This window comes from Somniosus microcephalus, chromosome 6 (genome assembly GCF_052327205.1).
Source record: "Somniosus microcephalus isolate GS21.2 chromosome 6, FLI_Smic_1.0, whole genome shotgun sequence".
Lineage (NCBI taxonomy): Eukaryota > Metazoa > Chordata > Chondrichthyes > Squaliformes > Somniosidae > Somniosus > Somniosus microcephalus.
In genome coordinates this window covers 43,142,656-43,214,744 of record NC_140992.1, presented here as the reverse complement: position 1 = coordinate 43,214,744, position 72,089 = coordinate 43,142,656, and the positions used below count along the sequence as shown (strand labels likewise).

At 42.4% G+C, this 72,089-nt stretch overlaps 2 protein-coding genes across 3 annotated transcripts in view; one reads left to right on the top strand and one right to left on the bottom strand.

Annotated features, from left to right (window-relative positions):
- Nucleotides 1-28,418, top strand: part of rubcn (rubicon autophagy regulator) — a 91,304-nt gene extending 62,886 nt beyond the window's left edge. For both annotated transcript variants that reach the window (XM_085990080.1, XM_085990082.1), the window contains 9 exons: nucleotides 6,251-6,311; nucleotides 8,867-8,999; nucleotides 9,477-9,622; nucleotides 11,143-11,207; nucleotides 11,784-12,022; nucleotides 12,734-12,795; nucleotides 17,143-17,296; nucleotides 18,726-18,819; nucleotides 21,967-28,418. In XM_085990080.1, coding sequence (XP_085846206.1) covers nucleotides 6,251-6,311; nucleotides 8,867-8,999; nucleotides 9,477-9,622; nucleotides 11,143-11,207; nucleotides 11,784-12,022; nucleotides 12,734-12,795; nucleotides 17,143-17,296; nucleotides 18,726-18,819; nucleotides 21,967-22,133 — 1,121 coding nt within the window. In that variant the 3' untranslated portion in view covers nucleotides 22,134-28,418. The remainder of the gene's footprint in view (nucleotides 1-6,250; nucleotides 6,312-8,866; nucleotides 9,000-9,476; nucleotides 9,623-11,142; nucleotides 11,208-11,783; nucleotides 12,023-12,733; nucleotides 12,796-17,142; nucleotides 17,297-18,725; nucleotides 18,820-21,966) is intronic.
- A 3,646-nt stretch (nucleotides 28,419-32,064) lies between these two features.
- Nucleotides 32,065-63,876, bottom strand: cpdp (CPD photolyase). The gene is given in 10 exon segments (XM_085990389.1): nucleotides 32,065-32,237; nucleotides 35,051-35,210; nucleotides 36,200-36,321; nucleotides 50,855-51,007; nucleotides 58,434-58,632; nucleotides 60,845-60,912; nucleotides 62,279-62,341; nucleotides 62,344-62,449; nucleotides 62,873-62,908; nucleotides 63,868-63,876. Coding segments are annotated over 10 exon segments (1,089 nt in total).
- Nucleotides 63,877-72,089: the final 8,213 nt, after the last annotated feature.

Genomic DNA, 72,089 nt, shown 5'->3' with positions numbered 1-72,089 from the left:
GAGAATGATCTTACGCTTGATAAGGCTGTCACTATTGCAGCATCGCACGAAGCCGCAGCGAGAGGCACGGCGGAAATGCAGCTGAAGGCAGCGGTACTCAGCGTAGATCAAATGGCTTTGGGTACAACGAAATGTTATCGTTGTGGAAAGACAACACACGATCAGAACCAATGCTGGTTTAAAAACCAGGAATGTAGAAAATGTGGCAAGCTTGGTCACATAGCTAAAGTATGCCGGTCAGGAAAGAAGACCAGCAACAAAAAGCCACCGCAGGAAAAGTGCAGAAAGGTACATAAGGTGGCTGAGAAAAGTTCGGATGAACAGAATTCGGATTCAGACTCCAACAGCAAGGAACTGGGTAGTCTGAGAATTCACAATGTGGGTAAGGAAGCTGACCGACAAACTATCTGGGTCACACTGCAGATAGCAGGAGTCCAAGTGAAGATGGAATTGGACACCGGATCGGCGTTGACGGTCATGAATAAGCAAGATTACAAAAGGTTATTCAAACATATTCCCCTACGGGATACGGAGATAGTATTGCAGACATACACGGGGCAAAGAGTATACCCCATCGGAAAGATAAAAGTCAAGGTGGTACACAAGGGCAAAGAACACCAAGGAATGGACATATATGTACTACCTGAGGGAGGTCCACCACTTCTGGGACGGGAGTGGATCAGGAAAATAAATATGGACTGGCACTCCCTAAACGCAATAACGGTAGATTCCGGAAAAAAAGATGTCAAACCTGAACGATTGTCCAGAATATTGGATGAGGCTAAAGAGGTGTTCCAACAGGGACTGGGAACACTGAGAGGAATTAAGGCAAAAATCAAGATTGCAGAACATGCAAACCCAAAATTTTTCAAAGCCATTTCAAAACCTTATGCGATACAACCTGCTGTGGAAGCTGAGCTGGAAGGGCTAGAACGTTCAGGAGTACTGTCTAAGGTGGACTGGAGTGAGTGGGCCACGCCCATTGTTCCCGTCATGAAGCGTTCATCGAGTAACAAGCCAGGGGAACCGGGGAAGGTCCGCATCTGTGGAGACTTCAAGATCACAGTTAATCCGGTGCTTCACATGGTGCAATATCCGCTTCCGTGGATTGAGGATATCTTTGCTTCATTGTCTGGCGGGAAACGCTTCACCAAGATAGACCTGGCGCAAGCGTACTTACAGATGGAAGTTGAGGAAGAGTCGCGCCAGTACCTCACAATCAACACGCACAGAGGCTTGTATCGATATAATAGACTGGTTTTTGGAGTGGCTTCGGCTCCAGCAATTTGGCAGAGGGCCATGGAGCAGGTATTACAGGGAATTCCAAGCACTCAATGTTACTTGGACGATATCCTGATTACAGGAGATGACGATGAGGAACACCTTGCAAATTTGAAACTGGTGCTCACCAGGTTGAAGGAATATGGCCTTCGAGTTAATCGCCAGAAATGTGAGTTCTTTCAGAAACGGATCTCGTACTGTGGTCATGTCATTGACCAGGAGGGGCTGCACAAGTCACCTGACAAGATCGAAGCTGTTGTGAAGGCTCCCGCTCCGGAAAATGTATCCCAGTTGAGGTCGTTCCTAGGGTTGATTAACTATTACCATAAGTTTCTGCCAAATCTATCCACGGTGCTGCACCCGCTGAATGCTCTTTTGCAGAAAGAAGTACCATGGAAGTGGAGCGAGGACTGTAAGAAGGCCTTTCGCAAAAGCAAGGCATTGATCACCTCAGGAAGTGTTGGCTCACTTCAACCCAACGCTACCTATTCGTTTAGCTTGTGACGCTTCTCCTTATGGTATTGGAGCAGTACTCTCACACAAGTTGCCAAATGGCTCGGAAAGACCAGTCGCATTTGCATCCAGATCATTGACCTCCGCTGAGCGCAACTATGCTCAGATAGATAGGGAGGCTCTCAGCCTGGTGTGGGGAGTAAAGAAGTTTAATCATTACCTGCAGGGCCAGAAGTTTACACTGCTGACAGACCACCAGCCGTTGGTATCCATATTCAACCCTAAAAAGGGCGTTTCCATTATGACAGCGCAAAGGCTACAGAGGTGGTCCCTTTTCCTAGGGGCACACCAATATGACATAGAATACAAAGGATCAAAACAGCATGGGAATGCTGACGGTTTATCGCGCCTACCGTTGCCAACAGTAGAAGAGGCGCCTACAGTGGACCCAGTGGAGATGTTCCACTCAACCATAGTGGAATGTCTACCAGTAACAAATTCTACGATCGAAAAGGAAACAAGAAATGACCCGACTCTCTCGAGTCTACGATTTAACGGTGAAGGGATGGCCAGCACATGGCGAACCACTGTTGCCAGCATTCTCGCAAAGAAGAGAACAGCTGTCAGTGTGCCGAGGAACTTTGATGTGTGGATCCAGAGTGGTGATTCCACCCAAACTCCAGCATAAAGTACTAAAGGAGCTTCACGAGGGGCATCTGGGTGGAGTGAAAATGAAGAACCTAGCCAGAGCGTTTGTGTGGTGGCCAGGTATCGATGGAGACATCGAAGAAATGACCAAGAGCTGTCTTGGATGCCAGAAGGTCCAAAACGCCCCACCACAAGCCCCTCTACATCCATGGGAGTGGCCCTCATCTCCATGGCAAAGGGTACATATCGACTTTGCTGGTCCATTTATGGACTCAATGTTCTTAATCGCGGTGGATACACACTCCAAGTGGCCGGAGGTAATAAAGATGTCCTCCACCACCACGGAAAAAACCATCACAGTATTAAGGACCATATTTGCCAGGAATGGGCTGCCGGAACAGATCTGTTCTGATAATGGACCGCAATTTGTGTCCGAAGAATTCAGGAAGTTCTTAAAAAAAACAATGGGGTTAAGCACTACACGTCCGCCCCATACCATCCCGCCACCAATGGATTAGCTGAAAGGTTTGTCCAGACCTTCAAGAAGGCCATAAAGGCCATGGGTAATGAAGACATAAATCTACAACATAAGGTAGATAACTTCTTGTTGGCGTACAGGAATGCAACACATGTGGTTACAAACCAAACTCCCGCCATGATGTTTTTCAATAGAAGACTAAGATGCCGGCTGGATTTGATCAAGCCAAACATCAGAAGGGACGTAGAGAACCGGCAATTTCAAGGCATGAATGAAAGGCCAACTAGAACCTTCCAGATAGGTCAACAAGTTTTGGCCTGGGACTACCGTACCGAGAAATGGCAGCCTGGAACTATTTGCACACGACTAGGACCGCTGATGTATACCGTGGACATTGGTGAAAGCATAATAAGGCGCCATGTTGACCAGATCATAGGGTCATCCGAAAAGGGACAACCTACTCCACAACTCTATACGCCTAATGATGAAGCAGAGATACCCATAGTATCTACCTCCGATCCGGTGATATTAGAATCAGATGAACCCGACACTGGCATTCAAGCCGAATCGACCTTGCCAAAAGAACCTACTACACCACCGAGGCGTTATCCGGACCGAGTCAGGAAGCCTCCAGAGAGACTGAACCTGTGAACTGTTTTTACATGAAGTTGTGTATATATGTTATGATGTTATGTTTAATGGGGAATATATACGGTTAAGCTAAAAAGGGAGGATTGTAGTGTATGTAACCGTTCCACCTTTAAGAGAACTATTTTGAGGGTTGCACTACTTTATCTTGGCTGCTGTATACTGTAATACCGGTGGTGACCACACCGGTATATAAGTACTGTGTAATGATTTATTGGGCAGTTCCGCCCTGACCCTCGACTAGTAAAGACCTGTTAAAGTTTACTCTTGTGGTCTGTGTAGTAATTATCACTATAACACACAGACTTAACACAAACCCTCTCGCTATGAAGGCCAACATACCATTTGATTTCTTAACTGCCTGCTGCACCTGCATGCTTACCTTCAGCGACTGGTGCTCAAGGACACCTAGGTCTCGTTGCACTTCCCCTTTTCCCAATCTATTGCCGTTCAGATAATAATCTGTCTTCCTGTTTTTGCCACCGAAGTGGATAACCTCGCATTTATGCACATTGGGCAGATGCATGGCAAATGCAGTATAATCACCCAACCTGTCCAAATCATACTGGACTTTCTCTACATCCTCCTCACAGCACACACGCCCACCCAGCTTTGTGTTATCTGCAAACTTGGAGATATTACATCTAGTTCCCTCATCTAGATCATTTATATATATATTGTGAATAGCTGGGGTCCTAGCACCGATCCCTGCAGTACCCCACTAGTCACTGCCTGCCACTCGGAAAAAGACCCGTATATTCCAACTCTTTGCTTCCTGTCTGCCAACCAGTTCTCTATCCAAGACAGTACCTTACCCCCAATCCCATGTGCTTTAACTTTGCACGCTAATCTCTTATGCGGGACCTATCGAAAGCCTTCTGAAAGTCCAAATACACCACATCCACTGATTCTCCCTTATCTATTCTACCAGTTACATCCTCAAAAAATTCCAGTAGATTAGTCAAGCATGATTTACCTTTTGTAAATCCATGTTGACTTTGTCTGATCCTGTCACTGTTTTCCAAGTGCTCTGCTATTACATCTTTTATAATGGACTCTAGCATTTTCCCCACGACCGATGACAGACTTACCGGTCTATAATAACTCATTTTCTCTCTACCTCCTTTTTTAAATAGTGGGGGTACATTAGCTATCCTCCAATCCATGGGAACTGTTCCAGAGTCTATAGAATTTTGGAAGATGACCAGCAATGCATCTACTATTTCTAGGGCCACTTCCTTAAGTACCCTAGGATGTAGATTACCAGGCCCTGGGGATTTATCGGCCTTCAATCCCATCAATTTCCCTAACACCATTTCTCTACAAATACTGATTTCATTCAGTTCCTCCTTCTCATTAGACCCTATGTTCCCCGACATCTCTCGGGGGTTATTTGTGTCCTCCTTTGTGAAGACAGAACCAAAGTATGTGTTTAATTGGTTTGCTATGTCTTTGTTCCCCATTATAAATTCCCCTGATTCTGACTGCAAGGGACCTACGCTTGACTTCACCAATCTTTTTCTCTTCACGCATCTATAGAAGCTTTTACAGTCAGTTTTTATGTTCCCTGCAAGCTTACTCTCATATTCCAATTTCCCCTTCTTAATTAATCCCTTTGTCCTCCTTTGCTGAATCCTAAACTGCTCCCAATCCTCAGGTTTGCTGCTTTTTCTAGCCAAATTATATGTCCTCTCCTTGGATCTTATGCTATCCCTAATTTCTCTTGTTAGCCACAGTTGAGTCACCTTTTTTGTTTTATTTTTATGCCAAACAGGGATGAACAAATTCTGTAGTTCATCCATGCGATCTTTAAATTTTTGCCATTGCCTATCCACTGTCAACCCTTTAAGTAACGTTCCCCAATCCATCCTAGCCAACTCGTGCCTCATACCATCGTAGTTTCCTTTATTTAAATTCAAGACCCTAGTTTCTGAGTCAACTACAGGAAACTCTCGTTTAAATGGCACCTAATTATCCGGAATTCTCTAATAACCGGCAAAATTCAGGAGTAGGTTTTGAGGGTTCCGTATACTGTATAATTGCGGCTGTGTAACCGGGGATCTCGTACCTTTTGCCGTGTAACCATGGCTCCTGCACCTCTGGTTGTGTAACCGGGTCCCCTGTACCTGTGTTACGGGGCTCCAGCACTTCTGGCTGTGTTACGGGGCTCTCGTACCTTGGGCCATTGTCACTCCATGTCCCTTCTTCCTTATCCAGAATTTTTAATCAACCGGCACCATCCCAGTCCCATTGGTGCCGGATACCAAAGAGTTTCCTGTACTTCACTCTCCATCTTAATGAAGAATTCTATCATATTATGATTGCTGCTCCTCAAGGGGCCTCGCACAACAAGATTGCTAATTAATCCTTTCTCATTACATAATACCCAGTCTAAGATGGCCTGATCTCTAGTTGGTTCCTCGACACATTGGTCCAGGAAACCATCCCGTATACACTCTAGGAATTCCTCCTCCACAGTATTGCTACTAATTTGGTTCGCCCAATCTATATGTAGATTAAAGTCACCCATGATAACTGCTGTGCCCTTATTGCACGCGTCTCTAATTTCCCGTTTAATGCGGGAGTACAACTTTTCCTAGCCCATTAGCACCGTGTGAAAATCAGGATCTGTATTCGCAAAAGCTTTATGTAAACTGTTAAACTGTAGTGGTTTTGAACTGTTCCTTCAAACTTTCCCCATAGTAAGTGCCTGTCTTGAGTACTGTTTGTTTTGTTTTCCAGACGCAGATATTAGGAGGAGTATAGCTTCAAGCAGCAAGTCAGTGATGAGCTCCGAGTCCATGTAAGACTAAGTAAAATCTGTAGTAGAAAAGTTTTCAGAGTTCAACCCTGTATAAATCTATGTATAGTTAATGTGAAATGCCAAAGTATGGATAGATTGCACTTCTAAGTAGTAATTTTCACGTTCACTGCCTGTTATAGAACCCGCCCAATTTTAATTTCCATTCATTTGTTACAATTATAACCATTCTTCAAACCTGCTGACCCATTCCTACCAACTCTAGGAAGTACATTTTAAGTCAAATTATGAGTCCCTAATCTAAAAGGTGCTGATTACTACATGATACGGTGCAACCTCCCTTATTTAGTTTAGCCGAGGTTGCACGCAATAAAACTAACCTGTAGGTCTATATCTGACTTATTTGCTATAGTACTGTTATTATAAAATTTCTTTTGCATTGCTGGCCTGACTGCCAGATACTGTATAAATGGCGTTCCGTTGTTGTCCACACCATCCTCTTCTGATGCCTCTACCCCAGAATGTAGCTCGGTGTGACTTCCCTTGCTTGGTTCCACTCTTACTGATTCCATCATAGCAGCTCTGCCAATAGCTTCTCTTTCCACCTCGCACTATTGCCTTGGGAGTTCCCCAAGGATCTATCCTTGGATCCCTTCTGTTGCTCATCTATGTGCTGCTTCTTGGCAACGCCATCCGCAGATATGGGGTCAACTTCCACAAGTACGCTGATGGCACTTGCTTCTACCTCTCCACCACTTCTCTCATTCCTTCTACTGTTTGTCTGACATCCAGTCTTGGATGAACTGCAATTTCCTCCAGATAAACATTGGGAGGATTGAAGCCTTGTCCTTGATCCCCACCACAAACTTTGTATCCTTTGTTAATGACTCCATTCTGCTTCTTGGCCACTATCTCAGGCTGAACCAGACTGTTTGCAACCTCAACATCCTGTTCAATCTTGAGCTAAGCTTCTGACCCCATTTCCTCTCCAGCACAAAGAAAACCTACTTCCACCTTGGTAACATCACCCACATCAGCCCATTAACTGGGGGAATGGTGAACTGGGGACTGTGAAATAACATTTTTTAAATATAAATAAAACACATTGCCCTAAAAATTTGGTTGATTTGCCCCTCCCATTAGTGTCCTAAAAGGATGCTAACGGGGTGCAAAGCAACTAGCGCCTGGGCGCGGTGCTGCCAACGCCTCCCGCGAAATTCAGTGGGAGGTTAGCGGCAGCGATAACAGTTAGTGGCGACGGTAACCGTTAGCATCCCGCGGCGCTGCATCGCTGGCGATTATGTCATCGCCATGCACAGCACCCCAGCCACGATCTTCGGTAGCGCCCCCTGACTGACCGCCGGACGGGGGGGCCTACCTGCGGCCGGGGCAGCTCATATTAAAAGGGGAGGTGCTGGGCGGCCATTTTTGTTGCTGGCCACCTGCCAGCACCTGCCCCCTCTGCCGTCCCCAGCCTCTGCAGCCTCTCCATGGAGTGCCGACTGCGTTCCGTGAGCCCGGCACTTCTCTTGAGTGCCGGGCTCTTTTGCTGGCAGTCCGATCCCTGGTGGCCCAGCCGAGTCCCGGATCGCACTGTGCTCGGCCCTTCCCCTTTAATAAGGGGAGGAAGGCCAGCTATGCGCCGCGATATTCACTCACTGTGCCCCAAGAGAGAGGTGGGGCGCTTCCAGTAGCACCCCTGGGCGCGGGGTTGCTAATTTTTTCGGGGCACTAAAAGTAGTGCCCCGGCGAAGTTAGCGCCCCAAAGGGGGCGCGACCCAATTTTTCCCCCATTATTTCAAGAAGCCACATTATTTCAAGAAGCCAATCATTGCAAACTAATTACAAATTAAAACCGGAAACTAACAAAACATAATTAACAGTCAAGGTATAAACAGACTTCTTTTGTTAAAAGGAAAATCATTCACTGGTTTTCACAATTTAGTACTGTTATATATTCTCTAAGGGCAACAAAATTAATTTTGGCATCTCTGGAGTTGGGCCTGAAAATCTGCAAGGCTGTAATGATCCCAAAGCCTGTAGAAAAATGCTGGGAGACAAAACTATGCTGTGAAACATTACAAATATATGAATTAAAACTGTGAATAAATGATCCATACTGGAATAAAATTCAATAGAAAACTTAACTTGGAGTTGAATCCATGAGGCTGCAATAACCAGAGGAACAGCAGGAGGACGGGAATTTAGACTGAAAAATAACTTGCCACAAACAGATAGTTAATAATGGCATTTGCTTTCTGGCAGAGCTGGCAAAGGCTTAAGCAACTGGATGAAATGGTCATGTAGTTACAAGTGAGGTCATAAGAAATGTACACCACATCACAGTTTGCAAAAAGAGGACTCTTGTGCCTACTCAGATTTTTAATAGCATAGATAGAGTGGTACATTTAAGATTCTTGATCTGGTTTTACAGCCTGTAAATATAGAGATATTTGATCTCGCATCAGGTCTTTATTGCAGCAAAATACTCGAAATATCTGTTCTGAATAAAAATAAGACCTTCAGAAATAACAATGTTGCGTTTTCAGGTTAAAAAAAAAAAGCATAACGCAGTAATTTTGTGTTTTTTGTTGCAGTTCATTCTCATTCCTTCATTCCAACTCGGCTGAGGCAGTTGCCATGGGTCTGCTGAAGCAGTTTGAGGGGATGCAGCTTCCTGCTGCCTCTGAGCTGGACTGGTTGGTTCCAGAGCATGATGCTCCTCAGAAGGTAGGAAATAAATGAATCTCACCATCTTTTTTTCCTCTCTCCACGGATACTGCCTGGCCTGGAGTATTTCCAGCATTTTCTGTTGTTATAAAAAAAAACTTGATGTTATGACCGGTGGCTTGGTAATCACTACTAAATGAAACCAGTAGTTGTAGAATCCAGGATCCTACAAAATTTCAGTCATAAAATAAAATGTACCTGGCTTTCAACATGTAAATTAATATTAAACAGTGGCAGCTTGATTATTCACTTTTGTGGAAAGGACTCCTGATGGTTAGTGGAAATGAGTTGATCATCAGGTCACCAAAGTACAATGCTGATTGCTGCTCAGAATTTCGAATGTTGCCTTCCCCACCTGACGCGCCTCTACCCCCATCCTCTCGAGTAGCACTGGTTGATTTGTATCTGATGGCAAATTTAGCTGGTGCTGGACTAATTATTCTAGTTCTATGTAGAGTAACTTACTTCTTCTTATAGCTTTTGCCAATTCCGGACTCCTTTCCGGTATCTCCTGATGATGGTGAGCACGCTGATATTTACAAGCTACGAATCCGAGTGCGAGGAAATTTGGAATGGGCACCACCTCGGCCACAAATAATCTTCAACATTCACCCATCGCCCAAGTAAGCTTTATATATTTACTAGCTGGGGGGAGCCCGGCGTTGCCAGGGCTGTTTTGGGGCAGGCGGTTTAAATCGAGTGCCAGGCTTTGGGGCCCTGTCTGTGTCCCTTTGTGAATCTGGTGCCGGGCAACATTTTAAATCGAGTCCCAGGCTTTAGGGCCCTGTCTGTGTCCCTGTCTGTCTACCTTTTAAAAGCTTGAAAGATGAAAGTGAAAGTACTTATAAAATGTTTTTGGTAAATCTTATGTTATTTTTAAAAGAGATACTAACTTTCAAAGTAGTTTTAGCTGGAAGCTGAAGTCATTTGAGCTGGAAGCTGAAGTGAAACAATGGCTGGCAGATCCCTGAGATGAAAACGATTAGTCCCGCCCACACACACACACACCGATTGGCCAACCATCAGGGGACCGTACTGTAGGATTGGTCAATCGTGACTGCACAGGATTGGTCGAACCTTGACGTCAGTCAATCAATGCTAGCAGATAATGAGTTTAATTTTGAAGGTTTTTCGCATAAGGCGCGAACAATTTTCGTCCGACCGAAAAGTAAATACGCTTACGACCGTCCCGGAACTGTAAGCTTCCCTTGGAGGTAACGCGCGCATAGGTACGCGGTATAACTTTCGAGCGCATAGCCGGACAGACGTACACCCGAGGACAGACAGACAGAAGCATCGCTTTATATATATATAGATAGACTAGCTGGGGGGAGCCCGGCGTTGCCAGGGCTGTTTTGGGGTGGGGGAGCCCGGCTTTGCCAGGGCTGTTTTGGGGCGGGCGGTTTAAATCGAGTGCCAGGCTTTGGGGCCCTGTCTGTGTCCCTTTGTGAATCTGGTGCTGGGCAACATTTGAAATCGAGTCCCAGGCTTTAGGGCCCTGTCTGTGTCCCTTTGTGAATGTGCTGCCGGGCAACATTTCTACCTTTTTTAATACCTTGAAAGATGAAAGTGAAAGTACTTATAAAACGTTTTTGGTAAATCTTATGTTATTTTTAAAAGAGATACTAACTTTCAAAGCAGTTTTAGCTGGAAGCTGAAGTCATGGCACTGAAACAATGGCTGCCACATCCCCGAGATGAAAACGATTAGTCCCACCCACACACACACACACACACACACCAATTGGCCAACCATCAGGGGACCGTACTGTAGGATTGGTCAATCGTGACGGCACAGGATTGGTCGAACCTTGACGTCAGTCAATCAATGCTAGCAGATAATGAGTTTAATTTTGAAGGTTTTTCGCATAAGGCGCGAACAATTTTCGTCCGACCGAAAAGTAAATACGCTTACCAGCGTCCCGGAAGCGTATGCTTTTTTCGGAGGTAACGCGCGCGTAGGTACGCGGTATAACTTTCGAGCGCATAGCTAGACAGACGCACACCCGAGGACAGACAGACAGATCGACCGCTTTATATATATAGATATATACTGGCTAAAGTTTTTCTACTTTATGCAGTTCTTTTTTATATAAATGTAAGTTGAGAATATAAATGGTAAGATAATGTTTTTGTTGTTAAAGGAGAAAGGTGGTGGTTGCCAAACAAAATTACCGCTGTGCAGGATGTGGTATCCGAGTGGAGCCAGGTGAGTGATTTTCAGGAAGTTAACCGTGTGATGATAAAGTTCTGTTTATACTTGCATATTCAATATCCTACTTCTGTCTGAAAGGGGTTGTGCTTTATTTAGAAATTCTGTTAATGTACGATACTACATAATTTATGAAACCAACAGTTCCTCCCCTCATGCCTTTCCCCTCCCCCCACCTTGAAAAAAATTGTTGCAATATTGTATTCGAAAACAATAAAAATCTGTTCAGTTAATGACATAACACTTTGCAGTCTCTGCACTTCTGTGGGAGGCCAGGAATGCAGAGGAAATGACCAGTTGATTTGTTGCCAAGCCACTGTCTTGTGCCTTCTAACATTCGGTGGAAGCTGAGAAACAAATTGTTTGATCAACCATTATTGACCATGGGCGGTACATTGTTTATGAGGAGAGTGAGCCGTATCCTTACAAAAAAAAATACATGTATTTGAACACAGATTTTCATTTCTTTTAAAGTTCTTTTGTGCAGTGGATTCATAATGCAATTCCAGTGTGAAGTTAATCTTTCCCCAACAGCTCCTGAACTTACTAACTTTTCTTGCCTTTTCCTTCCAGACTATATAAAGAGACTACGGTATTGTGAATATCTAGGGAAGTATTTCTGTCAGTGCTGTCATGAGAATGTCCAGTCGGCAGTTCCAAGCCGTATATTGCGGAAATGGGACTTCAGCAAGTATTATGTCAGTAACTTTTCTAAAGATTTGCTGAATAAAATTTGGAATGATCCCCTCTTCAATGTTCAGGACATTAACAGTGCTTTATATAGAAAGGTGAAGGCTCTGGATCAAGTCCATGTAAGTAATCCTAAAACATTTTCCTTTATTAGGACTGTAAAATAGATTATTTCAATGATTTTGAATATGCCGCTTTCTTGACATAAGTGTGAAAGAGGCACAATTGCAGTGTCTGTAGAATGAGTGCACCATTGTTTTAGTATTGTCAGCAGTGTGGTATTCATTTTAATGTTATAGCTAGTATTCTAATTAAACTTTTTAAAACATCCAAGAACACAGTGTGCTCCCCAGATTATTGATCAATTCATTTGTATGAAAAATGATTTTAAAGTGTCAAGTTTGTTCCATCCAGTAACTAAAACAACAACATAGAATAAATACTTTTATTCATTAGTTACAGTTTTCAGGTCTAAATATTGTATAGGGATGTCATATTTTCTTTTTTTTTGCTTACTATATTTCACAAAATATTCGTAGCAATAATCTTGACTTAAAATGGTATCAATCCTGCCATTTTTCAATAGACTCGGCATTATCCAAGGGTATGAGAATTGTTTTGTCAGATAATAATCCCAGTGGGAAAACATTAATTTTCTCTGACAACTCAGATGGTTGCCTGACAATCTAATCCTTGGTTGTGTCTACAGGGGACAGCAAAATTAAAATTTTCCCCCCAAGGTGTGTTTATAAAAAAAAAATTTTAAAAAATTGAGTAAAATATAATAAATGTTTATGAAATTGTAATTTCTTATTTTGTAAAATGTTTTGCAGATACTGAGAATCCAGCTAGTTCACATGACAAACCTATTCAAAACGTGCCGGCTGGCAAAAGAGTGAGTTAGATTTTTGTAAAAAATATATTTTGATTCCTATTTCCTTGTTTGCTATCCCTTCTGTGAAATAGAGGATAGAGAAGGGAAGAGAGTGTGAAGATTGATTGTGATGCTGCTACTGGCTTGATACTGATAGAATATTATACCCTTAAGTACCCCAGGCTGGACATTCAGACTTAACTAAATGTGACTTATTGCTACTACAGGTAGACTATCCTTTATCCGCACTTCTGAAAACCTCTAAAAACCGAAAGTGTTTTCGTGGAGCGTAAGTCGTGCGCATGACATGACCCGAGTGGTGCCAAACATGACGGGAGTGGTCCGGGAGCTCTGCCTTTCCCTGTGAGCAGGGCAGAGGGTCACAGAGTTCCCTCCTGGGTGGGAGATTGCAGGCCGAGCTGGGCAGTGTGAAGGAGGTACCGGGAGAGTGAACCCAACAATACAGCGGCCCGTCCGATAGTCTTTCCTTCTCCTCCCCCCCCCCCCCCCCCCCACCCCCCCAACCTGATTTGCAGGCCAGCTTAGTGTAGGAGTCAGCCGATATCCAGCTTTCCCACAACTGGTGGCGGCAATCGAGCCCCAGACCCCCGCTAAGTCAAGGAATTCAGATACGGAGCAGGGGGAGCCGGAAACCTCGATCTAACGGCAGAAATCAGCAGCTGTTTTGTTGGGTTTTATTTCTTCCCCTAGCATTTTTTTAAACAGTCAGGCTGTGGAAAGAGTCTCTGTAGCTTTGCAACAGCTTCAGAGATGCTTCCAAGGCAGGGCCCGAGTGTTTGCAAGCTGTTGCTGAGCAACAGTGTTTGTTGTCAGATACGGAGATGAAAACCTTCTGAAATCCGAAAAATTCCGAAAACCGAAACAGCTGGTCCCAAGGTTTTCGGATAAAGGATAGTCTACCTGTAGTAACAAGTCTACCAATTCTCCCACCCCCCAATATGTGGAGTTTCTTTCTACCATCAAAGAATTACTTTAATATACCACATATGGATTCCATTTACAGTACTGTGAGTACTGATGTTATACATCACCCGAGAAATTGTGCTGAAAATGGCCTTTGGATTATCTGTTGCCAACTTGCAATTGCTTCTCACAATTCCAGTTTGGAGTATTTCTTTAAAGCCAACTTGTTTGTTGGTCTTCTATGTCTCAGAACTCCTGCAACAGAAGGAAGATAGATCTTCCCTTTATCACTTCCTTAAATCCTCCAGCTTGAATGGTGTTGGACAGTTGGTATTGACACTACCATTTACAATGTGTTTGGTTATGCCTACCTGGTTTAAGATGGGTGAAACTGTTATTGCACAAATCCTTGAAACATTGACGGACTATTTCTAGCAGTGTTTACAGTTTCAATAATTAATGCACGAACATCATCTTCTCCCTTTGTGTTGTGGAGAACTCCAGCCTGTAACATAGAATGTGGAAGGACACCAAATGGTGGATTTCCTGAGTCCTTGCCCATGGAGTGGGACCAGCTGTATTGGAAAATTCCAAGCATGTTGTCCACAATTTTCTGTAAATTCATTTCATTTCAATCGACTGAAAACCATGTGTGTACACTGCCGTGGGCAAGGTACTCAGAAAATGTACCCTCATTGTTTCTTCATCATTTGATGCAATATGGAAACCCATGGTGATATGATGACTCATGCAGTCTATCATTTTGCAGTCTGATTTTCCACAGGACTTTGGCTCTAGGAAATAATTCAATCAAAAATCTGAATTTTGCAGATGCATTCTGAATTTTCTATATGTCAAACAAATTTGGTTATTTTCTTGGCCTGCCCCTGCTCCCAAATGTTTGTGTTCACTTTAATGTTTTGTTTTGACACAATCCCAGGCTATTTAAAAGACTGGTCAATGTTGCTGAGGTTGTTTTCTCCTCCATTGTTTGCTTTACATAAGACAAAACAGTGGGAGGTTGGAGAATTCAGCACATTAAGAATGGCCACTAGAGGGAGATGTTGGAGGCTAGTAGGTGTCCCTAAAGCCATACTGTGTCCAATTCTGGGCACCACACTTTAGGAAGGATGTTGAGGCCTTAGAGAGGGTGCAGGGGAGATTTACTAGAATGGTATCCGGGATGAGGGACTATGTGGACAGACTAGAGAAGTTGGGATTATTCTCCAGCAAAGGTTAAGGGGAAATTCAATTGAGATGCTCAAAATTATGAGGGGTTTTGATATAGTAAATAGGGAGAAACTGTTTCTACTGGCAGGAGGGTTGGTACCCAGAGGACACAGATTTAAGGTAATTGACAAAATTAAGATTTAAGATAATTGGCAAAAGAACCAGAGAGGAGGTGAGATTTTTTTTACGCAGCGAGTTATGATGATTTGGAATGCACTACCTGAAAGGGTGGTGGAAGCAGATTCAGTAGCAACTTTCAAAAGGGAGTTGGCTAAATACTTGACGGGGAAACAAATTGCAGGGCTATGGGTTAAAGAGCAGGGGGTCTGACTAATTGGATAGCTCTTTCAAAGAGCCGACACAGGCACGATGGGCTGAATGGATCCCTTCTGTGCTGTATGACTATGAAAATACCCCAACATAACTCCACCATTTAGATGAGGGAAGGCAATTGGAAGGTGAGGGAAAGCAAGAGCGGTGTGCTGTCTCTCGCCTGTTAAAAATGAGTTTGTGTCAAAACAGCTGCAATCTCTAAATAGGATTGTGTTTAGCTGTTGATGAACCAGTGTGATTCCGGCAGATTCTATATTCAACATGAAGCAGCAGAATGTTGCCCCCGTGTAATAGATTGTCAAACTGTCAGTTATAGCAAATTAGCACTTTAGATGCACGTTCATGTTGAATCGAATGAGTGCTTAGTCCACACATTCTTTATGGAAGTTTGTAGTCACTTGAAATTGGCTACTGCACGGCCTACAAAAGAATGCTGGAGACAAAGTGGTCTGCAATGACAAAGCAATTAATCAATTAGGGGATTGTTTGATTTGGCTGAATGGGGCTGAAGTACGCAACAGCCTGGTCAGTTTCGCCCCTGGTCTTTAAGCAACAATCATAGGCCACATGGGTTTCTGAACGGCAGGGCTGCCTGAAATGACAAATAATTGTACTTTAATAAGGTGTGAACTGCTGCTAGAACTGCCTGAAATAGTCGTTGCGCTTAATACAGTTTAAGCGGCACCTTTGCAATTGATATCAATGGTGATGGCAAATGGTTGGCATCATTTGCCTGATAGAGGCGGCTGTCCAGGATAAGCAAGGACGGTGTAAGTGGTGACGACTGTAGTAGCAAAATTCTTCACCTGAAGTCGAGTGCAAGTATTTAACAACACTGTAAATTAGCAATTAAAAAAGATGGCGACAGTCTTCAAGAACCGAGGTGAAGCATTGGAGGAGTATGATGTGGTCAACCGTATCAAAGACTGCAGAGAGGACGAGGAGGAATAATGCGCTATGGTTGCAGTCACAGAGAACCTTGGGGCTGTTTTGGCCCTGTGGAAGGGAAAGAAATCTGATTGGAGAGATTCAAACAGGAAGTTGTGAGAGAGATGGGCATGGATCTGGGAGGCTAGAACACATTCAGGGACTTTGGAGAGGATTTTTAATAAAATTGCAATGGAATGCATCAAGCAACTGTACTCTTCTTCCTCACGATGGAATGTTACAAGCTGCAGTTCTCCATATCACCCTTCATAGTTAAAACACTTGGCTGAGGATTGTACTTATGAATCAAGTATTGGAAGTTTGCTATCTTTTAAATAATTTCCCCTCTCTTTTGCTGGTTGGGGAGTCCAGAACCAGGGGTCACAGTCTAAGGATAAGGGGTAGGCCAGTTAGGACAGAAATGAGGAGGAATTTCTTCACCCAGAGAGTGGTGAATCTGTGGAATTCATTAAATATATTCAAGAAGGAGTTGGATATATTTCTTAAGGCTAAAGGGATCAAGGGGTATGGGGAGAAAACAGGGACCGGGTACTGAATTTGGATGATCAGCCATGATCGCATTGAATGGCGGAGCAGGCTCGAGGGGCCGAATGGCCTACTCCTGCTCCTATCTTCTATGTTTGCTAAAATTACTGCAATTGTCTATATTGCTGAGCTTGCAATTTTAATTGAGATCTACTTTAAAACTACACAGAAGTTGTGCACTGTGACTATGTATAATTCTGAACTCTGGATCTTGTCGTGATGTTTCTACAGGTTGAGCTAAAGCGCTAACCATATCTTCTGGGCCAATAGCAACCCCTAAAATACCCAATATTGATTATTGCTGAAGCATGTGACGATGTCAAAATAGACCCACTCTTTTTGCCAAGGCACTAAAGATCCTTAATCACATGCGCAATTGTAGAATACTGTAATGCTCTTCTTTTGTAGTCTCCTGGATAACTTTGACACAGAACCAGGTCACCTCACTGAGGATCTTCATCTGTATTCACTAAGTGATCTCACTGCTATAAAGAAGGGGGAATTGGCTGGAAGGCTGAAGGAACTGGTGAAGATAGGAGCAGCACACGTGCAGAAGTGTGTGGTATGTACAAAAGAAACTTACACCATGAATAAGTATGTGGCATGTATAGTGTAAATAAGCAAGGAGATGCATTTAAATTATGTAGTTTGTACAGCATAAGCATGCAACAGTAGTGTAAACAAGTACATGATGCATCCAATACATGTGAAATGTGTGTGGCTTATACAGTAGAGTGGAAACATTCCATATAGTAGATTGAAAGATACATGTGCTGTTTTCATTCTAAATACTTAAATGTATGGTGTACGTTATGAATCATCCATATGGAAGCTGGCTTCTGAAGTGTTCTGCCTTTATTGTTTCCTTCACAGTGGGCTTACACTGCCCATGAATGGGTTACATCCCATTCTAAGGGTTTGACTTCAGAGTTTTCCTTTGCTGAGTGAGGCTGTCAACTAGGATTTTGACCCCCATTAACTGGTGGAGCATAGCAGTTTTATGGTCCACAATGTTATTCATTGCTTCCATTTTGTAGAAATCTACCACACCACAAAGAGGTAGAAGTGCTAGCTGAAGAGAGGCTTTTTGAGGCATTTTATTGATTACCCACCTTCGTCACATTCAGTCCTCTTGCTTACCAGTTTCTGAAATTAAGAATCAACGCAAGCCAATATTCAAATCCAGGAGCCTGAATTGTTAGTATTTTATCAATTCTCAGCAGTGCTATTTAGTGAGACTTCTGTAAGTGGATCGGAAGAATCTCGCTCTAAATTGGAGAGGTTTGTAAGTGACTCTTATCTGTCTAAAGGAAGTACATACATTGGGGGGTGAAGTTACTAGGTGCACTATTTTTCATGAATTCGTTAATATTTCAGGTAGAATTCCTGTGTTCGTTGTTTTAATGTTTTTAACCTATTTGGGTTAATGTCTTTATAAGAATAGTGAATATTGGAACATCATCTGAATATGTTAACAAATTTGCTAAATAGCACAATGTAATTTCTATCCTTTTTTAATTTTAATTTCCCTCTTTTTTTATTTTTTCCATCCTGCTCTTCATTTTGCATGATCCTTAAGTTCTGAACAAGTTGAACTGTAGCTAACCAACAAATCCTATACAGGAGAGAAGATTTCAGTGATGATGTACTCTTCCTACTTTAGCATGAGTACAATTCAAAGCTGGCAAAATATTGAAGTTCATTCCTTGCCAGTGTGGAAGAAGGGAAGTGCAAATTTCTCCCAGAACTTTGCAGTCTCATGCATTCAGATTGAAAAATGCAACCTATTTTGATGCATCTTACACCTGAACAAAGGTTGCTGCAAGAGTTTGTAATTTGTCTGACTCTCTGTTTAATTATTAATCACGCTAACATCCCTCTGATGTTGATCACTCTGCTGAATTATTAACTGCTGCTTTTTAGAGTGAGTTCCTATTGCAACTAGCACACTGTAAAAATTTAAAAAAAAAATAACTTTTGTTTTTACTTAGCTTTGTCAGGCTAAAGGCTTCATCTGTGAATTCTGTGGTGATGGTACTGATATCATCTTCCCTTTTGAGCTGCACAAATGTAAGCGATGTGAAGGTAAGCAGTTTGAGGTCACACCAAGAGATGAGCAAAAACAAATCCTGTTGTGTGAGAGTCTACAACTGTTAAACATCCATTCAAAAGCAATTGGTAGTGTCTTCAAATCTCAATACCATTTACATAAATACATGCAGTACATGTGTTAAATTGTCTGTGTATCCTGTTTATACTGTAAGTATGTGTGTCTAGTGCAAAAAAAGAAACTGTCATTAATATCAACACTTAATTTCCATGGAATTTCAGGGATGTTTTGGAGAGGGAGGTAGCTTATTTACTTTGCAATATTTTTCTGTTCTGGACCTCAGTCCATTCTATCTCTTTTTGGTTTCTCTTGCCCCTCTTGGGGCACTTCCCACCTGCTCTTCCTGCCACCCAATTATGCCACCTTTCATTTCTTCCCTCTTGCGAACTTTGCTCCAAAATCTCTTTGTCTGCCTCCCTACTTTCTCCTCCCCTCTTTTTCCTCACCTGTATGCTCCGCTTGGCGACATCATCCAAAGACACCAACGACATATACACAAACATAGAAACATAGAAAAATAGGAGAAGGAGTAGGCCATTTGGCTCTTCGAGCCTGCTCCGCCATTCAATATGATCATGGCTGATCCTCTATCTCAATACCATATTCCCGCTCTCTCCCCATACCCCTTGATGCCTTTTGTGTCTAGAAATCTATCTCTCCTTAAATATATTCAGTGACTTGGCCTCCACAGCCTTCTGTAGTAGAGAATTCCACAGGTTCACCACCTTCTGAGTGAAGACATTTCTCCTCATCTCAGTCCTAAATGTCCTATCCTGTATCCTGAGACTGTGACCCCTTGTTCTAGACCCCCCAGCCAGGGGAAACAACCTCCCTGCATCCAGTCTGTCTAGCCCTGTCAGAATTTTATACGTTTCAATGAGAACCCCTCTCATTCTTCTCAACTCTAGTGAATACAGGCCTAGGTGACCCAATCTCTCCTCATACGACAGTCCTGCCATCCCAGGAATCAGTCTGCTGAACCTTCGCTGCACTCCAGGTGTGGTCTCACCAAGGCCCTGTATAACTGTAGTAAGACATCCTTGCTCCTGTACTCAAATCCTCTTGCAATGAAGGCCAATATACCATTTGCCTTCCTAACTGCTTGCTGCACCTGCATGTTTGCTTTCAGTGACTGGTGTACAAGGACAGCCAGGTTCCTCTGTACATCAACATTTCCCAATCTATCACCATTTAAATAATACTCTGCCTTTCTGTTTTTCCTACTGAAGTGGATAACTTCACATTTATCCACGTTATACTGCATCTGCCATGTATTTGCCCACTCACTCAACTTGTCTAAATCGCCTTGAAGCCTCTTTGCATCCTCCTCACAACTCACAATCCCACCTAGTTTTGTGTCGTCAGCAAACTTGGAAATATTACATTTGGTTCCCTCATCCAAGTCATTGATATATATTGTGAATAGCTGGGGCCCAAGCACTGATCCCTGCTAGTCACCACCTGCCACCCCAAAAAAGACCCATTTATTCCTACTTTCCGTTTCCTGTCAACCAATTTTCAATCCATGCCAGTATAGTACCCCCAATCCCATGTGCTTTAATTTTGCACACTAACCTCTTATGTGGGACTTTATCAAAGGTCTTCTGAAAATCAAAATACACCACATCCACTGGTTCTCCCTTATCTAGTCTGCCAGTTACATCCTCAAAAAACTCCAGTAGGTTTGTCAAACACGATTTCCCTTTCATAAATCCATGTTGACTTTGTCTAATCCTGTTGATATTTTCTAAGTGTCCTGTTATCACATCCTTTATAATAGACTCTCATTTTCCCTACTACTGATGTTAGGCTAACTGGTCTGTAGTTCCCTGGTTTCTCTCGCTTTTAAATAGTGGGGTTACATTTGCCACCCTCCAATCTGCAGGAACTGTTCCATAATCTATAGAATTTTGGAAGATGACAACCAATGCATCCACTATTTCCATGGCTACCTCTTTTAGTACTCTGGGATGCAGATTATCAGGCCCTGGGGATTTATCGGCTTTCAGTCCAATTAATTTCTCCAGCACACTTTTTTTACTAATACTAATTTCCTTTAATTCCTCCTTCTCACTAGACCCTTGGTTCCCTAGCATTTCTGGGAAGTTATTTGTGTCTTCTAACGACACCAGCTCTATCTCTGCACCACCTCTCCTGTCCCCTCCATTGCCGCTGTGGCGTTAGACTGCTTGTCCAACATCCAGTCTTAGATGAGCCACAATTTCCTCCAGTAAACATTGGACAGACTTAAGCTATCCTCTTCGGTCCCCACCACAGACTTTCTATCCTTGCCATTGATTCCATTCTCTTCCCTGACCACATACTCTATTTAAATCAGAATGTTTGCATTCTCTGTGTCCAATGTGACCCCGAGCCGAGCTTTCGACCCCGAGCCGAGCTTTCAACCCCATACCCTCTCCAACACCTTGACTGTCTATTTCCACCTCAGAACATCGTCTGCCTCCACCCTGCCTCAGTCCATCTGCTGCTGAAACACTCATCCATGCCTTTGTCCCCTCCAATGCTCCTGTGGCCGACCTCCCATCTCCCACCAAGAACTTTTTGTTCTGTTCCTTCAACTCTGGCCCTTGTGTATCCCTCCCCTCCCTTCACCCACCATTGGCAGCCATCTAGGCCCCATGCCCTGCAATTCCCTCCCCAAACCCCTCCACTACTCTCCACTCTTTTAAGACCTTCCTCTAAACCCACCTCTTTGACCAAGCTTTTGGATACCTCTCCTAATAACTCCTTTGACTTGGTGTCCATTGTTTGTTTGATTACACCTCATGTGAAGCACCTGGAGACTTTTTCTAGGTTAAAGGAGCTATATAAATGAAAGTTGTTGTTGGTGTTCACTCATTAGCTTCTTGTGTCCATTCTATTTGGGAGATTGGGATGGTCTGTCCTGGGGAAATCTCCGATCCAGATTCTTTCTCGCAGACACTGGGATTTGAACTCTGTCGTATCAATCAAATTCAGTGCTGCAGCATTTATAACACATTTAAGTATTAAACTGTTTAACACTAAGTAAATTCACATATTGTAAGAATGCCTTCCTAACCTGTGTTGTGAGGGTTTGAATAAAGTGTTAAAAGAAAATCATTTATTTTTTTGCTCTGCAGAATGTAAAGCTTGTTATCACAAGTGCTGCTTTAAATCAGATCAGTGTCCCCGGTGTGACCGGTTGCAGGCACGGAAAGAACTGCTTGCCAAACAAACCATAGAATTGTACTTATCTGAGGCTGAGGGTGAAGAGGAAGAGAACTCGCAGAGTACAGATTGTGACTGAGCAAGAAGAAGACAGCAGAAGTTAACAAAACCACTTGAATTTTTGAATTGAAGCAGAGTTGAATTCACGCACTATTTTTTATCAGAACTGGCACTATAGCCTACACCTACACTGCATAGTTATATTGAAGATGCAATTTATTGCCTTCCAGGAACAGAAACTTTAATTGAGTGATATTGTCTTTGCTGGTCAACAAGTTGATAACTCCTCATCCGTCCTTGTTGCTTTAACAATTTTTGTTTATTTAAAAGTTTTTAGAATATATTTTTGCTTGAATATCTAAAAGGCTTTTGCTTGAATGTCTAAAAGCTAAAGGCTTTTTTTGGGGGGGCAGGAGCTGTCAAATCTGAGCAATCCTGGTATTGCGTGTATTGCAGCAGTCACTTTCCATCCCTCTTGCTACAGGTTGCATTCCAGGAACCGTGTACATTCATGCCAGAGTGAGGGTGTTTTCGGTCATCTGAGCAGAGTTGCAGATGTTATTCGCTCATCTGCTTCCATCCACATTCTATCCATTCTGGCCTGAAGGCAGATAGAGAGGTTTTTGAAAAGTCAATTAAGACAATGGCTGTAAACAAAATTTCTCTCCTCTGGTAATGAGTGTTCCAGTTTGTTTTTAGCACATAGATGCCACTACTATGGCATTGGCATTCTTATCAGTGCTGCAGTGTTCTTATCTGGTGTTATTTTAGGACTAGAAACTGCAATGATAGATGATGCCAAAGGGAGTCTTTAGTATTCCATTAGTCAAACTTTAACAATTAAGATTTTTGGATACTGCAAATTTAACTACATAAAGTTGATTTGCGTTACTGCCCTATTTGAGCTGCTGTAAAGTACTTTGTCCAATACAATAAGACTTGCCAAGAATGTATAGATTTATTTTAAATTCAGGCTCTGTAGGATGGTAAAAGGAATTGTGTTGTTCAAGAATGAAGTATTTGGCTTGAATGTAACAATTTAGTTGTTTGCTAGTTGTCAGAACATAACGTTTGAAAATCATATAGCCAGGTTAGTAGAGAAGTGGGATGATTGGAGGAGTCTCATAGTACTATACTTTTGTGAGCAGACTATTTCATCATGCTGTCATAAGGATGAGTAACTGTATAAAATGCAGTATGGCTTCTAACGAGATATACATGTCTAACTTTTTAGACACTCAATATTGTATGGATGAACAGATTGTAAAAAGTGGTTTTGGAATACCTTCAGGAAGCATTTCAGATATTACTTGCTTATTGTTGTCATATGTGTTTGACTGGTATCTCTCTCTACTGTTTGTTAATATTTTGTTAGTAGCAAGATCATTTACTCTTGTTCAGCTTTATATACTATTGTGCAATGTAACATCCTGCGTACTGAATAGTTTGGAGATTAATTTTCGTAAACATGGTACACAAAACAAAATGGACTTGGGGTTAGACAGAATGAAAAGGAAGGAGAGAAAGCTCTTTAAATGTTGCTTATGTTGAGGTTTTTTGTAATTGTACTGTTTAGGATCTAGAGAATGCTAATTAAAACCCATTTCCTAATGCAGCAAAATCTGTCTGCAAGGTTTGATGTTTCATTGTAATGTAATGCCTTAACTCAGATGGAGGAAAAACTGAGGTCAGTTATTGTGCCCATATCAGATACTCTTTTGGCTGAACACAGAAGGGTGACATTGTGTTTGAAGTTATGGACAAACTTGTTTACCAAGCATTTATGATTTAAAAAAAAAAAAAAACCTCAAACGTTGCATTGCTCTAAAATTTCAGTAACCGTGTGAGTTACTTGGCAAGTTTTTATCCTAATGTGCTTATTGTAGAATTCTAAAATTCCAAACTACTTGTTTCTAATGGAACTCATTCCCACTTTATGTCTAAAATGAACTTTGTCCTTGTGTGAATGGTGCTGCTGTTGGGTTTGTGAAAACTCATCCTTTTAGTTATCCTTCTCGCCAGCCCTTTCTCTCATTTTTGTTAAGCCATTCTCATTGCTGCAGCAAGCCTTTAATTATATTGCTTTCTCTCAGTTCTGTTTGTGCTCTGTGCAAAATATGACGGCTAGGTTCAGTGCAATCCAATCCAATAATAAAACTAGACTTTCTTGTCTGTCTCATCCCAGTATAGTAGTAAAGATGAATATTGTATATACCTCTAAAAGGAGATATTCAATAAAATTATGAAGTGTTGAAACAGACTCATCACTTCCTAAGATTCCCAGTTCATAAAGAACACTGGATGGGTACGTGTGAATTACACAACTGAAGGGTTTCAGATGATATACAAACCTGAAAAGGGGAAGCCTGTCAGTTTTGTAAATCATCTGAATCTCCAGGTTGTGCAATCCAGTGTTTTTTAAATCTTATTTTAGTCTTTGCTGCAGTCTCTGTCTAATGATGTGTTCTTTTAGATGGTGAATTACAAAGAGATTTACCATATAACACATTATTTCTGTTGCATTAATTGGTTTGCCAAACTCTGCTTGCATCAGAAAGAGTGGGCAGTTAGGTATCAGTTTGAACATTAATAACTTATAAACATTTTCATATAAATAGGAACTCACTTGGAAATATTAGTACAGAGAAAGTGTAATCAAATACAATTAAATGAACTATTAAATTATAATGTCATTTGTAACCCAGGTAAAATTTGTGATCTGACCCCTTAACCAAGATTTACCAGACCCTGATGACATGATAGGCAAGTGCACCATATGATGTGATACTGAGCCAGCAAACAAAGGTACAATCCCCTGTAGTGTTTTCAGCTGATCTCATCCAGGGCAACAGTGAAGGTGCTAAAATGGGTTTTAGTATTCTTAGGATTGGGAAGGGAGAAATTGGCCATGGATTTCACTCTCGACCTGAGAGTGCATGTACGTAGATGCTTGAAGGCAGGGTTGGACTTGGCTGTGATGGTTCTAATGGTTAAATAGCCTGCAACTATCCACCAGGTTCATATGTGGAAAAACAGCTACTTCCATGAAGTCCCAGTGGGCTGCTACTGCCTGTACAGCCATAGCCCAGCTGAATCGCTGCCTGGAAAATAGGAGTAAGGTGATCAGTTCTAAAAGTGATAAACAGGCACATTTATTCACAAAGTTAAATATATGGGTGCAAATTTTTTCTCCAATTTTCTCTTCCTTTCCTAAAGGAATTGACTCTTTCCTCGGGATTCCCTCTGGTACTTGCCCAAGTGGCCATTATTCATGAGAGCGGAGGCAACGTGCTTCAGCAATCTGTTTGATAGTGGGAGGTATTGTCCACACACATACTCTTGGCAGGGATTGTTTCTATTCCCAATTACTATACAGCAAGCAGGATGATATTTCCCCTCCCTCATCCAGTGGATCCTTTTTATAGCTCCCAATACTGGCTTGGCTGAGATCAGCTAAGTCAGCACAGACCAGGGATCAAACCTTCAACCTTCTGGTTTGGATGAACTGAGTCATTGGGGAAATCGGACAGATTTTGACACAGAATAATGAGAGGATTTAAACATTTGACAGTTTATCCTTTAATTGCAGTTTTTATGTTTTTTGGTGGTTTCCTTTTAGTTTTGCACAATAAATTTACAGATATGTCTTTAATCTTCTGTGGCAATTAATTGTGACCTTAATTTTAACATGGGTACGAGGCAGTAATGTACATAGAAGCGGGGACGGCAGATTCCAGGGTGCCACCTTCATAATAACTAAGCTTGGTAGAATTACCAGGACTTGTCCCAATACATTTTAGCATGTCAGAACTGCATTGAAATATCATTTATCAGGGAAGGGCAGGTCACACAATTCTTGTAAAGTGTTCCTACTCTTCTCAGTCATCAGTCTTCATATGAATTAGACAGCTCAAGAGCACTTGTTGAATTACTAATATGCCTCCAATAATTTGTCATGATTTACATTTTGACAAACATTTTAGATTAAAAAATATGAAAATGTGCTGTCTTGGAATATTGAGAATTTTGCTATTGGTGTTTTGTCTATAATCTTTTGTCTTAATTCTTCAATTTTCCTCTTCTTCCTCCCCCGCTCCCAAATCTTCAACCAGTAATTCTACACTTTGGGTCCAAGAACATAAGGGGAAGGGGAGGTCATAATTTTGTATTCCGGCAAACTGACCAGCCAGTTTTTCCTCTCGTGTGCCATAGTATAGCATGTGCGCTCTAGCAGTCCTGACAAGAAATAGGCAGGTACACTTGTGCTTTGAACATTGTTCTTCTCACAGCATGTGGATTTTTTTTTTCCACCTCTTTTTCCCCCCCCCAAAATCTATCTGTTAATCATTTTACGCTGTCTGTTTAAAATGTGTAGTTTCGTGACACCAATTACCTTTTTAGGCTTGTGCAATGTTATTTAATTATTGCTTCAAATGATCTCATTAACTGAGTATTAAAATGCAAAAGTTATAATTGTTCTTTAAAACAACAAATATAAAATACAATTAAAACAATTTTGTTCTGCAGACTTCCCTTCAACTGAGTACTCCCAATAAATTTTCCAGAAGTTTTTTGGGGAAAAAAAATCAGTTATGCACTTGAGAGAGGAGTGTGTTATCTCCTGAGGGTTTTTGTAAAGGGGGAGGAAGTAAAGAGGATTTATTAAGTTTTGTTTTGGTTGATTGGTACAGCCACTGGTAGTTATTGAAAGAGCTTAAAATGATGGCGTCTAGACATCTTAGGGCAGACCATGTGAATGTATGTAATACTGTAACAGTTCATTAATGCCAGTCTCAATTATATAATGTATACTCCAGTAAACAGCAAATCAGGATGATGTGAAAATAGTTCAGTGAACACCGTTCTCTTGAATGTCTTAAGATGTTGCAGAATGTAAATATACATAAAGGGTGCAAAATGCCCTATGCTAGTGATTCATTCCTTTTTTTCCTGTGTCGGTTGGGGGGGGGGGGGGGGGGCGGTCTTCACATTTTAATTTTTATACTGCAGGTGTGGTAAAATAAACCACTAAACAATGTTTTGTTCAATAACTATTTAACAATTTATACAGCCAATTCCTCAATGTCTTCTAAGCTAACTGACTGACTTTGCTCTCAATATTTTCAAATGTTTTTGTTCATGTGGCATAAAGATCCTAGTCGAGAAGAAAGTTTATTCCTGAGAGCATCAAAACCAACCAGTGGTTCAACCGTGAGGTCTTAGGGAGATAAACTATATATCCTACGGGCTTCTCAGTTTGTATCCTTTCTATGCAGAGCTGCTATAAAGTTAATTCATTGGTTGGCAGATAAGTGATCAGTCTTGTACAGTACAGTACTTGATACTGCATCTTCTGAGCAGATGTTAATTCAGGTGTTTTTCCGTGTTGCTACTTAATAGTTAAGCACTCTGGTCCGTATATTTGGTGTGTATTGAGTATTTGGTTGTGTTTCATTTGTGGCAGGTTTTGAGACTGTTCCAGGAAGGACTTTATTAAGATTAAAACAATGTACACAGATTTTAAAACCTGGAACAGAGGCAGGATTACATGAATTTTCTATTGTGTTGTATATTAGTTTGTAATTTCTTTGAATAAAATGTTCAGAAATGTAATGGTTTAAACAAGTCAAGGAATATTCTGTCTAGCACTCCATGAATTTAATGGACAGGAAAATCGGGCTGGGTGTACATGAGGTGGCAGATTCACTACTGCCTGTTAGGCACCCCTGCCAAAGTTGAATTTCAACCCCAAGATTAGTTTTTAACATATTAGCTATATAGGATGCAGCAAACCAAACTCAACTCAATCAGACCTATGGAAGGATAGCACGAGTCCTTCTGGGTGACAGACATTGCATTATTTATAGACTTCTGTTTCTAGAAGAGGGCCAATACATTTTCTCTGACTGTATACAGTCAAATAGAAAGCCCTATTCCATCAAGTGTAATATTCTAATGTAACGGATATCTGGAAATATGTGCTAAAGCACTCATTTCATAAATCCAATGCATCATTCCCAGTTAAATCAATTAAATAAGTCCTGGCTTAAGCACAACATTTCTTAAAAACTTGCAGGTTTTTAAAGCTTTTGCTACATGTTTTATGCTTTCCTAATTTTGGATCGCTGTGTGCTCATTCTGAATGTCCTAGTAAAATATTTTAATTTGATGAAGCTGAAAAGCAAAGCACTGACATTGATATTTAAACTGTACATATCATGAAAATCTGTAGTTTTGTAAACAGGCCTATTCTGGCAAGGATTATTTGATTCTCTTGTGTGGTTTGGACTGGAAGGAAGAAAATTGTATTGTTACACAGTAACTATATTCAGTAACCGTCCACAATAAAAACATTACTTCTAAATGTGTTATGATTTTTTTTAATGAGTACATTAAGTACAAAAGTTTTAGTACATGGACAGGACTATTTTCAATCAGCAATTGAGTTTGTTGCACAGGACAAATCAAATACAGCCTTTATTGCATTTCTGTAACACATTCTAATGCTACCTAGTTGGTGTCTAATTTGTATGTAGCATTGAGTGTTTTTCTCTTTAAGGATCTGCAATTATCTGAAGTGTAGTCACTACTGCATTGTAGGAAAGGCGCAGCCAAATTGCCTACAGTAAGGTCCCATATTTTAGCAAGTGTTTTCTCAGTCCGCCTTCAAAAAGACAAGAAGCACATGCACAGAAGACACAAATACCCAGTTCAGATCATAACAGGATACTATTGTTAAAACCCCTGAGTTACACTATTATAGTTAGATATTGGGCAATATGCATAATTCAAAATTATTTAATTTAAATTATCCAATTCAATCACTAAATTCCCATTTTGCTGTGTTATTTACAATGCTTAGTTTAAATTATTGGTTAATTACATTTTTTAGCTTAAAAAAATTACTTTAAATTATCCTTCTGCCAATATGCTGCTGGAATGGGTCTTATTTTGGCTTGTGCCACCAGAAAATTTGTCCAACAACAACTTGTATTTGGAATTGGACATGAGTCTGGGTTCGGAATGGTCATGGCCCTGTGGGTAGTGGAGCGGGCCCAGGGGCCGTGTAGCCTTGTTCTGCTCCTACTGTGTTCTAATTCTGTTAGATTTCAGGAGATGGTTTTATTCCTGTTCCTGGCTGGGGTGGAGATCGCCTTTACAGAAGGTAAGTACTGTAACAAATATAGGGACAGAGTGATCTCCTGGAAGAATTTCGATCGCCTAGATGGGTCGGAGAGGAATTTCCCAGATTTTTTTCTCCCAAATTGGCCATTGGGTCTTTATCTGGTTTTTCGCCTCTCCCGGGAGATCACATGGGTTCGGGTGGATGCAGAGTGATAGAAGATTTGAGGTTAGGGTCAGATCAGCCATGATCTTATTGAATGGTGGAGCAGGCTCGAGGGGCCGATTGGCCTACTCCTGCTCCTATTTCTTATGTTCTTATGTTCTTATATAGCACCTTTAATGTAGTAAAATGTCCCAAGGCGCTTCACTGGAGCGTTATCAACCCAAATTTGACACCGGAGATATTCGGGCAGAAAGCTTAGTCAAAGAGGTAGGTTCTAAGGAGTGTTTTAAAGGAGGAAAGAGGCGGAGAAGTTTAGGGAGGGAATACCAGAGCTTGGGGCCTTGGCGGCTGAAGGCACGGCCGCCAATAGAAGATTAAAATTGGGGATGCTCAAGAGGCCATAACTGGAAGAGCACAGCTAAGGGTTGTAGGGCTGGAGGAGATTAGAGATGGGGAGAGGCCATGGAGGGATTTGGAAACCAGGATGAGAATTTTAAAATCGAGGTGCTGCTTAACCGGGAGCCAATGTAGGTCAACAAACATGGGGGTGATGGGTGAACGGAACTTGGTGCGAGTTAGGACACGGGCAGCAGAGTTTTGGATGACCGCAACAGGGTAGAAAACTTGTGTTTCTGGAACATTGGATTCTTGCCAGTGAGTTCATACTGCAATATGCTCCACCAAGGGAAAGCTATGACCCGCTAGTTGATACCAAAGCAACTATTCTCCCAGCAACTGCCAAGATCAAACTGATGATGCATCTGTCTTGATTGCAGCTGCCTTCACTTGCACTTTGTCATCTAATATTAAAGAAATCGAGTAAGAGAACTGGAAATGTGAAACAAAAACAGAAAATGCTGAAAATATGCAGCAAGTCTGCCAACATTTGTGAAGAGAAAAGACAGGTTAATGTTTTAGGTGTATAACCTTCCTTAAAGAAACTGCATTGAAACCCAATGATGTAGTGTTCCATTTGAGCCACTGTGTTGCACTCTTGCACTGCAACATAGGGCTAATTCTGCACAGCACCAGCGTGGCTGCAGTGGGTACAGTTATATAAACACAGGTTCTTACAATGGCCCAGAAATTGCTGGAAAAATAAAGGTGGCGAGTTCATGGTGCTCGCCATTATTAGTGTCGGAAAACCCAGCAATTTGTGGCGAGGAGAGATGTGCCACGATTTGCTAATCACCGCAAATTGCTGGACAGTTTGCGCCGCTCCGCTGTTCGCCTCATTAAAAACTGGAGCTCAAGGTTAAAAAGTTTTCAAAGCAGCAAGGTAGCACCATCAAGCGGGGTGGTGGGGTAGGGGTGGACACCTCCGCCAGACTTTGTAGCCGGACGCCTATGGCAGGCACCCCATAATGGCCCCGAGTGGCATGGGTGATCGTCCCCAAAACCCACGTAGGGTCAGCGGTGGAGGCCCTGGGCAGGAACATCTCAACAGTTGCACTGAGTTACGTCCCATACAGTTGTGAAGCCCTATGCTTGGAGCCATGTCACCACCTGGGAGGGGCAAATTGCAGAAAACAGCAAGAGGGAGTCAAAGAATGGCAATGGTCAGGATTAAGTAGTAGAAATGGATGAATATTATGGAATGAATATTGCTCAACTGCCTTTGGGGACCAGGGAGTTTTATTCAGAACACTTTAGGAGAATGAATAAGTGGGCCCATGTAGACAATACAAAGCCTGTGAAAGGAGCGGGTGGGTCTGATTCGTCAAATGGGCTTCTCTTCTGCACTTTGTATTGTACAAAATCATATCTTTCTCGGTCTGCTCCCCAGACCGCACACTTACCCTGGATTTCAGATTTTTAAAAATTTATTCACAGGATGTGGTTATCGCTGGCAAGGCCAGTCAAGAAGGCAGTGGTGAGCCACCTTATACAACTGAGTGGCTTGCTGGGCCACCAGAGGGCAGTTAAGAGTCAACCATATTGCTGTGGATTTGGAGTCACATAGGCTAGACCAGGTAAGGACGGCAGATTTCCTTCCCGAAAGGACATTAGTGAACCAGATGTTTTTTTTAACGACAATCCAGTAGTTTTTTGGTCACTAGTACCAATACTAGTTTTTTATTCCATGGTGGGTTTTGACCTCATGCCTCCAGATCATTAATCCAGGTCTCTGGATTACTAGTCCAGCAACATAACCACTATGCTACCATACCCCCCTATAAATGTGATTTAAAATGTGATTTTAAGCTCAGTGATGGGAAAAAAGGAGAAAGAGGTGTTTTCATAAGAATAATGGATTAGAACATGGTGCTTTAACCTCCTAGTTAAAATCTACCCCAATTGATGCCAGGAAAGTTACCTTCAGATAAACAAAGTAAGCTTAAACAGTCTTAACCCAATTCAGTTACTTTTACCATCTATGGGCTACTCCTAGAATCTTCTACAAAAGGTGTAGCTCTTTAAATTTGCATTTTAACACATGGCAGTATAATGTACAAACCAAAAAACCTAGTAAAACCATTGCTTCCCATGATTATAGTACACCCAGTAGTAACCGTATCCAGTTCATGCAAACTTAGTCAAGTAGCAAATAAACAGGAAAAAACCTGGAAATGTTGTTTGAAATCTTTCTATATAAGAGACTAATGACAGCAGTTGAAGGAAAATCTGCTCTAGCTCATCCTAGCAGTCTTTTACACAATTCTTATTCTGGAATAAAATCAAGACAGGTCTTTAATTTAAAAAAAATAAACCTCCCAACTACTCAATCTTTATGATGTACAATGGTTTTGTAAACTTCGTGATTGTATTTGCTTTCGAACTGGCCAATGTCAAATTTCCTCTTGCAGCCATTATAATTCATGTAGCGAATCTTGCCAAAGACAGGTCGCTCTGCCCAGCCTTGGTCATGGATTCCACAGATTGACCACATACAACCTGGGAGGTAAAGGAGTCAGGTACAGGTAATTTAGAGTGGATAACAAATAAATGCACATTTAATTAACTGTGAACTTATTAGATAATGCTAAAGTGAAACTGTTTTGGTTCAGCAGCAAAATCCATATTGGGATTGATTTTTGCTTGTTAAAAACTTGTTGAAAACTTGTTGGAAGGTCCTTAGCGATGAGCTTGTGCAGCATTTCACAGCTGCCGTCAAACTGAAAGGGGAGGATTATATTTCAGGTCAGACCGAGTTAGAGGGGCTGAAAATCTATGCTGGTTTTGGCAAGTTAGGGGTGCAATGTGGATGCAGCATGACTTTCAGGGTCAGATTTTAGAGCAGAAATGGTTTCTGCTACGCTTGTGCCCTGTTTTCATTTCACTGAAATGTCTGGATCAGATGGAAAGGGGGAGTTTCCTCTGCCCCCACCCCCCCCCCCCATCACACACGTCAAAATGAAATGGATGGCTTAAGGCATTAGGAAGGATTTCCCTATCTTGATGGAAGGGAAAGAGGAATTGAAGAACAGAAGAGAGCAAAAGAGTGTGAGGCAGCATTAGAAGAGGATGAGTCCATTCTGTTATTACCCCCACAATGAGTCTATAGGCTCCAGGGATGTTTTGAGTTCTGCCTTCACCGGCTTAGCTTAATTACACATGCCCTCTATGAACTATACGACTTGCTGCACAATATCCTGCAGCCCAGATTAAGTCAGTGAACATCTCTGCTAATAGCTGTCAAAGTCAGCACAGCTCTCCGCTTTTATGCCACTGGCTCCTTCCAAACTGCAACTGGGGAATTATGCAATGTCAGCTAGAAAGCCGTCCAAGACAGCATATGCCAGGTCACTGATACCATCTTCAGGAGAGCTGAGGAATTCATCCATTTTTGGATGACCCCTAAGCAGTAACATGACCGGGCCATTCAGTGCTAACATGTTGCTGGTTTCCCCAAATTTCTGGAGGCAATAGATAACATCCATGTTGCACTGTGGGCATCTACTGTGGATCTATTTAATTTCCTGAATAGAAAGATTCCACTCCCTCAATGTTCACATTGTCTGTAATTGGCTACAATAAATCCTGAATATCAACACCAAATTTGCAGGAAGTTATCACACTGCTCTAATCACGAGTAATTACAGATTGCTAGCTCTATTCAATGAAGACAGTCAAGTGTCAAAGTGGCTTCTGGGAGAACATAGGAATTAGGAGCAGGAGTAGGCCATACGTCTGTGCTTCCATTCAATAAGATCATGGCTGATCTTCGACCTCAACTACACTTTCCTGCCCTATCCCCATATCCCTTGATTCCCTTAGAGTCCAAAAATCTATCTATTGCAGCCTTGAATATACTCAACGACTCAGCATCCACAGCCCTTTGGGGTAGAGAATTCCAAAGTTTCACAACCTCCGAATGAAGAAATTCCTCCTCATCTCAGTCTTAAATGGCCGACCCCTTATCTTGAGACTATGACCCCTTATCCTGAGACTGTGCCCCCTAGTTTTAGACTCTCCAGCCAGGCTAAACATCATCTCAGCATCTACCCGGTCAATCCACCTCAGAATCTTGTATGTTTCAATGAGATCACCTCTCATTCTTCTGAACTCCAGAGACTATAGGCTCAATCTCTCCTCGTAGGACAACCCTCTCATCCCAAGAATCAATCTAGTAAACCTTTGTTGAACTACCTCTAAGGCAAGTATATCCTTCCTCGGATAAGGAGACCAAAACTGTGCACAGTACTCCTGGTGTGGTTTCACCAAAGCCCTGTACAATTGTAGCAAAACTTCCTTACTCTTATACTCCAACCCCCTTGCAATAAAGACCAACATTCCATTTGCTTTCCCAACTACTCGCTGTACCTGCATACTAACTCAGTTTCCTGTATGAGGACACCTAAATCTCTCTCAACACCAACATTTAATAGTTTTTCACCATTTAAAAAATATTGTTTTTCTATTCTTCCTACTCTGTTTTCTATCCGTACACCAATCTTCTGGCCATGCTAATATATTACCTCCAACCCCATGAGCCCTTATCTTACATAACATTTTATGTGGCACCTTATCAAATACAGTTTGAAAATCCAAATATATTACATTCACTGGTTCCCCTTTATCTACCCTGCTAGTTGCATCCTCAAAAAACTCTAAATTTGTTAAACATGATTTCCCTTTTCATAAAACCATGTTGACTCTGCCTAATCATATAATTTTCTAAGTGCCCTGTTATCACTTCCTTAATAATGGATTCCAGCATTTTCCTGATGACTGATATCGGACTAACTGGTCTGTAGTTTCCTGTTTTCTCTCTCCTTTCTTGAATAGGGAGACAAGGTCTACCCCTTATTTCCAAGGCTCATCACTCCACTTTTAACATCGCTACGAGATCCATTCATCATCCAACAGTGGTCATTGAGAGGACTCTAGAGCTACTGAAGGCAAAGTATCATTGCCTTGAGAGATCTGGAGGGGCACTGCAGTATTCTTCCGAAGGGTTCTCGTTTTGTGAATGCTTGCATTGTCCTTCACAACTTCGCTATTCAGAAAGGAATGGGAATGGAATCCCAGAAGGTTGGCTCTTCTTGGGAAAGAGAGGTAATGTTTGCTTAGGAGGATTTTATTCGCTTATTCCAAAGGGTAAGGAAGGGACTGCAAGTGATCTATTTATACAAAATGTCTATAGACTGTTATTTTTAACCTCTCCACACATGAGATAAGGAAATATTCTTGAGTAGAGGCACTTAATTTAATGTATTTGTGCAGAGCAAATTTATTAGATAAATATAAGGCAACTTTATGCTTACTTACGTATCCACTTGGATCTCTGCCATCCAGTTGATAGCAATCATTCAGCTTGATGGAGAACTCCAAGGCTTCCTCAGGTGAAGTGGTCCACTCCAGAATCTCTTTAGCCCAGTACATTCGTAGAAAACCATGCAGCTTCCCTTCATGGACCATCTGAAGCTACAAAAAACAAAACAAAAAAGTTGCAGCACTTCACAGGAATGAGGGTGGGGGGGAGTGGGGAAGAAAGGGGGAGTGCATGTTCATTCTGGATGAATTCATTAAGATGGGATGAATGGCTTTCCTCATCTGCAAATATCCTGTGAAATTGTGAACTTTGTAAGATTTCTGAAACTTGTGATTTTAATGCCGTCCCATACTTTCAGAACTCATGAATGTGCATTAGTGCCATAAACTTAAACACGAGAACATAATGGCCCAGAAATTCCATTCGCAGGCCTCCCGCGGGTGGAGGGCTGCGATCTGGAAAAATCTGCGCTTGGACCGGACGGCTCCCGGGAGGCGCAGAGTTCCATTGCTGGGCCTCCCCAAACTTCCGGTGTGCAGGGCCCACGTAGCCTAGAGGCGCAGGTGGTTCGCAGCGTCCCTGGGATCACATGGGCCATGGGGAGCCAATCAGAGAAGGGAATCTCCATTCATAGATTTGACAGGAAGACCTGTCAAATATATGAATAGAGATCAGCCCCAAAACATAGTAAAACTTCAAATAATTTTTAAAAAAAATCACATTTTAAAAATGGCTATAAATTACATAAATTAACTCTTAAATAAAAATGTTACTTTTAGGAAAAAAAAGTAAAGTTTTTAATGGGGCTAAAAATAAACTTACCTTTCTTTAAAGTATTTTTAAATGATAAATCAGTGGGAAATTTAAAAAAAAACGTTTTTCAACTCTTATCCTGGTAAAAGCAGGCGCAAGAATTGTAAGTGTTTTCTGCGGGCGGAGGGTCTCCAAAAACGGAACTCTCCACCCGCAGAGGCCCTGCTCCAGCACAGCTGGAGGATCTGTCAAGAGCTTTCTTGACAGATCGGAAATGCTGGTTTCCAGCGCATGCCTAAGACCGGCATTTCCGTTAGCCCTATGGGTGATTACACAGCGCGCACCCACCCGTAGGGACCGGAATTTCTGCCTCAGTGTCTGTATGTACTTGTGCAGCATTCCACAGGGGATCATGTGTTCTCCCATCCTCCAGTTGATTCAGTGTGTAAAGATATGGCTGTTTGCCATGGCTGGGAATTTTCAGAGTTTTCTGTGCCCAGTCAGAGACACCTGAAAGAAGCAAATAACTCAACATTAACCAAGGGCCAGCCTTTAACAGCCTGTAAAGGTGGTTAGTCTTTCTATCACACTTTAGTCTGCTTAACACTGGCTTAGATAATTTCAGTTTTGTTCACATCCAGAGAATCTTTGGTATCAACTCGATTCATTAATGATTAAAAAAGCTAGTTTACTGCTCTGGTAATCTCTGCTGCTGGAGACCAGGGTAAACTGTTTATATGACTCTTGTACTGGTCTCGCTAGATGTGCTCCTATCATCTAGTTATCCAGCCAGCTAAACACTCATTCAAATAATTCCTCGACAAGCGGGTTTGCTGTTTTGAAGCTTTACTTGAACAAATTTGTGAAACTGTAAACAAAGACAAAGCATGTTTTGTACATAGAACTGAGTACTATACATTAGATGTTACATAAGATATAAACATATTTATAACAATAGAATAGACTAATTGTATAACTAAACAGCACTTGAGCTAAACTTCGGTAACTACCAACTAATAACTTCTTATAAACAAAGTATTGTCAAATACTACACTGACAAAGTTGCTATCATGTTAACAGACAAAGATACTCACAGACATTGCGTCCTGCCCAGCATATAAGATGAGATGACACAGGATTGAGAATCCCTCATGGGAGATTCTCCATAACTCAGTAGGTTCTTTCTGGAATACTACTTCCGGGTTAAAACAGGAACAAGGTCAAATGACCTATTGCAGTATACTAACACTGCTATACACTAACTACCACTAGAGGGTGCTATCTGCATGTAATAAGTCCAGAACACTCCCCATCTGGGGTCGTTAGTGACTCCACATAATCTTAACTTTACTTGTCACTGGAGTCCTCTGGCGACAAAAGAAGAACCACCTCAGAAGTCCGTCGGTGTCGACGATAGGATGCGACTTCCGTAGACTGCTGTGAGGGGGTAGGTTGCGTTCTGCTATGCACTTCAACTCTTCTGAGTAACACTCGTGTTGGACACTCTTTATCACAAGGATTTTGGCTCTCTTGAGCTCCTCTTCAGAGGGACTCTTACGACAGATGTGCCACCCATGGCAGCTCCTCTCTTGTGTAGACTGGGAGAAGGTACGAGCTATGTGGGTTAGGCGTGCTACTGTCTTTGAGAGTGTTCCATTTGGAGAAACGCTCGAAGCGTTTGGTGCTCATCAGGTCCTTAGAGGTTTGAGTAGCATTTGCTGTGACTTGTGGGCGTATCTCGGAGTCAGAAACAGGGTTGAGGAGGTCGAATGACTCATTGAGTTCGGAGGAATGCAGGGACTGATCCTGAAGAAAAGCAGGTCCTGACAGCCAAGTTGTGCTGCTGAGAAGGGACGCTGTTACAGATCTAGACCCATGGTCAGCTGGGTTCAGGTCTGTGGGGACATACCTCCACTGGTCGGGGGATGTGGACTGTCAAATACATTGGACCCTGTTGTTCACGTATACGTAGAACCGTCTACTTTGGTTATGGATGTATCCTAGCACCACTTTGCTGTCTATATAATACGTGATGCTGTCAAACTTCAGATCAACCTCCTCTACTATGAACTCTGCAATCTCAACTGCTAATACTGCTGCTCACAGTTCCAATCTGGGTATGGTGAGGTCTGGCTGGGATGCCAACTTGGCCTTACCAAAGACGAAGCCGACTTTGCTTTGTCCATCTTCAGATAAGCCACACCTGCAATGGCCTTAGCGGATACGTCTGCAAAGACACAAAGCTCTTTGTATTGGGTATTTAAGGGAGAGAAAGACGAATAGCAGCGAGGTATTCGGATCTCCTGTAAGTCTTGAAGTGAGTCTCTCCATCTGTCCCACTCTGCTTCCATCTCTTCAGGGAGGGGTGAATCCCACTCTCCAGCGCGTGTGGAGAGTTCCCTGAGGAGCAGCCTGCCTTGTATGGTGACGGGCTAAGAAGCCGAGAGGGTCGTATAGGCTGTTGACTGCAGAGAGGTGTGAAGGGTTTCTTGTCATCTAAGGCTTGGAACGTGAACGTGTCTGTTGCTATGTTCCAAGTTGCTGCTTTATCCTTCCCTACCTGTACCTTTCTAGGGTCTAACTCTAGTCCCGCATTCTATAGGGCTCCCAGTACCATAGTCAATTAAATATTGTAGAGGAACCTGCCACTATCGGATATTCTTGCGGAGTGGAGTTATCTTATTCAATTCAGACTACACCAATTCACACCAACCAGAATTTCACTGTGGCCACAATGAAAGTCTGGTTTTAACAAGTTAATTTACCTCATAACTCCAAGGTTAAATCTTAGACTGAAACTTAATCTTTGGTTCAACAAACTTTTTGTTGCTCTTCTCAGTTTTTACACTCCAGCTTAACTTAAATTGTAATAGGTTTTTTAAAATTCTGAGGGCACAATCTTATTCGCACATTCTTAAAACTTCCAAAATCCAAGACAAGACAAAGGGGTTAAATGCTTTTTCTTTAACAGAGAAGTGGGCGGAGCTAAAACACACGCACAGCAGACATTTTTTTTTTTACAGGACAGACTTTCAGACAAAGGAATATTGTAACCTCTTAAACATTCCTAGTCAGGAAAACATTCACACTTTAACACACAATTTCATACAGCCTGAAATTCCAGCATATTTTAAGGTTCCTTTCACTCAGCCAATCTTGTCATAGAGTCATAGAGTTTTACAGCACAGAAAGAGGCCCTTCGGCCCATCGTGTCTGCGCCGCCCATCCATCCCTGTCCAGTCTAATCCCATTTTCCAGCATTTGGTCCATAGCCTTGTATGCAATGGCATTTCAAGTGCTCATCCAAATGCTTCTTGAATGTTGTGAGGGTTCCTGCCTCCACCACCCTTTCAGGCATTGAGTTCCACATTCCAACCACCCTCTGGGTGAAAAAGTTCCTCCTCAAATCCCCTCTAAATCTCCTGCCCCTTACCCTGAATCTATGCCCCCTTGTTATTGACCCCCCCACTAAGGGGAAAAGTTCCTCTTTATCTACCCTATCGATGCCCCTCATTATTTTGTACACCTCAATCAGGTCCCCCCTCAGCCTTCTCTGCTCCAAGGAAAACAACTCCAGCCTGTCCAGCCTCTCTTCATAGCTGAGGCGCTCCATCCCAGGTAACATCCTGGTGAATCTTCTCTGCACCCTCTCCAAAGCAATCACATCCTTCCTATAGTGAGGCGACCAGAACTGCACACAGTACTCCAGCTGTGGCCTCACCAGCGTTTTGTACAGCTCCATCATAACCTCCCTGCTCTTATATTCTATGCCTCGGCTAATGAAGGCAAGTATCCCATATGCCTTTTTAACCACCTTATCTACTTGTTCCGCTGCCTTCAGAGATCTATGTACATGTACACCGAGGTCCCTCTGACCCTCTGTACTTCCTAGGGTCCTACCACTCATTGTGTATTCCCTTGCCTTATTTGTCCGTCCAAAATGCATCACCTCGCACTTTTCAGGGTTAAATTTCATTTGCCACTTTTCCGCCCATCTGACCAACCCGTTTATATCGTCCTGTAGCCGGAGGCTTTCCTCCTCGCAATTTACCACCCCACCAATTTTCGTGTCATCTGCGAACTTACTGATCATACCTTTTACATTCTCATCCAAATCATTTATGTAGATCACAAACAATAAGGGACCCAGCACCGATCCCTGAGGTATCCCACTAGACACAGGCTTCCAGTCACAAAAGCAACCTTCGACCATCACCCTCTGCCTCCTGCCACTCAGCCAGTTTAGGATCCAACGCGCCAAGGCACCCTGGATCCCATGGGCTCTTACCTTCTTGACCAGTCTCCTATGCGGGACTTTGTCAAACGCTTTACTGAAGTCCATGTAAACCATATCCACAGCATTTCCCTCATCCACCCCCTCGAAAAATTCGATCAGATTTGTTAGACATGATTTACCCTTGACAAAGCCATGCTGACTATCCCCGATTAATCCTTGCCTCTCCAAGTGGAGATTAATTTTGTCCCTCAGAATTTTTTCCAATAATTTCCCCACCACAGATGTTAGACTCACTGGCCTGTAATTCCCTGGTTTATCCCTGCTACCCTTCTTGAATAATGGTACTACGTTAGCTGTTCTCCAGTCCTCTGGTACATCCCCTGTGGCCAGAGAGGTTCTGAAAATTAGTGTCAGAGCCCCTGCAATCTCCTCCCTTGCCTCCCACAGCAGCCTGGGATACATCTCGTCCGGGCCTGGGGATTTATCCACTTTTTGGCCCGCTAAAACCGCTAGCACCTCCTCCCTCTCGATGCTAATATGTTCAAGTATGTCACAGTCCCCTTGCCCGATTTCTATGTCTACATCGTCTTTCTCCATAGTGAACACAGATGCAAAAAATTCATTTAAAACCCCACCTACATCCTCTGGCTCTACACACAGATTGCCACTTTGGTCCCTAATGGGCCCTACCCTTTCCCTGGTTATCCTCTTGCCCTTAATATACTTATAAAACATCTTAGGATTTTCCTTTATTTTGCTCGCCAGTGTTATTTCATGGCCCCTCCTCGCCCTCCGAATTTCTTTTTTAAGTATGCCCCTGCACTTTTTATACTCCTCTAGGGCTTCTTCTGTCTTTAGTCTTTTGTAACTGCCAAAAGCCCCCCTTTTATTTCTAATGCATTTTTGTATATCCCTTGTCATCCAAGGTTCCCTTTGCTTGTTGGTCCCACCCTTGACCTTTACAGGAACATGTTGGCGTTGTACTCTCTCTATTTCCCTTCTGAAAGTCTCCCACTGTTTTGATGTGGATTTTCCTATAAGCAGCTGCTCCCAGTCCACTTTGGCCAGATCCTGCCTTATCATATTAAAATCGGCCTTCCCCCAATTTAGAACCCTTATTTCCGGGCCGTCTTTGTCTTTTTCCATGACCACCTTAAAACTCACCGAATTATGGTCACTGTCGCCAAAATGCTCTCCTACTGACACTTCCACCACTTGCCCGGCTACATTCCCCAGAATTAGGTCCAGTACCGCCCCCTCTCTTGTAGGACTTTCTACATGTTGGCTCAAAAAGCTCTCCTGGATGCACTTTAAGAATTCTGCACCCTCTAAGCCTTTCACACTCTGACTGTCCCAATTTATATTGGGGAAGTTGAAATCCCCCACTATTATTACCCTATTATTTTCGCACTTCTCGGAGATTTGCCTACATATCTGTTCCTCTATCTCCCCCTGACTGTTTGGGGGCCTATAGTACACTCCCAGCAAAGTGCTTGCCCCCTTTTTGTTTTTAAGTTCTACCCATATGGCCTCATTAGAGGAACCCGCTAATATATCATCCCTCCTTACAGCAGTAATTGACTCCTTAATTAATATTGCAACACCCCCTCCCCTTTTACACCCCCCTCTGTCTCGCCTGAAGATTCTATACCCCGGAATATTGAGCTGCCAGTCCTGACCCTCCCTCAACCATGTCTCCGTGATAGCAACAATATCGTACTCCCATGTGTTCAACAACAACTTCAGTTCATCCACCTTATTTGCAAGACTCCTTGCATTAAAATAAATGCCTTCCAGCCCTGCCATATTCTCTTCTGCCTTCACATATTTGCTCTGCCTTCCCAGCTGACTTGTTTTTCCCTCTGTATTTGGCCGTAAATCACCCCCTACTATAGCGCCACTCTGTACCCCAACCCCCTGCCAAGTTAGTTTAAACCCTCCCCAGCAGTGCTAGCAAACCTCCCCGCAAGGAGAGATGTCTCGGTACAGATGTTAATAACTTCCATGTTGGTAAAGCTTTAAGTTTATCTTTTTTTCTCTTTTTAAATCGGTGACTCAGCTGCTTTCCCTAGCTTTCCAAATCCCTGTTTGTTTCTTTTTTTTTTCCTTTGCTGGGTTTTCAAATTGGTTCGCCTGCAAATTAGATCTTTTTCCTTCTTTATCTCTCCCTTCTGCTTCGATTCCTTACATTGTTTCTGCAACAAGCTCAGATTACCATTCCCTCTTTATCTTTGGTTTCTCCCTCCCCCCACTAAGCCTTTTGGCTCTCTGCAATATCTTTTTTTATTTTTTTTTATCTACTAGGAGTCGGGTTATAGAATCCAGGTCCCCCAAGGATTCTTCTTCCACCCTCTTAGTCATAACCAACTGCTACGTTTAATGCTTAATTCACGGTGTTGGTGAATTAGGGTTATTCACTATGTTGCTCGCCCCTATAGTGTTACTCTAATTGATTGCTCACTTCCTGTCAATCGCTCCATTTTGTTAAACACACACACCAACCCTTTCATCCCAAGGTTTTGATACTGTGGGGTCTGTGGCTCCTGGCGTCCTACTTGATCCTGGCCATCACATGGGGCTACTGTCTTCTTAATTCAGGCTCAGGCTAGGCATTGGGACAGACCTCACCCTTGTCCGTTTTAACCTCTTTGTGACTGTCGGGTTTTATTTCATTCACTCACTACGGTGCACCCATTCATTAGTTTGTTGAGGTTTCGCCACCTCTCGGCTTAAAGGATTTCCCACCTCCCGGGGTAGGGGTCTTTCCGCCCCTCTCGGTTTGTCGCCACTCGGCTTAGGGAACGCCCTGTCCCTAACTGAGATTTTGCCGCCTCACGGCTTTAGGGAACGCCCTGCCCCTAACTGAGGTTTCACCGCCTCACAGCTTTAGGGAACGCCCTGCCCCTAACTGCAGTTTACTTTTTAACCACCTTCAATTAAAGGTGTCTTTCTTTTTATAGTTCTTTTATACGTCGATTCTGACTTAATGTCTCGCCAGCGATTAACCTCTAATTTTACAGGTGGTAATTAAAACATACTCACCCGTCTTAGGTTATTGCTGTCCGAGAGTCTTGTTCAGATCGCGTATCCCATCCTCGTCGCCAATTGATGTAAGCCCCCAAAGTGCGGACCAAGTGATATACAAGGTCGACGTCACTGGTTTGTTGAAAGAAAGACAGACCCAATAATTGAAGTCAAAATGGTTTATTCAGGCCTGGGGAGATTTTTCTTGTGTCCCTACACAAGACTCAAACTCCAATGAACCTCTCGAAGTCCATACAGTTATACAAAAATTAAGGCCCTGCCCTAGAGGCGGGGATAAGCTTATCAGCATAAACAGAGTTATAGCTAAATTGTAATTATAAAACAGTGACAGTTCATCTTCTTGCCGACCCCAATCCCCACATTTCATTATCAGTTGGTCCCGTCACCTCTTGTGACCATGGGCCTCATCTTAATTACTTTACAACCATCCATTTGCCCGTAGTCAGATGGTTTGGCTTGTTAAGTGTTTTCTTAAGATATCAGTCCTTGTTAAAGCGGGCAAAACACAGACTTTCCGTCTCACTTCGGGTCATCTCTGCAAAGCAAATACATTCTAGTTAGCTCTACTATATTTTGAAGAATGGAACCCTGTTGTGAATTACAATAAACAGACTCTTAGGTGCATACGTGTCACCCCACTTGACAGAACACACACATTTTCCTCAATCTTTCCATGAGTTGTTCTTGGAGTTTTATTCTCTCAGCATTTGAAGTCCCTTAATCATGTTTAAAACTTAGCTGGGTTCATGCAATATACAGACCTCTATTGTTCAACTCAGAGCATGAATTAACCCATTCCCTCCACCTCATACATTGGTGTTGCAAGTGAATCCTGGTTGTCTTGCCCTGTTATCCAATTTTTAATATCTTACTTCACCCTCATGGGAGACTCTCCATAACTCAGTAGGTTCTTTCTGGAATACGACTTCCGGGTTAAAACAGGAACAAGGTCAAATGACCTATTGCAGTATACTAACACTGCTATACACTAACTACCACTAGAGGGTGCTATCTGCATGTCATAAGTCCAGAACAACTATGTGATTGCCTTAAGGAAATTGTTTCCCTTTACTTTATTAGTTCAGAGATAGGAGGGATCAGACGGGGCAAATGCAAGGCCGTCTAAGATGGGTTTGCAGTGCATGTACATAAATGCACGTAGCGTGGTAAATAAGGTTGGTGGGCTGCAGACACAAATTGTCACATGGGACTATGATATGGTGCTAATAACGAGACCTGGCTCAAAGAAGGGGAGGATTAGGAACTTGATATTCCTGGTTACAAGGTATTCAGGAAAGATAGGGAAAGAAAAAAAGGGGGTGGCAGTATTGATCAAAGAAACTATTACAGCACTGGAGAGGGACAATGTAGTTGAGAGGCCAAAGACAGAGTCTATTTGGTTAGAATTAAGGAACAATAGAGGAGCTATTACAGTACTGGGTTTATACTATAGGCCACCACATAGTGGGAAGGAGATAGAGGAGCCAATTTGCAGGCAAAGCACAGAAAGATGCAAGAAATACAGAGTAGTGATAATGGGAGACTTCAATTATGCTAATATAGTCTGGGATAGCCACAGTGTAAAGGGCAAAGGGGGGAGGAATTCCTGAAATGTGTACAAGAGAACTTTCTTGATCAGTGTGCTTGCAGCCCAATGAGAAAGGAACAGTGCTGTATCTAGTTCTGGGGAATGAAGTGGGGCAAGTGGAGCATATTTCAGTGAGAATGCATTTGGGGAACAGTGATCACAATATCAGGTTTAGAATAGTTATGGAAAAGGACAAGGTACAGTCAAGTGTAAAAATACTAAACTAGAGGAGGGCTAACTTCAGTGAGTTCAAAATGGATCTGCCTCCAGTGGACTAGAATCCAAAATTGGTAGGCAAAACAGCAATTGAACAATGCGAGGCTTTCAAAGAGGAGATGGTTTGGGTAGAGTAGACACATTCCCATGAGCGGGAAAGGAAGGGCATCCAAAGCTAGAGCTACCTGGATGACTAAAGATAGAGGTTAAAATCAGACAGAAAAAGGAGTCTTATGACAATTGTAAGGTTCATTATAAAATAGAGAACCAAGCTGAATACAGAAAGTACAGAAGCGATCTAAAAAAAGAAAATAAGAGGGGCAAAGAGAGAGTATGAGAATAGATTAGTAGCTAACATAAAAGGAACCCAAAAGTCTTTCATAAACACATAAATAGTAAAATGGTAGTCAAAGGAAGAGTAGGGCCGATAAGAGACGAAAAAGGAAATATTCTTGTGCAGGCAGAGGGCATGGCTGAGATACTAAATGAGTACTTTGCATCTGTCTTCACTAAAGAGGATGCTACCAATGTAGCAATAAAGGAGGAGGCAGCAGCGATATTGGATCGGATAAAAATAAAGAGGAGGTACTTGGTTGGCAGTCCTCAAAGTAGAAAAGTCACCTGGTCTGGATGGGATGCATCCTAGGTTACTGAGGGAAGTAAGGGTGGAAATTGTGGAGGCTCTGGCCACAATTTTCCAATTCACCTTGGATATGTGGGAGGTGCCAGGGGACTGGAGGATTGCAAATGTTATACCCGTTTAAAAAAGGGGAGAGAGATAAACCCGGCAACTACAGGCCAGTCAACCTAACGTCGGCAGTGGGGAAACTTTGAGACATTAATCAGGGACAAAATTAATTGGCATTTGGAAAAGTATGGGCTAATAAATGAAAGTCAGAATGGATTTGTTAAAGACAAATCGTGTTTGATTAACTTGATTGAGTTCTTTGATGAAGTAACGGAGAGGGTGGATGAGGGTAGTGCAGTTGATGTTGTGTATGTGGACTTTCAAAAGGCGTTTGACGATTTACCACATAATAGACTTGTTAGCAAAATTAAAGCACGTGGGATTAAAGGGACAGTGGCAGCATGGATACAAAATTGGTTAAGGGATAGAAAGCAGAGAGTAGTGGTGAACGGTGGTTTTTCAGACTGGAGGCAGGTATATAGTGGTGTTCCCCAGGGGTTGGTGTTATGACCACTGCTCTTTGATATATATTAATTACCTGGACTTGGGTATACAGGGCATAATTTCAAAGTTTGCAGATGATACGAAACTCGTAAACGTTGTAAAGAACGAGAATAGCAACTGACTTCAGGAAATGGGCAGACTCGTGGCAAATGAAATTTATTGCAGGGAAGTGTTAAGTGATACATTTTGGTAGGAAGAATGAGGAGAGGCAATATGAACGAAATGGTACAATTTTAAAGGGGGGGGGCAGGAACAGAGAGCCCTGGGGGTGTATGTACACAAATCTTTGAAGGTGGCAGGGCAAGTTGAGAAGGTTGTTAAAGCATCTGGGATCCTTGGCTTTATTAATAAAGGAAGAGTACAAAAGCAAGGACGTTATGCTAAACCTTTATATAAAACACTGGTTAAGCCTCAGCTGGAGTATTGTGTTCAATTCTGGGCACCGCACTTTAGGAAGGATGTCAAGGCCTTGGAGAGGGTCCAGAAGAGACTTACTGGAATGGTACCAGGGATGAGGGACGTCAGTTTTGTGGAGAGACTGGAGAAGCTAGGGTTGTTCTCCTTAGAGCAGAGGTGGTCAAGAGGAGAGTTGATAGATGTGTTCAAAATGATGAAGGGTTTTGAGAGAGTAAATAAGGAGGAACTGTTTCCAGTGCCGGAAGGGTTGGTAACCAGAGGACATAGATTTAAGGTGATTAGCAAAAGAACCAGAGGTGACATGAGGAAACTTTCTTTTTACACAGAGTTGCGATTTGGAATGCACTGCCTGAAAGGGTGATGGAAGCAGATTCAATAGTAACATTCAAAAGAGAATTTCATTAATACTTGAAGGAAAAAAAAATGACTGGGCTATGGGGAAAGAGCAGGAGAATGGGATTAATTGGATAGCTCTACCAAAGAGCCGGCACAGGCATGACAGGCCGAATGGCCTCCTTCTGTGCTGTATCATTCTATGAATTATAAACGGACATATAGGCATAGGAATGTCCATTCTTTTGTTATTTCCATTTAGTTTTGGACACAGGCAGGTGGAAAATCCTCTGTTCACTATTTTAACAAAAGTTGTGAACCCCTTTAATCTCCCCTAATAACATTTAAAGAGTGGCTGCAATTCGTGGAACACCCTGAAGCAGACTGACATATTGTAACAATGGAAGAAAAGAAACCTCTTTTCTGATATATATTGAAAATATTTTTTTTAATCCAGTAGTGCAGATTTGAGAATAAAACCAAAATGATAAACTCAGTCCCTTCATTATTACATAGTATTTACATTTCCTCTATATTAGATGTAGTCTCTGCTCACTTTTATTGGTGAACAGAGCAGTAACCATTATTTAAAATTTTTCAAATTACTGCAATTAAATTTCTGACCTTTAACAGCTATGTAAATTACATAGTTAATTATTACGTAAAAGCTGTGGACATTTTAATGTTTTCTTTGAATTAGCTTCATAATGAATGAGTTCTTACAGGAAATAAAAATCCCCAGAATCACAAAATAATCGATTTCTTAAAATATAATGCAAGGCATTTTATTTGCCATGTGTTTTTCAGTAGGAAATGAGGCCACGGCGATTTTAACTGCAGGAGCTCACTAATATGCCACCGGTCCACTTCCCACCCGGAACGGGCTGGAATTGGACAGGACGAGGCTGCTGGCCTCTGGAAAATCAGATAGCCAAGGGCTACCTGCCGGCACTCAGGTAGGTGTGGGGGAAGGGATTCCAGGGAGGTCTCACAGTAGGGTCGGGGTAGGCCTGGGTCAGGGGAGGCTGCAAATGCTCTTGCGGGGCCTGGAGAAGCACTTCTGCTCCTCCTGTCCCTACAAAAGGGAGTTTAAAACTTATCTTTTGTGGCCTTTTCTTCTGCCCAGCATGTCCTGACTTGTTTTAGCCTGGCAGGAAAGTTGTGGCAGCTTCCCTGCTCAAGCCCAAGTAAAAATGCTGTTGGGGTCCGATTGATGTCACCAGACCCAGATTAGCATTTCTAAAGTAGGACCCAGGTAGTTTTGGTCAGGTGGGCTAAGCCACCCATCCAGAAACCCAAATAAAAATTGCACAGTGGGATCCAGTCAGCTCAAGGGCAGGTAATTAACCTAGGTGATTTTAATTGCCCACCCAGCTGATTTCTGCCAGGCGGATGGGGTTAAAATTGCACCCCATATCTATATTTTATTAGCAGTACAGAGCGTTGAGACCCAAACCAACATAAAAAGATCAAAATCACTAAGGAAGTGGTACTCGGTAAAATAATGGGACTCGAGGCGGATAAATCACCTGGACCTGATGGCTTACATCCTAGGGCCTTGAGGGAAGTGGCGGTAAGGATTGTGGATGCATTAGTAATAATTTTCCAAAACTCCCTGGACTCGGCAAAGGTCCCGGCAGACTGGAAAACTGCTAATGTAACACCCTTATTTAAAAAGGGCAGTAGACAGAAGGCTGGAAACTATAGACCGGTTAGCCTAACATCTGTGGTAGGTAAAATTTTGGAGTCCATTATTAAGGAGACAGTAACAGGACATTTGGATAATCATAATTTAATAGGACAAAGTCAGCATGGTTTTATGAAGGGGAAGTCATGTTTGACAAATTTGCTGGAGTTCTTTGAGGAAGTAACATATAGGGTGGATAAAGGGGAACCAGTGGACGTAGTGTATTTAGACTTCCAAAAGGCATTTGACAAGGTGCCACACAAAAGATTATTGCTTAAGATAAAAAATCACGGGATGGGGGTAATATTCTGGCATGGATAGAGGATTGGCTATCTAACAGAAGGCAGAGAGTTGGGATAAATGGTTCATTCTCAGACTGGCAATCAGTAACTAGTGGTGTTCCGTAGGGGTCAGTGCTGGGTCCCCAACTCTTTACAATCTATATTAACGATTTGGAGGAGGGGACCGAGTGTAACATATCAAAGTTTGCAGATGATACTAAGATGGGAGGGAAAGTAGTGAGCGAGGAGGACATAAAAAACCTGCAAGGGGACATCGACAGGCTAAGTAAGTGGGCAGAGATTTGGCAGATGGAATACAATACTGGAAAGTGTGAGGTTATGCACTTTGGCAGGAAAAATCATAGAGCAAGTTATTATCTTAATGGCAAGAAACTGGAAAGTACTGAAGTACAAAGGGATCTGGGGGTCCTGGTGCACGAAACTCAAAAGGTTAGTATGCAGGTGCAGCAAGTGATTAAGGCAGCCAATGGAATGTTGGCTTTCATTGCTAGGGGGATAGAATATAAAAATAGGGAGGTATTGCTTCAGTTGTACAAGGTATTGGTGAGACCGCACCTGGAATACTGCATACAGTTTTGGTGTCCATACTTAAGAAAAGACATACTTGCTCTCGAGTCAGTACAAAGAAGGTTCACTCGGTTAATCCCGGGGATGAGGGGATGGACATATGAGGAGAGGTTGAGTAGATTGGGACTCTACTCATTGGAGTTCAGAAGAATGAGAGGCGATCTTATTGAAACATATAAGATTGTGAAGGGGTCGGATCGGGTGGATGCGGGGAGGCTGTTCCCGATGATGGGTGAAACTAGAACTAGGGGGCATAGTCTTAGAATAAGGGGCAGCTCTTTCAAAACTGAGATGAGGAGGAACTACTTCACTCAGAGGGTGGTAGGTCCATGGAATATGCTACCCCAAAAAGCTGTAGAAGCTACATCATTACATAAATTTAAAACAGAAATAGACAGTTTCCTAGAAGTAAAGGGAATTAAGGGTTACGGGGAGCGGGCAGGAATTTGGACATGAGTCTAGGTTCGGATCGGACATGGCCCTATGGGTAGCGGAGCAGGCCCAGGGGCCGTGTAGCCTGATCCTGCTCCTATTTCGTGTGTCTAATTCTGTTAGATTCAGGAGATGGTTCTGTGATAGTAGATTGGCGGTTATGATCAGATCAGCCATGATCTTATTGAATGGCGGAGCAGGCTCGAGGGGCCGATTGGCCTACTCCTGCTCCTATTTCTTATGTTCTAATTCACCGCTCTATTGCCACTCAGACCTCATCGTCCTCGGCCTCTTGCATTGTTCCATGGAAGCTCAGCGTAAGCTCGAGGAACAGCACCTCATCTTTCGATTAGGCACTCTACAGCCCTCTGGACTCAACATGGAGTTCAACAATTTCAGATCATAACTTTGGCCCCATCACATATATATACATTTTTTATTTTTTTATCCACACTTTTGTTTGGCCTTTTTTCTTCCCTCCCACATGGCAGCTGTCCCTCATTCTGCCAGCGCAATTCACACCCCATCTAGAGCCATCCTTTATTCCTTAACCTGTCCCATTACCACCTCCTCTTGCCTTGAATATCTCTTAATGTCTCTCAATGTCTCAATCTCTCCTGCTTTCTATCCTATCACTGACCTTCCCTTTTGTTCTTTCATCCCCTCCCCCTTTTCCCAGCCCCTAACTTGCTTCACAATCTATTCCTTTTCCTGCTTTTTTACAGTTCTGACGAAAGGTCATCGACCTGAAACGTTACCCCTGTTTCTCTCTCCACAGATGCGGCCCTGGCGTTTTCTGTTGTTATTTCGGATTTCCAGCATCCGCAGTATTTTGCTATCATAAAAAGAAAAAGGGTGCATTACATTAGATCTACAAGATGAGGATTTTTAATTTGTTACTCAACCAAATTGAATTCAATAATTACCAATATCTTGTAAGGTTGAAACAATAAAAACTGCCCTAAGGTGATGTGATCAGTTATTCAATACTTCACTTGAGCTAATATGAAACAAAGCTACTCTTCACCTTCAATCTTGTCATACTGCTTATTATAAAAACAAAAATTTCCCGCCAGCTCCCGCCGCACCACAGCTTCTTCGATATAGCTGTCCACACTGTCCCTGAACTTGCTGTGGTATCTCTGTATCTCCAGAATCGCTCGCTGAACTGAAACCTGACCTGCAAAAGAAGAGGTTTTTTTTTACTCGTTCACGAGATGTGGGCATTGCTGGCAAGGCCAGCATTTATTGCCCATCCCTAATTGCCCTTGAGAAGGTGGTGGTGAGCTGCCTTCTTGAACCACTGCAGTCCGTGTGGTGAAGGTGCACCCACAGTGCTGTTAGGGAGGGATTTAGATCCCGTGATGTAGTGTCCGTGTGTAGATAAAGACACTGAAGACAGGAGTTGGTTCATAGGTATTTACTAAGCAAGTCTTGGGGGGGGGGGGTGGTTTCTAAAGGATATACACAATACACAGGCTTATATAGCCCAAGTGGCAATTACCGGCATTACGCACACCTGGGGCTCTTAAAGGCACATACACCATAATTGCTCTTAAAGGCACATACACCACAATTGACAATGAAGGAAAGGTGACATGTTTGCAAGTCAGGATGGTGTGTAACTTGGAGGTGGTGGTGTTCCCATGCACCTGCTGCCCTTGTCCTTCTAGGTGGAAGAGGTCACGGGTTTGGGAAGTGCTGCCGAAGAAGCCTTAGCGAGTTGCTGCAGTGCATCTTGTAGATGGTACACACTGCACTGGTGGTGGAGCGAGTGAATGTTGAAGGTGGTGGATGGGGTGCCAATCAAGTGGGCTGCTTTGTCCTGGATGGTGTTGAGCTTCTTGAGTGTTGTTGGAGTGGCACTCATCCAGGCAAGTGGAGTGTATTCCATCACATTCCTGACTTGTGCCTTGAAGATAGTGGAAAGGCTTTGGGGAGCCAGGAGGTGAGACACTCACCGCAGAATACCCAGCCTCTGACCTGCTCTTGTTGCCACAGTATTTATGTGGCTGGTCCAGTTGAGTTTCTGGTCAACGGTGACCCCCCAGGATATTGATTGGGGGGGGCGGGATTTGGCGATGGTAATGCCGTTGAATGTCAAGGGGCAGTGGTTAGACGCATGCTTGTTTGAGATAGTCACTGCCTGGCGCAAATGTTACCTGCCACTTATCAGGCCAAGCCTGAATGTTATCCAGGTCTTGCTGCATGTGGGCATGGACTGCTTCATTGTCTGAGGAGTTCCGAAGGCACTGAACACTGTGTAGTCATCAGTGAACATCCCCACTTCTGACCTTATGATGGATGGAAGGTCATTGATGAAGCAGGTTGGGCATAGAGCACTGCCCTGAGGAACTCCTGCAGCGATGTCCTGGGGCTGTGATGATTGACCTCCAACCGCAACAACCATCTTCCTTTGTGCTAGATATGACTCCAGCCAGTACAGTGCTTTCCCCCCCAATTCCCATTGACTTCAGTTTTACTAGGGCTCCTTGATGCCACACTCAGTCAAAAGCTGCCTTGATGTCAAGGGCAGTAACTCTCACCTCACCTCTGGAATTCAGCTCCTTTGTCCATGTTTGGACCAAAGTTGTAATGAGGTCTGGAGCCGAGTGGTCCTGTCAGATCCCAAACTGGGCATCAGTGAGCAGGTTATTGATGAGTAAGTGCCACTTGATAGCACTGTCGATGACACCTTCCATCACCTTGCTGATGATTGAGAGTATACTAATGGGGCGGTAATTGGCCAGATTGGATTTGTCCTGCTTTTTGTGGACAGGACATTGTTGGATAGATGCCAGTGTTGTAGCGGTACTGGAACAGTTTGGCTAGAGGCGCAGCTAGTTCTGGAGCACAAGTCTTCAGCACGACAGCTGGGGTGTTGTCGGGGCCCACAGCCTTTGCTGTGTCAAGTGCGCTGAGCCATTTCTTGATATCACGTGGAGTGAATCAAATTGGCTGAAGACTGGCTTCTGTGGTGGTGGGGACCTCGGGAGGAGGCCGACATGAATCATCCACTCGGACTTCGTCTCCACAATGACTGTGCAGTGGTCACTATGACCAATGCGATATGTGGGAACTCAGGGACACTTCCTGTGTCCCTGACAACTACATGTGCAGGAAGTGCATGCAGCTACTGACAGACCGCATTGCGGCGCTGGAGCTGCGATTGGACACATACTGGAGCGTTCACGATGCTCAGGACAACGTGAATAGCACATTTACGGAGTTGGACACACCGCAGGTAGAGGTTGGACAGGAAGAAAGGGAATGGGTGACCAACAGTCAGAGTACTAGGCGCAGGCAGGTAGTGCAGGGGTCCCCTGTGGCCATCCCCCTCTCCAACAGATACACCACTTTGAGTACTGTTGGGGGGGATGGCTTATCAGAGGAAGGCAGCAGCAGCCATCTTCCTGGCACCAGGGGTGGCTCTGCTGCACAGAATGGGAGGAAAAAGAGGGGTAGAGCTATAGTAATAGGGGATTCAATTGTAAGGGGAATAGATAGGCGTTTCTGCGGCCGCAAACGAGACTCCAGGATGGTGTGTTGCCTCCCTGGTGCAAGGGTCAAGGATGTCTCCGAGCGACTCCAGAACATCTTGGAAGGGGAGGGTGAACAGCCAGTTGTCGTGGTGCATATAGGCACCAACGATATAGGTAAAAGCGGGATGAGGTCCTAAAAGCGGAGTATAGGGAGTTAGGAGATAAATTAAAAAACAGGACCTCAAAGGTAGTAATCTCAGGATTTCTACCAGTGCCACGTGCTAGTCAGAGTAGAAATAGAAGGATACTTCAGATGAATACGTGGCTAGAGGAATGGTGCCAGGGGGAGGGATTCAAGTTCCTGGGACATTGGAACCGGTTCTGGGGGAGGTGGGACCAGTTCAAACCGGACAGTTTGCACCTGGGCAGGGCTGGAACCAATGTCCTAGGGGGAGTGTTTGCTAGTGCTGTGGGGGAGGGTTTAAACTAAAATGGCAGGGGGTTGGGAACCTGAGCAGGGAGACCTGGAAAGGGAAACGAGGATAAAAGCAAAAGATAGGAAGGAGAAAAACAAAAGTGGCAGTCAGAGAAATCAACTGTTTAAATCAAACATGGCCACAGTAAATAATAATTCTAATAGGTCTAAGAGCGTTAAAAAAACAAGCCTGAAGGCTTTGTGTCTTAATGTGAGGAGCATTTGTAATAAGGTGGATGAATTGGCTGCGCAAATAGAAGTAAACAAATACGATTTGGTTGGGATTACGGAAACGTGGCTCAAGGAAGGCCAGGACTAGGAACTCAACATCCAGGGGTATTCGATATTCAGGAAAGATAGGCAAAAAGGAAAGGGAGGTGGGGTAGCATTACTGGTTAAAGAAGAGATTAACACAATTGTAATGAAGGATATTAGCTCTGATGAGGTGGAATCTGTATGGGTAGAATTGAGAAATACTAAGGGGAAAAAACGTTAGTGGGAGTGGTTTATTGACCTCCAAACAGTAAGGCGGAGGTTGGGGATGGCATTAAAAGAGAAATTAAAGAAGCGTGCAATAAGGGCACAGCAGTCATCATGGGTGACTTTAATCTACATATAGATTGGGCCAACCAAATGAGTAACAATACTGTGGAGGAGGAATTCCTGGAGTGTTTACGGGATGGTTTCCTGGACCAATATGTCGAGGAACCAACCAGAGATCAGGCCATCTTAGACTGGGTATTATGTAACGAGGAAGGATTAATTAGCAATCTTGTTGTACGAGGCCCCTTGGGTCAGAGCGATCATAATATGATTGAATTCTTCATTAAGATGGAGAATGAAGTAGTTGACTCAGAGACTAGGGTCCTCAATTTAAATAAAGGAAACTATGATGGTCTGAGGAGCGAGTTGGGTAGGATTGATTGGGGAATGGCACTCAAAGGGTTGACGGTGGATAGGCAATGGCAAACATTCAAGGACCGAATGGATGAACTACAGAATTTGTTCATCCCAGTTTGGCATAAAAATAAAACAAAAAAGGTGACCCAACCGTGGCTAACAAGGGAAATTAGGGATAGCATAAGGTCCAAGGAGAGGGCATATAAATTGGCCAGAAAAAGCAATAATCCTGAGGATTGGGAGCAGTTTAGGATTCAACAAAGGAGGACAAAGGGATTAATTAAGAAAGGGAAAATAGAATATGAGAGTAAGCTTGCAGAGAACATAAAAACTGACTGTAAAAGCTTTTATAGATATGTGAAGAGAAAAAGATTGGTGAAGTCAAGCATAGGTCCCTTGCAGTCAGAATCGGGGGAATTTATAATGGGGAACAATGAATTGGCAGACCAACTAAATACATATTTTGGTTCTGTCTTCACAAAGGAGGACACAAATAACCTCCCAGAGATGCCAGGGAACATAGGGTCTGATGAAAGGGTGGAGCTGAAAGAAATCAGTATTTGTAGGGAAATGGTGTTAGGAAAATTGATGGGACTGAAGGCCGATAAATCCCCAGGGCCTGATAATCTACATCCCAGGGTACTTAAGGAAGTGGCCCTAGAAATAGTAGATGCATTGCTGGTCATCTTCCAGAACTCGATAGACTCTGGAATGGTACCCATGGATTGGCGGGTAGCTAATGTTACCCCACTATTCAAAAAAGCTGGTAGAGAAAAGGCGGGGAATTATAGACCGGTAAGCTTGACATCGGTAGTGGGGAAAATGCTAGAGTCCATTATAAAAGATGTAATAGCAGAGCACTTGGAAAGCAGTGACTGGATCGGACAAAGTCAACATGGATTTACAAAAGGTAAATCATGCTTGACTAATCTACTGGAATTTTTTGAGGATGTAACTGGTAAAATAGATAAGGGAGAACCAGTGGATGTGGTGTATTTGGACTTTCAGATGGCTTTTTACGACAATCCGGTAGTTTCATGGTCACCATTACTGATACTAGCTTTTTATTCCAGATTTATTTAATTAACTGAATTTAAATTCCCCAGCTGCCGTGGTGGGATTTGAACTCGCGTCTCCGGATCATTAGTCGAGGCCTCTGGATTACTAGTCCAGTAACCTAACCATTATGCTGCCATTCCCGCTAAAAAAAAGTGATATTCACCCTCAAAATCATTGAAGATATTACTTCAGAACTACCTTACTATTAACTGGGGCAGCGGCCAAACTCCGTGCTTTTACAGAAACAATCATGGAAGGAGACTATTCGGTCCAAAGAAACAGTGCCAACTCAAACTGGAGCTTTCTAATGTAATCTAATTTCTTTGCCTGTGTCCTTTTATATTCTTCCTTTTCAAATACTTATTCAATTCCCTTTTAAGTTATGTCATAGTTTCTGTCACAGTGGTAAAGCAATCCATGTTCTAATAACTTGTGTGTAAAAAAAAAAAAAAAAAAAAAAATTCTTCTAAGCTCTTTTAGTCATGATCCTGAGTCCACGGCCCCTTATTACCGATTTGCCAAACAGTGGAAACAATCTTTCATAATCCACCCTCTCAAAACCTTTACAATTTTGAAAACCTCTAATAGATGCTCCTTTAACTTTCCATTGAAAAGCTCCAGTTATTTGAAACTTTCTTCATCACTATAACTCCTGAATCCTGGTATAAGTCAAGTGAATCTAGTCTGTAACCCTTCTATGACTCTAATATCCTATCTATTAGGTGCTCAGAATGGCATACTCCAATGGTGGCCCAACTAATGTCTTGTACAAATTCATCATCACTTTCAATGCCCCTATGTATAAAACACACAATACTATTTGTATTTTGACTGGTCTTTCCACCTTTAAACATACAACCTTAGGTCTCGCTGTTCCTCCACTCTTCCGAATCTTGCCGCTTAGGATATTCTTCCTTGCACTATTTTTTTCTCCCAACATGTACTACTTCACATTTCTTTGTATTAAACAGCATATGCCATCTATCTGCTCATTTTGCTAACATGTATGTCCTCCTGCAACCTTCCTCACTTTGCCATACCCCCAATTTGGTCTCATGGTAAATTTTTAAATCATTCCTCTTGTATTTATATTCCAAACTTTTACATAAATGGGAAACAAAACAGATTTCAGTTCAGATCATGGAGGCACACCACTACCTATATCCTACTTATATCTTGACAATTAAAAATATATCCTTTTACCCCTACTCATTGCTTTCTGTGCCCTAGCCATTTATCTATCTATGTGGCTACTTTCTGGTTAATACCTCAGTTTTGGTAACAAGTCTCTTATAAAATGCCTTCTGAAAGTTTCACAATTTTCACATTTTGGAATTTTTGACAATTTCCCCACAGGTTCTTGCTATGAGTTATATTAAAAATGTTACTTCTACGTTAAATCCATCTGTCATGGGATTAAAATAACAATTGGCGGAGGACGGGGAAAGCTACACGGATCCCTGGATGAGGAGAGTGTTAGAGATCAGCTGCTAATTTCCCTGACACGGAAAAAAGGGGAGAACAAAAAACAAAATTTTTAGGTTGATTTAGTGCAAGATCTGGTAATGGAGACAAGGAGCAGACAGATTTCAGTGTTTAAGAGAGCATCAAGCCAGCTTCAGTGATGAGTTAACCGGAACTAGTTAAGTGAGCCCACTAATAGGGATAGTGTAGTGTATTTTTATTATGGTTCTTGTTCACAAAGAAGGAACAGAAGTTAGTTAGATTAAGTTGCGATTTGATTAGTGCTGTTATAAACATAGAAACATAGAAGATAGGAGCAGGAGTAGGCCATTCGGCCCCTTGAGCCTGTTCCGCCATTTAATGAGATCATGGCTGATCATCCAAATTCAGTACCCTGTCCCTGCTAATAAAGCAGCTTTATGATTCATATCTGCTCTCGTCTCACTAAGGCATTATCAGGCCACCTACCAAAAGACTGGAGGAGTGCAGTGAGGACAGGTGCAAAACATATAATAATGTCTAGATCAGATCACAAAGAGCGATCCCAGATTGTTACGTCGCTAAGTTATGCTGTTGTATGATCAGATATTGGGCAGTATGGCCACAGTCACTTTATTTATAAATTCTATGATTTGCTTAAAGGGTTCAATTAAATTATTCAAGCACAACCTACTTTGAAAAATGATCCCTGAGTAGCCCATGCCTGTCTAAGCATTCCCTGATTTCATCCCATATTTATAGACTGCAGAGGTTTACCCACAACCAAGGTAAGACCAACTTACCTATCATTTCCTGGCTTATTTTTTCCCCTTTGTTGAACAGGGTTGTAAACATTTGCCACTCTGCAGTCATTTGGCACAATTTCTATTTACAAAGATTTTTAGAAAATTATTATTGGTTATTCTATCATCCTCCTCACATCCTTCAGTATTTTGGGATGCAGCCCATCTGGGCCTAGTGACTTTTCTACTTTTAGTCCCATTAACTTTAAAAGAAATACAATTTCCTTTTCAGTATACACCTCTAGTCGTGGCTCTTTTGCAGGATCTACATAAAGCAAAGTTTCCAAACACTGTGTCTCAAATTCTCCTGAACTGTGTTACAGAGATACATCTACTGAGCTTAATATGGCAGTGAAGATATCTCCAGAAACACTTCATTTCAGAAAAAAATGAAAAATGAACTGTCCTTGGAGTCCCAATGTTAAATGCTTCCAGGACACTCACCAAAGTGAAACCATGGGGACATGTTACTCAAGGCAGCCTTATTTGGGTTGTTTCTGTCTGTGCTGACATACTTGAGGTATTCTTTAATGAATGACTGCATTGTAGTTAGACCTGCTGCAGTCCCCGGTTTTGCCTAGTCAACTTCCATAACTGTGCGGTCCACTTGAAGGCTTGCATAGGCCACCTCCCAATCAATCAGCTGGAAAGATAATCCCAAAGCAAATGAAAGCTAACTATCTACTCTACAAATGACTGAAACATAGAAAAATAGGAGCAGGAATAGGCCATTCGGCCCTCCGAGCCTGCTCCGCCATTCAATATGATCATGGCTGATCCTCTATCTCAATACCATATTCCTGCTCTCTCCCCAAACCCCTTGACGCCTTTTACGTCTAGAAATCTATCTATCTCCTTCTTAAATATATTCAGTGACTTGGCCTCCACAACCTTCTGTGGTAGAGAATTCTACAGGTTCACCACCCTCTGAGTGAAGAAATTTCTCCTCATCTCAGTCCTAAATGTCCTACCCCATATCCTGAGACTGTGACCCCTCGTTCTAGAGCCCCCAGCCAGGGGAAACAACCTCCCTGTATCCAGTCTGTCTAGCCCTGTCAGAATTTTATACGTTTCAATGAGATCTCCTCTCATTCTTCTAAACTCTAGCGGATACAGGCCTATTTGACCCAATCTCTCCTCATACGACAGTCCTGCCATTCCAGGAATCAGTCTGGTGAACCTTCGCTGCACTCCCTCTATACCAAGTATATCCTTTCTTAGGTAAGGAGACCAAAACTGCATACAGTACTCCAGGTGTGGTCTCACCAAGGCCCTGTACAACTGTAGTAAGACATCCTTGCTCCTGTACTCAAATCCTCTTGCAATGAAGGCCAATATACCATTTGCCTCCCTAACTGCTTGCTGCACCTGCATGTTTGCTTTCAGTGACTGGTGTACAAGGACACCCAGGTCCCTTTGTACATCAGCATTTCCCAACCTATCACCATTTAATAATACTCTACCTTTCTGTTTTTCCTACTGAAGTGGATAACTTCACATTTATCCACATTATACTGCATCTGCCATGTATTTGCCCACTCACTCAACTTGTCTAAATCGCCTTGAAGCCTCTTTGCATCCTCCTCACAACTCACAATCCCACCTAGTTTTGTGTTGTCAGCAAACTTGGAAATATTGCATTTGGTTCCCTCATCCAAATCATTGACTGAGATTATTTAGAATAATCAAACCTTTAGTAAACATAGAAAGCAAGTAATCCCAGTAAATAACTGACAGATATTGTAATCACATAATCCTTGCTAAAGTAACAAAACCAAATCAGCAGTAAATGAGATGACCACAAAATTCTTATTTACCTAAAAGATGCTTAAGCTATCATAAAATTATACTTGTTTCAAGGCTGAAAAACAATATGATAATTACATTTTAAAAATTGTTGCAATATGAAATAACAAACTTGGAGGTAGAACTTGACACTGCACATGGTTTCTTTGGTGGAGGCATACTTTGTTTCCTTTTTTGGTGTGGTGGGTAAAAAGAGGATTAGTACTGATTCGCGTGCCTGGCGTTCGGTAACTAACTGTATAGCATAGCAAGGAAAATAAAATACATGTAACATTCAACAATAAAACCCAATCATACAACTAACCTGACATGCTTAAAGCAAGTAATCAATAAAAGCACACAAAGGGTTTGAAGGTGTCCAGCTGGTTTTAGATCCAGAATATGTTAAGAATCTGCCTATACAATAACAATTTTACATCAGATTGATGGCTAGAATGAGAAAAACTGGCATCTGGTCAAATTTTCATTTTGTTTGATCCAAATAGCCTTGTAGGAAAATCTGACCAGAAATACTGAAATTCTTGTGACAGTCAATGGCACAAGAGAAAACCTCAAATCTCTAAACTTGGTCTATCTTTTGGGGTTGGATTTCTTAAATTAAGCAATCAGCCATGTCGAACAAATGGGTTCTCCACATAAGGAGAGCTCATTAGAATCCAACTGTAGTCTGATCAGACCAAGTAGGCGGAGGGGATTAGTCATACACTCATTCCAATGAATGAATTTCTAGTGATATAATCGGCCAGAAAACTCTGGGCTACTGGAACTAAATATACAGGAGTTTTATCTTTTTTAAAAGAAAAGCAGCATTTCTTTTTTTAGTGTTCAGCAGAAGCTAATATTTGTAATGTTTATGCAGATTACCGGCGTTACATTGCTAGCCACCCGGACAGCAGTAATTGCAAACCCATAGAGAGTCAAACCACATTTGCTTTTATTACCACCATTACATTCTTAATTGTGGAGTTAAGCCATTAACTTGTATCTGTACTCTTGTAATGTTTTGTTAAATCAGTGAGCTTTTGGATTAAATGTTCTATGATACTAACCTGTGCTTTCAGGGGAGTGGTATAAGGATGTTGGACAACTGGAGGAAAGTCAGTCAGGAATTGGGAGATGTAGAGGGGCATCCTTTACCTGGTTTACGGTAATTTACCTTCCTTTACCCGGTTTACGGTAATTCACCTGGTCAGGCAGCCTTTTTCCACTGCTCTGTGACCAATCCCAATCAGCGGTTTCGAATCGCTAAACCCACCCTTCCAGTTCTGACTGGAGGAACTTATAATGAATGATATATTAAAACGGACAAATGGTCTGGATGCAAGAAAGTCAAATTTTATTAAACGAAAGAAACTACACCACACGATTAAAGTAATCACGGTAAAATTGCTTAAATAGGGGAGGGAAAAAAAATGGACACAACGAGGGAAAACCGACTAAAATAACAATTCTAAACGAAATTCCCACCTTACCCCCACCTCTAAGCCTACCCTACGTTGCCTTGTGGAAGGCCAGAAAATTATATGCTCACCACCACAATGCCAGCTCCGTGCCTTGTGATCTTAGATTTTCACTGCCCAGAAGTGAAAAACATCCCAGTGTTTTAAAAGTAAACTGCTGGTGTTTTACATTGTCAGACAGACTCCACGTTGTAGAAGTTTTCTGGGCTAAAACAAAGGGATCCAAACCGTCCCCTTGTCTGGGATGGGTTTGAATAAAGTTGCCATTGTCTGTGATGGCTATCAATAAAACTGCAGGGGTTTTGAATGTGTCTTCATTCTGGGGCCAAAATGTTCCCGCCCACATCCGGAGTTTTCTGGGCTAACGAAAGGGATACAACTGTCCCCATTGTCTAGTAATGGGTGATTCAAACCCATTCATTCTTAAACTGTTCCTTTTCTTAGTCTAAAAATTCTCTTCCGTAGTTTAGGTGTGTTTCATTGTGTGTGATGGGTTTTGAATGGAGTTGGATTACTATGTAAACAGAAACCCATTCTCTTTTGGTCATTGAAACTGCAGTCAAGTGGTTTTAATCCCTTGTGCAAACATCCTTGTAAATAAACATCGATTGTCTCTGGAGGGAGGGGGAAACTCCCCTTTTGATTGACAGAATTTGACTGCCAACTTTGATCCTCCCCCTTTTCACAGACATACACGAGCTGCTTCCAAGCCCTTTGTCCTTGGCCATGCTTTTCTGATGGCCATTTTCATCCCTGGGCAATTTACCAAACTCAAGGGTACAATTTTTAATTAAAATGTACTGTCTTAAGGTGTGTGATTTTTTACAAAGATCTTTGATTCTGGTATTGTCCAAGTGCTGCTTAGCTCACGGGCCCTTTAACGCAGCCTTTTGCGGTTCTGGGCATGTTTTAAAACATTGTCCAACCCAGAGACAATTTAAATCACGCAAAGTCTTTGTCCACGATGTGGATTAATATTTCCCGATCTTCGGGGGCTCAGGGGATTTTGCGAACCCCTACAGAGTTGGTCATGAATTTTCCTCCTGATTGTTCTGGCACTGTATTCCTGTTTTTCTGAGGCAACGCCGAGAAGTCTGTAACCACACCACCAATGTTGTGCTCTTTAACAAATTCTGGCAGCACATCTTTGGCAAATCCAATCAGCAGATGGAAAGAAACATTCAGCTCTTTGCACTCCTACAAGGTGAGAGCAACAATACTTTCAGTGACAGTGAGAAAAGTCACCATTTCACTTCATCAAATTTACCAGGACTGTTTACAAAATCCAGTGTTATTTATTAGAACATAAGAAACAGGAGCAGGTGTAGGCCAATTGGCCCCTCGAGCCATTCAATAAGATCATGGCTGATCCAATCTTGGCCTCAACACCACTTTCCTGCTCTCTCCCCATACCCCTAGACTCCCTTGTAGTTCAAATGTCTGTCAATCTCCACCTTGAATATATTCAATGACTCCGCCTCCACAGCTCTCTGGGTTAGAGAATTCCAAAGATTCACGACCCTCAGGAAGAAATTCCTCCTCATCTCCGTCTTAAATGGGCGACCCCTTATTCTGAAACTATGCGCCCTAGTTCTAGATTCCCCCACGAGGGGAAACATCCTCAGCATCCACCCTGTCGAGCCCCCTCAGAATCTTATATGTTTCAAATAAGATCACCTCTCATTTTTCTAAACTCCAATGAGTATAGGAATCAACCTAGTGAACCTTCTCTGCACTGCCTCCAATGCAAGTATATCCTTCCTTAAATATGGAGACCAAAACTGTATGCAGTACTCCAGGTGTGGTCTCACCAACACCCTGTAAAGTTGCATCAAAACTTCCCTACTTTTATACTCCATACCCCTTGCAATAAAGGCCAACATTCCATTAGCCTTCCTAATTACTTGCTGTACTTGCTAACTTTTTGTGTTTCATGTACAAGGACCCCCAGATCCCTCTGAACCTCAGCATTGTGTAGTCTCACTCCATTTAAATAATAATTTGCTTTTTCATTCTTCCTTCCAAAGTGGATAACCTCACAATTTCCCACATTATACTCCATCTGCCAAATTTTTGCCCACTCACTTAACCTATCTATATGCCTTTGCAGACTCTTTGTGTCCTCTTCACAACTTGCTTTCCCACCTATTTTTGTATCACCAGCAAATTTGGCTACAGTACACTCGGTCCCTTCATCCAAGTCATTAATATAGATCGTAAATAGTTGAGGCCCCAGCACTGATCCCTGTGGCACCCCACTAGTTACTAGTTACTGTAAATGACCCATTTATCCCGACTCTGTTTTCTGTTAGTTAGCCACTCCTTTATCCATGCCAATATGTTACCCCCAACCCAGTGCGCTCTTATCTTGTACAGTAACCTTTCATGTAACACCTTATCAAATGCCTTTTGGAAATCCAAATACACTACATCTATTGGTTTGTAGGAGTCTCTGCACTCCTAACAAAGAATCTATAACTTACTGGAAGTTAACAAACTGAATTTATTGTCTAAGAACTTTACAAAACAAGAAACTACAGGAGAAGCTCAAAACAGGTCTTTTCTCTTTCAATCCACACGAGGACTGGCCGGTCCCACCCTCTATCTCTGACGTCATCCATGTTTCCCGCCGAAGGGGACGTCACGTGACCCACGTGATGACATCATCGCGTCAGATCACGATGTTGTCGATCTAGCTCTGTTTAACCAGAGCCAACTTGAAAGGTAATAACATTGGTTACAGACAATTAATGCTAGAGGTAATAACATTGGTTACAGACAATTATGTAAGTCACTTAGTGGTTTTGCCACAGACTCCCCTTTATCCACCCTGTTTGTTACATCCTCAAAGAACTCTAGCAAATTTGTCAAACACGATTTCCCTTTCATAAAACCATGTTGACTCTGCATGATTGCCTTATGTTTTTCTAAATGTCCTGCTATTACCTCTTTAATAATGGATTCCAGCAAATTCCCAATGATAGATGTTAGGCTAACTGGCCTATAGCTTCCTGCTTTCTGTACTCCTCCTTTCTTGAATAGTGGCGTTACATTTTCGGTTTTCCAATCTGCTGGGACCTCTCCAGAATCCAGGGAATTTTGGTAATTACAACCAACGCATCCACTTTCTCTGCAGCCACTTCTTTTAAGACCCTAGGATGTGTAGAAGTGCCTTACTTCTTAGCTCTGGGTAATGACTCAATACACTCTTGGATTCGTCAGATGGACAGGCCTTTTATTTCACTTCTTGCAAGGGGAATCAGCACCTCTACTCAAGGGGTGAGGCTACTATTCCAATGATACAGCGTAAGCGTTCCATATTTATACAGTGTAACAAACAAGTTTGATTGACATTCCTTTGTTCCTCTATCAGGATACATTTTAGATTAATCATCAGGTATTAATGACATATTGACAGAAGGATCCTGGACACATAAGTCAACCGTTAATCTATAACAGGGCATGAATCGTGTAACCGGAGGTCCTCTTTAATCTTATACAGTGTATTGGGAGGGTAGGTTTGCTTACGGTCGCAAGTTGTCAGGTCACTGGTTACTTCAAAGGAACCCATTGCTTCACTTCTACATTCTCATTAGGTGGGCAGACATCTGTTCTTGGCTGTAATCCAAGTACGTGCAATAGCTCTAGTTACACATCGACTCTAGACCGGTGTCAAGTCTGAAAACTTTTACCCAGCAAGCACCTGAAATTAACCCCTTACAATATGTAGATTTCCTCATTCACCCCTTTTGTCCTTTCTAAGGACAATCTATTTCACTAAGTTTAAGAAATTCTACATCAAAGGTCTCACCCTTAATATCCTCATATTCAGACATCATTGGTACTGGAGGAGTTGACGTCAATAAGGAAAGAACTTTTGTACACAATAATTTTAAACAACCAATCAATAAACTAATTAGAATTATTATCATCACAATTGCAATTAAGACTTCCAAAATTTGCTTTCCTAGTGCTCCTCCCCACCCTGAAATCCAATCCCACATGGACCACTGTTCAGGTTGAAGTAGTTTCTTTACAGCCTCCTTTATGTGGTTTACCAGGTTGGTGATATTTTCTGAGCTATCTGGAATATAGGTGCAACATTCGGTTTTTATGATTGCACATGTGCCCCCTTCTTTTGCCAACAAATAGTCCAGAGCCATGCGGTTTTGTAAGGCAACAGTGCGCAAAGCCACCATTTCTGCGTTTACATCACTAAGAGCATCAGCAGTATCATTGGCTATTTGGTCCAACACTGCTGCCATGTTTATAGATTCTCTTGCTAACTTCCCTGTTCCATACCAGGGAAATGCTATAGCAAAGAACCTTTCAGTTTCTGTAATGGCTCGTTTTACTCGTGTCCCAGGGTGGCTATCCAAAGATGAAATATGATGTATATAGGGCACTACATATCCCAAATAACATGACCCAGTCCAACTTTGTGGTAACCAAGGGTATGCTCAATGCCCACAGATGAAATAGGTGTTATTATAGGCTTCAAATTTGTTCCATATCTGGTGCAAATAACTCATGTATACAAAGGTATTAACATGATGATAGTTATGCTTATTTAACAGTCTTCCTCCTCTCCCTCCTTGTTTCTTAGCGGTCCTATTAATTTTTCTTTTCTGAGTAATTGATGTTGAAACGAGGGGTTGAGTAAAAGGATTATCACAAAACATTGACTTAGCTGTCAGGGCCAGTCCTCCTCTTGAATTACCATGGCAGATAACCCCTCCGTTTGCAGTTCTGTCACTTGGTAATACAGTATCAGGGCATGTGACCCATAGCTTATCAAGCTTCTGTCCACTATCTTCTTCTACTATCTTATTCTGCCTAATCCTAAGACTCGGGGGTTGATACGGGGGTACCTGCATAGTGTGATCCTGAAGCTGAACCTTCATAGTCTCGTTATAGCATATAATATAAAAGAAATCACTGTTTAAAAGTACACATTCTTCTATGCATGGTTTGCCCTTCAGGGGATCTGGGTAAATCAATATGGCAGTTTCAATTATCGTTGACAAAGAGAACAGTCTTGTTAAAGTCCAAATCCAGTTCATCTTGGCAGTGTATTGTCTTCAACTGATGCCTTCTTACAATGGGACGCATGTATCCATGTTGGTCGCTCCTTTACTTTCACAGCGGTGTTTGTGGTCAGGAGTACTTGGAAGGGTCCCTCAAATCTGGGTTGAAGGCTATTCTTTCGCTTGAAGATTTTTATATAGACGTTATCTCCTGGCTCGAAAGTATGGCACTTTCCTTCAGCGGGATCGACCTGGGCTTCCTTCACCTGTTGATGGAAACTAGAAATGCATTTGGTTAGTGCAATGCAATAACTCAACATATCTTCCTCCATTTTATGAATGTCCATTTGTTTAGCTGTTAAAGGTGCCGAAAAGGGCAATCTTTGTGGTCTTCCCATGACGATCTCGTGAGGCGACAATCCTGTAGTTCTGTTGGTAGCAGACCGCATTGTCATTAAAGCTATGGGTAACAAATCAACCCATTTAAGTCCAGTTTCTTTACACAGTTTTGCAAGCTTGTTTTTCAGCATCCCGTTATATCTTTCCACTAGTTCAGCCGACTGTGGATGATAACTGCAATGGAGGTGCTGGTTAATCTGTAAGGCTTTGCATAGTTCCTTAATCACTGTTCCCGTAAAATGGGACCCATTGTCACTTGACAGTTTTGCTGGTATCCCAAAGCGAGGCACAATGTCCTTCAATAAACATTTAGCAACAGTAGTGGCGTCACTCTTTCTACAAGGAAACGCTTCAATCCATCTTGAAAACATATCAACAATAACTAATACATATTTAAAGCTCATACACACAGGTAGTTCAATAAAATCCATTTGCAAGTGTACAAAAGGGCCCATGGGGTTTGGGTGGGATGCGGGCTGTATCTTCTTTATTTTCCCTGCATTCATGGTCTGGCAGATAGTACAATTTTTACATATTTGTTTTGCCAACTTTGAGATTCCTGGTGCATACCAGGTCTTGAGGATACAGTCCGCCATCCCCCTTTTGCCCGCATGGGTGAATTTATGAACACATCGGGCAATTGGTGATAGTAATGATTTGGGTGCCACCATGCGGCCGTCATGATGAACCCATAAGCCGTCAGTGTTTTTTAAAACAATGATTAACAACCCATTCCTTTACTTCATCAGAACTGGCCCTATCTTGATGGGTCAGCACATCATCTAAGGACGGGGGCTGCGGTATCTCTGGCTTTTCCCTAACAGGGAAGGCTGAAACTTGTCGTTCAGTACTTGATATAGCTACTGACTTAGCGCTATCTGCAGCAGCGTTTCCAAGCGCAACCTTGTCCAAATGCCCCGTGTGCGCTTGGCACTTAATAATTGCAATCTGTTTACGTCTCTGAATAGCTAGTAAAAGATTTTGCACTTCTTGTGCATTTTTAATCTGGGTTCCCGAGGAAGTCAGGTAACCGCGAATTTTCCAAATTTGTCATGCTCATGTCTGGTTATTTCTGAATAGTTCAATATCCATTGTCTACAATAGCCAGTCATTCCTAGAAAATGCTTCATTTCTCTTTTAGTTTTTGGCAACGATGTGTTGCAAACGACCTTTATTCTATCCGGCGTTAACTCCCTGTTTTAACAATGATTCCATCACTGGCTCAATTCCTTTTTCTGCTTTCTCTGACAATGGATACTGTGACCTTTTGGGTAATGGTGCAGCTGGATTAATTGTAACTTTATAGGGCTGTGCAGTCTAATAGTTAGGAGGTATTTTAAATTTAAAAACGGCTGATAATCTTGTCCTGTTTTGTCATAGCAGGCCGTGCAGTGCAATTTTGGATGCCATTTCCCTAGTTTCAGGGATTCCTGGTATTGTTTTATGGAGCTTGTAACGAATCCCCATGCTCCTAACAGACTGACAAGTTTGGGACTCAAACTTGGGTCGGCAATTTCCCATGCGTAAAGAACAGGGTGTTTTATTTCTGTTACTGGGTACGCATATGCCTTATCTACTTGGATTTCTACCGTTACTCCTGATGGGGAGCAAATGATTGTAGCATTCATTTTGCACAGCAAGTCTCTTCCACATAAATTCATAGAGACATCTCCTGATAACAGAAAGGAGTGTTCTTCCTCAAATTCTTCTACTTTTACTGTGGGGGGGGAGTCGATTGATTCAAGCATTGTAGTATTCCAGCCAATCCAGCTATCGGGGTCTTTTTCCCATTAATAGGCATTCCTTCAGAATATCCTTTCCCTAACACCAAAAAGGTTGCTCCTGTATCTACTAAAATGACATAGGTCTCCCAGCTATTTGCATTTTAATTTCAGGTTTGCTGCGTGAATTTAAAGAAACAACGGGCATTTGGTGGTCTGTGGCGCCTGGGGCTGCTGGTGTCAGTCAGTAATTCTGATCTCTATTTCTCCTAAATCCCTGTCCGTTTGTAGGGTAACCTCCTGACTGGTCCGAAAAAGGGTTATGGACAGTGAAATTAGGACCTTTATTCTCTAACGGAGGTCCATTATTGGAGGTTTGGTTCTGACGATTTTTCGCAGGGCATTGGTTTGCCCAATGTCCGGGTTGTCCGCAATTGTAACAATTACCAGATCGTCCATACCCTCTTACTCTACCACGTCTTCCTCTATATTCCCCTCTATTCATCCTTCTATAGTTACCTTGTTATCCTACCATAATAGAGGAGAAAGGTGTTTCTTCGGGGTAATTAATTTTTTTTTTTTTCTGACTCAACAAACATAGAGGCAGTCTTTTTATCTGGCTGTTCTCTATTTCTCTCTTGTCCGTTAAACATTCCTCGAGGCAAGTAATTCTTTCTATGTTAAATGAACCATCTGAGGGAAAGGGTCTAGTCTTATTTACAGTCCATTTGGACCAATTTGGTAGGTGATCAATGGATGATTGACCAGTTCTTTAACATAAAGGCTGCTGGCATGCCTTTCTCGGGTGGCTTACTGGTGCTAGCACCCATTTTAGCAGCTTAAATGGTTCACTTAAAACAATCTAAACTCCCGTGACAATCCGTGATCTGTGTTGTACGCCCCTACAGATCAGATTAATAAACTATACATACGTATAAAACTCGAGGGTTCTCAACCCTCGTGGAAGGTATTTCTAACTGGGGAAAATACTGAATCCACAATAGCTTAGTGGATCATGTAAAAGACATCACTATTTTCTCAACAATACATTCCGCCGCGGGACTCACTTCCCCGGCTTGGGTCTTTTCCAACCCCTTCTGCAGTTTTTTTTTCAGCTTAAATATTTTAGTTAAAACATACAACAATTCCGGAACACTCTATGATCTGCGTGGGATGCCTCTACAGATCAGACATGACTAAACATTAATACATATAACAATAAACAATAAACAATACACTTGTTAAACAATAACCAAAGTGTTACTAAATCCCCAACCTATGCAGCCTTACTGGACAAAGTTGTAAAGTTGATTGATGATAACAAGTAGTTAAATACTCACTCTCATAAACATTAAACATTGACACTGTGTTTCAGACAATCGCCCACTCTTCTCTCCTTTTACCCTATTCCCTTTAGCCAAATCTTTAGCAAAAAGGGCCTTCAATTTGTCCCAGCTAACTTCACCCACTTGCTCTCCCTCTACCCTACTCCCTTTAGCCAAATCTTTGGCAAAAAGGGCCTTCAATTTGTCCCAACTAACTTCAAGCTGGAACCTTGCTAGTTCAATTTCCAGTAAATCGCTAGCTCCTTAGTTAATCAAATTCCTGACTTAACCTTCTCTCTCAGCAAGCTGGAACCTTGCTAGTTCAATTTCCAATAAATCGCTAGCTCCTTAGTTAATCAAATTCCTGACTTAACCTTCTCTCTCTGGTACCTTTATACAGTCCTTTTCTGCACGATCCTGTTCGCGGGGCGTCAGCGCCTCATGGCTGGTCCTCTGTTCCGTTTCTGAAAGGGAAGCAGTCACAACGGCAGTTTAACCTCCGAACCTTGTGAGTCAATTACCCGATGGCAGTACTGTCCAATGGAATAAACAGACTATGCGCAGCTATGCTTCTGGCAGGGAAAGTCCCAAAAATGTGGCAAAACACCACCTTCGGCCGATGGGATTTTCCCAACTGAGCAACGTACTTGGCGTCTGTTAACTCACCAATTGGTACAGCAAGCCATCTCGGTGGAACCTCCAAATTGTAGAAGTGCCTTACTTCTTAGCTCTGGGTAATGACTCAATACACTCTTGGATTCGTCAGACGGACAGGCCTTTTATTTCACTTCTTGCAAGGGGAATCAGCACCTCTACTCAAGGGGTGAGGCTACTATTCCAATGATACAGCGTAAGCGTTCCATATTTATACAGTGTAACAAACAAGTTTGATTGACATTCCTTTGTTCCTCTATCAGGATACATTTTAGATTAATCATCAGGTATTAATGACATATTGACAGAAGGATCCTGGACACATAAGTCAACCGTTAATCTATAACAGGGCATGAATCGTGTAACCGGAGGTCCTCTTTAATCTTATACAGTGTATTGGGAGGGTAGGTTTGCTTACGGTCGCAAGTTGTCAGGTCACTGGTTACTTCAAAGGAACCCATTGTTTCACTTCTACATTCTCATTAGGTGGGCAGACATCTGTTCTTGGCTGTAATCCAAGTACGTGCAATAGCTCTAGTTACACATCGACTCTTGACCGGTGTCAAGTCTGAAAACTTTTACCCAGCAAGCACCTGAAATTAATCCCTTACAATATGTAGATTTCCTCAGATGCAGGCCATCAGGTCCAGGGGACTTGTCAGCCTTTAGCCCCATTAATTTGCCTAGTAGAATCATAGAAAGTTACAGCACGGAAGGAGGCCATTTTGGCCCATCGTGTCCACGCTGGCCAACAAAGAGCTATCCAGCCTAATCCCACTTCCCAGCTCTTGGTCCGTAGCCCTGCAGGTTACAGCATCCCAAGTACACATCCAAGTACTTTATAAATGTGGTTAGGGTTTCTGCTTCTACCACCCTTTCAGGCAGTGAGTTCCAGACCCCCACAACCCTCTGGGTGAAGAAATTTCCCCTCAAATCCCCTCTAAACCTTCTACCAATTCTTGCGAGACCCTACAAAACCTTCCACCAATTACTTAAATCTGTGCCCCCTGGTTTTTGACCCCTCTGCTAAGGGAAATAGGTCTTTTATATCCACTTTATCTATGCTCCTCATAATTGTATACACCTCAATAAGGTCTCCCCTCAGCCTCCTCTGTTCCAAGAAAAACAAACCCAGCCTATCCAGTCTTTCCTCATAGCTAAGATTCTCTACTCCAGGCAACATCCTTGTAAATCTCCTCTGTACCCTCTCTAGCGCAATCACATCTTTCCTGTAATGTGGTGACCAGAACTGCCGCAGTACTCTAGCTGAGGCCTAACTAGTGTTTTATACAGTTGAAGCATAACCCCCCTGCTCTTGTATTCTATGCCACGGCTAATAAAGGCAAGCATTCCGTATGCCTTCTTAACCACCTTATCTACCTGGCCTGCTACCTTCAGGGATCTGTGGACATGCACTCAAGGTCCCTTTGTTCCTCTACGCTACTCAGTGTCCAACATTTAATGTGTATTCCCTTTCCTTGTTAGTCCTCCCCAAATGCATTACCTCACACTTCTCCAGATTGAATTCCATTTGCTACTGTTCTGCCCACCTGACATTTATTGATATCTTCCTGCAGCCTGCAGCTTCCTTCTTCAGTATCAACCACACAGCTGATTTTAGTATCATCTGCAAACTTCTTAATCATACCCCCTATATTCAAGTCTAGATCATTGATATATACCACAAAAAGCAAGGGACCTAGTACTG